The sequence below is a fragment of the Humulus lupulus genome, chromosome 1 (assembly GCF_963169125.1).
Source record: "Humulus lupulus chromosome 1, drHumLupu1.1, whole genome shotgun sequence".
In the NCBI taxonomy this organism is placed as follows: domain Eukaryota; kingdom Viridiplantae; phylum Streptophyta; class Magnoliopsida; order Rosales; family Cannabaceae; genus Humulus; species Humulus lupulus.
In genome coordinates, this window is record NC_084793.1 from 309,324,782 (window position 1) to 309,396,870 (window position 72,089).

A 72,089-nucleotide genomic window follows, 5' to 3' on the forward strand; every position below is an offset into this window, starting at 1 on the left:
ACTTCCTTAGACAAAATTTTATTTAAACAACATACCTTAACAGGAGTAACAAAATCTGAAGCAATCTTCACAGAATGCTCCAAATCGGCCCCCAACTTTTCATCAACTTGAACATCTTGGTACCCCCCCACACAAACATCATCAACATAATCCTGTAGAAAAGCAATGAAATATTCAATCAAGGTATACAAACAAAATAATACAAGAAAAGAAAATTACGCAATAAACTATTTACATGATAAACATGGTCAAAGTCCACTTGATTTTCAGAATCTAAATCTCCACCATCAGTTTTCACAGACACAGCAGACTTAATGTCTACAAGCAAACCAATAGCTGTAGCAAAATCAGCTTCAAAACTTTTCTTGAGGCAACCAAGTTCACCAATAATCAACTTTTGCGACGCTTGAACTTCAGTCAACTTAACATGCAACTCCTTGATTTGATCTTGAAGCCCCTTGTTATATTGATCCTACATACAATTTAACAAGATAACAAAAACATTAAAACATAATGACATATAACAAGGGTTTAAAAAAAATAAAAAAGGAAAAAAAAAAAACCTCCAAACGCTTCTTTGGAAGAAAGAGTCCAGGCCTCAACAAAGGCATCTCCGATAGGGAAATGTCATCACCTATAGGTGGTGGGGTTGGACAGAATACACTTTCAAATGATAAATTCTTCAATATACCCAATTTCTTTTCTTCCGCATTAGGAACAACAAGATTGACATCAAACTGCATTAAATTTAAAAAAAAATGAATCAAAAAAAAAAAACATGAATAGCAACAAAAAGTTATAAAAAATGAGAAGTAACCAGTTACTTACAAATATAACAGATATAAAAATACAACACAAAACAAAGAGAGGAAAAAAACTACCTTCTCATCTATAAAAACTTTCTCAAGAACTTCATGATAACTCACACTATCCTTGCTATGCCAATTCAATATCCTTGGAAATGAAAAACCAATCCTCCGACATAAAAACGATGAGCAACTTGGAAGGGTCTCATAAATCCATATAAGGAATGCAAGAGGAAAACCAAAACACTTGTAACTCCAATTATCAAGAGACCCATCTGCTTTTCTAGGAATCTTCATATAAAGAGCATTCCTCTCCTTTAAAGCAGAGCGCATATAACACCTAGTTCTTTGCCATAAATGTTTGCCAAATGCAAACTTTTTCAACAGGGAAAGCTCACAATCAACCATACCAAAAAACTTATTGTCTACCCTTGTCTCATTCTGGGTCCCAAACAAAAAACTAGCCAAAAAGTAGACAATACCCAACTTCACAACAAGCTCATCCCCCATAGCATTAAAATTGTCTGAATTAAAAAGGCTACTAACTTCATTTTTGCTAACTTTGTCATTTGCTTTAACACCAGGGAAAAATTCTGTCCTAAGACCTTTTTTACCATCAGGAAACATACTTAAATCAACACTACCAGCACAGTCTAGCCCAGTAATTAATCCAAACTCACTAAGAGAAAACCTCACTACCTTATCACCAAGCTTAAACCAAAACTCAAATTCTTCTTTTTCCTGATGGACCTCCCTCATCAAAACACTATGCACAAGCTGTGCTTGCCATGCAGTACTTGGCAAATCCAAAAAATGACCAAAATGAGTCCTTCTAAACATAGCTTTCTGCTTCTTGGTGAAGACTTTTTTCAAATCAGTTATAACTTCTTGTTTATTCAATTGCTGAACCTTACTTCCAAACCGAAACTCTGGTTTGATCATATAATGCACAGCCTGAATAAAAATATAACACAAATACCACAAAAAGGAATATTAAAATAAATAATTACTACAACATTAAACAAACCATACACATCTAAGGAAACAAGTTACTTTAAAGCGTAACCAGCGACATTACAACATATACAATTTAAAAAATAAAATTGAAATGAAAACAGGAATACTACAAGTAACCAGTTACCTTAAACATTAAACAACAATATACATACTACAAGTAACCAGTTACCTTATACATTAAACACCAATATACATCCTACAAGTAACCAGTTACCTTAAACATTAAACAACAATTAAAAATGAATACACATGAAGGGTAACTAGTTCCATCCTACAAGTAACCAGATACCTTAAACATTAAACACCAATATACATCCTACAAGTAACCAGTTACCTTAAATATTAAACAACAATTAAAAATGAATACACGAAGGGTAACTAGTTACATCCTACAAGTAACCAGTTACCTTAAACATTAAACAACAATATACATACTACAAATTAACCAGTTACCTTAAACATTAAACACCAATATACATCCTACAAGTAACCAGTTACCTTAAACATTAAACAACAATTACAAATGAATACACTTGAAGAGCAACTAGTTTGATCCTACAAGTAACCAGTTACCTATAAAATTATAGAGCAAAAGAAAAAAGCATACAACATATACAAACCAAAAACATATCAAATATAGAAACAAGAATAGTAAAGAATCACAAATAAATGATCACTTAGAATCACTAAAAAACACACTATAAAAAAGGAACAAAATATGCATCAAAGAAACCGGTCACCTTAAAATATAAACAACATAATTAAAATATCAATCACCTCAATCCAACCAATTACCAATAACAGAAATAAATATAAATAAATCACAATAAACAAAATAAAAAGATAGAAACCGGTTACTGGTTATATAAAAATTTGTTCATTATAAAATGACTAAACACCCAACTAAGAAAAAAAACAAAATTGAACCAGGAATATAAGAAAACTAAAATACCTGCTTGTTTGTCTCATCAATAATCACAGGACCACAGGACTTCAATCCTCCCCCAGGACTTCGAGGAGAACGTCGCAATTTTAATGAGGGTCCACCATGATCATAGGGCTTAGAAGAGCCAGCATCACCTCCCTTTTGAACCATCGCTACACAAATAGAAAACACAAAAAACCATCAGGAATTAAAAAGTTTAGATAAATAATTGAGGAACAAATATAATATAGGCAAAAAAATGATTAACTTCCACATAGTAGAGGTAAAATACAAAACCAAATCCTACTGCAAAAGTAACTTCTATTTACTAATAATTAAAATAATCATTACTTGTCATTAGAAAAATCTTCAATAAAATATATTATTATTAACAAGTAGCATTATAAAACAACATGAATAAACAAACATGAATATTCAAAAGAAAAGAAAAAGTACAACCAAAGACAGCCCTTAGATCTCATAGCTAATTTGATCATTAAAAGTACACAACATGGGAATGTTCATTATAAGCCATGTTACACTGTCCCCCCACCCTATGACAGAAAAAAAAAAGAGATATAAATATATATATATATACACACACACACGCATATTGCTACAAGGCACCATATAGAAGAGAAAAACAGAGACAGATTGAAGGATATAAAATATAACTGCTTCCCACAATTACTGCTTCCATCACAATTACTGCCTCCCACAATGACTTTTTCCATCACAATTACTCCATCACAAGTCAAAAAAGAGATATAAATATATATATACATATATATATATATAGACACACACACAAACACACGATTATTACTACAGGCACCATAGATAAGAGAAGAGATATACAGAGTCACAAGTCAAAAAAGAGATATATATATATATACACACACACACACAAACACACGATTATTACTACAGGCACCATAGATAAGAGAAAAGATATACAGAGAGAAGGATATATATAACAAGACTCATCATAAAAACCATATACACACACAAGTCAGAAAAGAGATAAACATATATATACACACACACACAAACACATGATTATTAGTACGGGCACCATAGATAAGAGAAAATATATACAGAGTGAAGGATATATATAACAAGACTCATCATAAAAACCATATACACACACAAGTCAGAAAAAAGATAAACATATATATATATACACACACAAACACATGATTATTACTACAGGCACCATAGATAACAGAAGAGATATACAGAGTGAAGGATATATATAACAAGAAATATGGTCAAAACTATAGATCTGCTTTCAACAATGACATTTACCATCATAAAAATCAGATAACACCTAAAATATTGAAAACCTAAAATACCACATAAACAAAATCTTAACCTATCACGAGCCATTTCCCTTGCAATCAAGTTATATGTAGAGAAAATCAAAATCAATCACATATTATAAAGAAACTGTGTGTGTGTAGATGATGAAAACCAGAAGGAAAAACGAAAATCCTTACACAAAGTTCGCCTGAGAAACAGTAACCGTGAAATACAGAGGAATGGAAACCCCTCAAACAACTCTGCTCAACACCCACCGTTCGCCTGAGACAACAGCCGTCCGCCCGAGAAGACAAGCGTCCGCCTGCCACTCTCACTGATCGCCAACACTGTTCAGCACCCGTTGCAGAACAAGAAAGGGCGAAACCTCTCAGTCAAAACAGACAAAAATAAAAAGTAAAAAAGTTAGAAGTAAAAAATACCTTATATAAAATTAAAATAAAACTAAATAATATAAAAACTGAAAAGATTACTTTTTCCACATAATATAAAAACTTAAATAAATAATTACAAAATTACATAATAACCATTCTACACACGAAATTACACAATTACCTTTCTACATTTATAAATATAATTAGAAATTTAACTATGGCATAATAATGATTTTATACAAAAATATGGGAAAAAAATCCCATAGAATAGAATAAAAGTTTTAAAAAGCCATAAAATAATACTAAAAAAAAAAACCATATTTTTTAAAATTTTATTAAAAAACCCATATTAAATGTAATTTTCACTAATAATAATTAGGTAAGGGACTAACCAGTTGTCTTTAATTAGCAGCCAATTAGCCTAATATATAGTGCCCTTGTTTCTTCCATTTTCTTTACTAAAATATAGAAAGATAAATCAGAATGTATAATATTTTTGTGAATTTTATACTCTTTTTAAGAAGAACCCAAGTAATAATTCAAAAAATGCACAACGTTAAGGGCCAAAGTCATTTCATCATAAATCGAAAATACATTGGATTGGATGTTTGGGTGTGCTTTTTTTCGTTCATAAATATATAATTTTTTTTGTTTTTTTTTACCTTTTAGGGTTCGTGATTTTTTAAAAAAAATATTAACTTAAGTATTTAAAAATATGATTTTCAAAGTTTTTTATTCACAAAAATACAGTATAAAAAAAGTAACTAAAAAATAATAACTGGACAACAATTAGATATTAACCCGTTGTATTAGAAAATAACAGTTGGACAAAAATTAGACATTAACCCACTGTATTAAATAACAACAATTTGACAATAATTAGAAGTCAAATTCATTGCATACTAACATGTTTTTTAAAAAATATTTAACATATATCTGAAAACAATCAAACACCAATTAGACATAACACAACAACATAACAACTAACAACTAAAAAAACAACTATTGGAGTGGCCAAAAATTGCACCAGGCCCGAACAATTAGAGAATTTATAACAAATGACCTAAATTAAGTGCATTTGAAGCCCAATGTCTTTATTTTAAAAATTGTAAAAAAATGGCATTTTAGATCATTAATGTACTAAATTACCTTACTGTATCATTTCTATCATATTTCTTAGCAAAACAATGTGAATGAGAGTGATATTACCAAAAAATTTCTCAGCAAAAAAAAAACAATGAGAAGGAGAGGAAGAAGTCGACTATTTACTTCTGTGGTCGCCGGCAATTGAATCTCAATCTACTTTTCTCCATTTTTTCCGGTAAAGAGGGAAGGGTACATATGGAATTTCACTGTATTAGTTTTTTGGAATGGGTCATTTACTGATTATTTTTGAAAGAGAGACATTTATCTAAATAATGTCTGATTTGGGGGCTAATTTGCTTGTTAGCCCAATCAATTATGTCATCAGCCCACAACCCATTAAACATTAAAAAGCCCGTCAAGTCCAATCAGTAAGAAGCTACTTTGAACAACTAGGCCCAATCTCAGCACCAAACAAACTTGAGCCCACATGTCAAGAATAACGTTGAGCTTTGACCACGCCCTAAGCCCAAAAATACTATTCAAACATTCCCCCAGAACATGTCAAACACGTGGGAGAAATGCTATTAGCTGAAGCAGTCTCTAACTCGCCCCAAAGAATCAATCTTCCTCCTACAAAGGAGGAAGATCACTTCTCACGTCCATCCTTCATGAGCTAGGCAATTGACCACTACGGCTTCTATAAATACAAATGACGAATTGACTAACAGGGGTCCAAGGAAGCATTCATTGAAAAGCTCTCAATCTCTTTCTAATACTATCAGACCGATCACTTATATATCATCCCCTCGCCGCCACTCTACGGTGGATTTATTTACTATTGTTTACTTTCTTTGTTCTATATTCGAATTGCTTACTGACTTAACCATCAGAGTCCTTTCGGCTGGCACCACCCCGGTGTCCCAAGGCTTTCACTGTCTTTTTTTCTTTGTTCTACAGGTTGTTAGTGCTCGTGATCCATCCTTTCCGAGCATTGTAGATTTTTCCCTCTACAACTATAGATAAACTTAAACAATACTATAAAAACAACAAAAAAGACGAAAAAAACCATAAAAAATTCTTTAAAATCGTAAAATTGAAAAAAAAAAAAACTTTATGAGTCCGTAAAAATGTAAACTTTTAGCGAAATTAAGTGTATTTTTTTAGCAAAATCTTATTTTTTGATTTCTAGAATGGAGAGATGATATGTGATTCTGCATCCTATATTCAACGCCATCAAATAATCTGTTATCTGAAATATTTATGTCGTTTTTCATTATTGTTGTCGTTTACTATTATTATTGTCGTTTTTATATTATTGTGGTAGTTTCTTCTCATTGTGTTTTAAATTAATGTCTTATTTATTTATTATTGTCATTTCATAGCTTCTGTCGTTTTCTTGTCATTGTCGTTTGGTAATAGTATCGTTATTATTATTATTGTCGTTTTTTCTTTTTATGCCGTTGATTTATATAATTGCCGTTTTCCCTCGTCATTTTCCATTATTATTGTCATTTCGTCTCATTATCTTATATGTATAACTTAGATAAAATTCGTTTAAACTAGAAAAACGAGTCAGATGGTATAATTTTGTGGATTTTTGTACTCTTTTTAAGACCCAACTCCAAGCAAAAATAATTCAAAAAATGCTGGAACATTCAACTCCATAAAAGACCAAATTAAGCCAATAATGCAGTCAACTCAAGAGTACATACTGTGGCTGCTACATAAATGTATGATCCTGTTTGAGTGTTCATAGAACTAAGTAGCATAAGAAGAGATTGAGAGATTGGAAAAAAGGAAAGAGTTATTCACGGTGAAAATACTAAATAAAAAAATTAATTGTTACGCTTTAAATTCAAATTTTGGTTATGAAGGTATTAATATTTAAATTAAATTTTTAGTACAACTGTTAGTACTCACCATTAATAACCATGTTAAGTATTAATATGTTACCTTTCTATTGGTTTAATTAAAGTACAACATATTATCGTTCGATTGGTCTAATTAAGGTGTCGTGTGCATATTTAACGAATAATTAGTAATAAGTACTAACGTTATACTAAAATATGAAATTTATGTATTATTACCATAAAAAATTGAATATTAAAGTGTAACAATTAAAAAAAATTATTATTTTTGTGGTCAATAACCCAAAAGAAATAGATGATTTCCCCGCACCAAAATTCTTTATGCTATTTTTAGTACTCAAAATTTCTAAAAGGGAAACAAAAGTGAGTTGATTGGTTTACCTTAATAATTTGTTTTCAATATTTGAAGTGTGAACTCATCACCAAACTAACAAGGAAGAATTTTTTTAAAAAATAATTGTTTCTAGGGTACCATGAATATATATATAGATGAATATATATATATATATAGATGAATATATATAGGCAACCTATTAATTAAAAAATAATAATTTTTAACATTTTTCTCAATATTTCTTTTCGCATTCTTTAATTTTTTTTAGTTAATTTAATAATTTTATTATATCTTGTTTTCATAAACTTTAGAAAAAAACTCTTACTTGATGTATAATTTTTAGTTTTTTTAAAATTTTTTTTTTATTTAAATATTTTAGATAAATATTATTTATATGTATTTTTTAGAACATGACAAAGAAATTTTTTTTAAAAAAATATGAGTATAACTTAAAAAAAAATATATTATATATTAATTTTTAATAAAAATAGGGGTCTTAACCAAATTTTGGATACATAATATATATTTCCCACATAGATTATGAAAGTCTCTTATTTGAATTAAATTAATTGGTTAATTCAAATAATTAATCCAAGGATGTATGTAAAAACACGTTTTAACAGATTACGGAAATGCTTAAACAGATGTATGATATGTGTAAACAGAATTACTTAATCAGAAACGAAAAAATAAAGGACACACGAATTTTTACGTGGTATCAACAACCTTTGCAGGTTGTTACTAATCCACGGGGCCACGCCCAGAGAATGAAGTTTATTAGATAAGAATTATTCAAATTACAATCACCAATTGACTTATACAATCTTAAAGACTCCCTCTTTAAATTGTCGCAATCCCAGCAATTTGACACTTCCTAATAACACTTCCAAATGACTCAGAAACTTGAACTCCCTTCAACTTCTGGTCCGTGCACTAATCATCCCGAAGAGTGACTCACACTACAAGCTTCTCCCGAAGCTCTTAAACAAGGTGTCCTTGAGAGTTTTACCTGCAAAACAGTTAATAAAACATATGCAAGAAAAACAGAAAACAAAACACAAAGAGCTCTAGAACAAAAGCTCTCTGCACATGAAAACGACACTTCAACAAAATATGAAATCAATCTCTGAAGTCATAACCTAATCGTCTAGGTCAGAAGCTTTTATAGAGAAACAAAAGCATAAATAATGAATATTCACCATTGATTACTTGATGCACAAGATAATTCTAAATAGGGTAAATATCCACCTGTTTAGACAGAACCGGATTCTGCTGGAACCAAAAATACCCAGACTTTCCTAACCGAGACAAAAAGAATAAATGACAAGAATATTTCCAAGATAATTCCAGATTTATTCTATATACGGAAAGAGACATTACATCAGAGAATATTACACAATAAAAGGATTTAATCAATAAATACAATATTAATTTTGACTAAAAACAAAAATGCCAATAAACTAAAAATAGAAACAAATCCCTCAAAATCGGGATTTTACAATCTCCCCCTTTGGCACTTTGGAAGGCAAAATTAATATAACACTCCTGCAAGAAAAACAAGTTAGTGATTACCAAATAAAACTCCCCCTGCGAAAAAGCACAAGTAAGCACAAGTAATAAAAAACAAGTAATCATAAAAAACTCCCCCTCAAAAAGTAGAGGGTCCAGAGTTTGATGTTCACAAAAACACAAAAACTTAATAAAAAATAAACCAGGAGTGTGCTTCTCCCCCTATTTGTCTGTCAAAGTACCAAAGAAAAATATAAAAGACCCCAAAAGACCAATGTTGTATGGCAAAATAAACAAACAAAATAAAAACAGTGGTCAGAAATTTGAAGCACGGGTGACAAGCAGCCGAAGGTCATGAATGGACTGCTGGATGATGGCAAACTTTGTGTGAAGATCAGCCATACTAGAACGAAGGAACGCCAATTCAGTAGCCACAGCAGGTGAATCTGTTGGGACAGAATCAGGGGGCAGGTCCTCTGATGCGAAATTGAGTGATTGAGGCTTCACTTTCTTGGCGCTTGGTGCTTCGCCAGACTCATTTGAAGAACCACCTGATCGGAATGAAACGGCAGTAGAAGCTAGGACCAAGTCTTCGGTCTCCAGTTTGATGTCATCATTCTGCATGCTAAGAATCTTATAAATGAGATGGGGAAATGGCAAATTAAGAGACTTACGATTACCTCTGCGGAAACCAACAATTTGATCAAAAATGTGTTTTGCCAGATCAACTTCTATGCATGTGCCAACTTTATAGAGGAATGCGGCCAGGTCAAAAGAAATGGTGTTAGTGTGAGATGTAGGCTTCCAGTTGGAAGTGGCGAACTTGTGGAGCACAACATACATATTTGTCAGGTTGGTGACCAGCAGAACAGTGTTGGGAGACCACTGCATTCGTTGTCCCACGAGCTCGGACAATACTTCATCGCGATCAAGTGTTTCAGCAGCTTGGTCTTCAACAGTTGCAATCGGAATTTGGAGTGCGATTGCAATATCTTTAGGAGTGAAGGAGTACCATTGTCCGCGGGCATAAACCTTTTCGAAGTGAGGGGACTTTGGATCAAGCACATCATGGGTAAGATTGGCATAAAACTCCTTCACAACACGCTCCACATAGCCAGAAAGCTTTACCAGGGACCCAACCCACTCACGGGTTTGAAGCAAGATGAGAACTCCGAAGGACCTATGATCACTAAGAACAAAATTCCTCTCGGGAAGGAACTTACGATGGGAATACAGCATCATATCTCGTTCATTATCATTATAACAGAAGGAATAAGAGTGAGGTTGAAATTTTACCACTGACTTAGTAAGAGGAGTACCAGACCGAGAGATGAGTTTCTTGCCTTTTCCCTCGGATGAGGGTTTTGTTACCACAGGACTGGGAACAACGGCGACAGGGCTTGGGACTGTGTCCACATCTGGATCAGACGACGCAACATCTTCCTTTGCCCTTGGCTCAGTTTCGGTGGCTGATTCTTCAGGTTCCTGAGACAGCTCTTTGTCAGAAGCCACTTTCTCTGGGATATCTTCTGTGGATTCTTCAGCCACTGTTTCTTCTTCTTCATCTGCCTCAGAAGTGGACGGTGATGGTGGGTTGTCCTTGAGACGTTTCTTGACCGAGGATAGAGGAGAGACAGTCGATTCTGAGAGCGTTTTCCTCTTCAAAACACCTTTGGCATATGTCTTTGGTGGGAGAGACGACTTCTTTGGTGGAGAGGGTTCGACAGACCCTTTTTCGGATGCCCTAGTCTTTTTGGTTGGAGCTCTCTGAGAAGAAGGAATAACAGATTCCTTTTCGGTCACCACCCCTTTAGGTGGTGGTGACAACACAGGGACAGCAGCAGCAACATCGGGGAACACCAGAGGGGTCGCTGTGGGAACCGGAGTTGTCTGCTTACACGGCTTCATTTTGGGTCTTTTCCCCGCAGATGAACTAGGCGACGAGACGGACTTGGGAAGAGCAGAGGCAGACGGCAAGGCTGTGCTGTCAGGTGTTTCAGATAGAGGTTTCGAGAGATTGGTTGGAGTTTTCTTTGAGCGTGCTCCTCTGGTCCTCACCATGGTATCTATAACTCAAGAAAAAAACAAAGACAAGAAATAACAGCCAAGAAGATGAAGAAGAATTAGAGAAATCGTGTGAGAGAGACAAGAGGAAGAAACCTTTATAAAAAGGACCAAACCGATCGTGATCTTTCCATTACTCAAAATGGACGGTTAATTGCCCAAAAATCTGTCACATCTCTCTGAAATAACTGCTCAAATCTCATATGGAAGTGATGTTTCCTTTTTCAAAAAAATTTCTCATTAAGACCAAATATCCTCATCATGGCACACGATCTCCTTTCTCCCTTCCTTTACAATTTTCTTTCCCTTTTTATTTCAAAAAATACAACAATAGAAGAACATAAAAGGAAACCGAATTTAATGGTGAAGATCATGACACAATAAGAGAGATCAAACCCTAGCCATATGATTTAAAAAAAAAAAGAAACCACATCAAAGACTTTAAGCAACACAATATTCTCAATCAATTCACGTGAGATGCTAAGAATTTAAAAAAAACTTGAATAACTTGGTATATTGAAAAGAAACTCATCAAAGCAATATTCATAAAACCAAGATTCGGTCAAGACAATTCCCACATATTTCCTTTTCCTTTTTTTTATTTATTTTATTTTATTTTTATTTTATTTTATTTTTTAAATTTAATAGAATAAAACTAATCAAATACATCTTGAATTATGGGCACGTGACAAACAATCTGAACAATCAATGAGAGAATCATGTGTGTACGAGAACCTTAAAATAAAAAAAACTTGTGAAGATGAAGTCTTGAGCAATACCTGAACACAAATCAAGTACAATCCAGTTACTAAGCATATTTCAAAATGAATCAAACACTATGTGAACAATTATTATAAATTTTTCTTTTTCCTTTTTTTTTTTTAAAATTCGGTGAATCACAACTTCAAGCATATGTGTGTGAGAGTGTAGCAAGGGAACATTGCCCAATTTGACAGAAAGTCTCTTTCAAAAATTTGTACCCTATGAAGACGCTCTCACACTTACCCTAGTGGTAGCCCTTTTCTATGGTAGAGTATCCTCTTCATAACTCCGAATTACAAAGTTCCAATTTACTCAAAGATGGCTTTCACACACTAGGAAGGTAGCTCTATTCATTCATAGGAGCTTGAAATTGTGAAACACTAAACACCACTGTCACATAAACCAATGCTTGATTCACAGAAATATACTACGAAGGGATTGCTATTTGATTTTACTCTAGGCATGCAAATCAGGAATTCATACAACACAGAATAATTTATTCTAAGTCATACACACAGATTCTCAAAATGTTTGAACAGATTCTAAGCTCGTGCCAACAACTAAGAACCAATACTTTAAACAAGACAAACTCCCAAGGATTTTCTGAGGGAGTCAAACCTAACCGAATCCAAGGCCTTGGTGAAAATATCTGCAAGTTGTTTTTCAGTTTCAATATACTCAAGCACAAGAGTTTTATTCTCAACTAATTCTCTTATGAAATGGTGTCGAATATCAATGTGCTTAGTCCTAGAGTGTTGTACCGGATTTTTTGAAATGTTGATGGCACTTGTGTTATCACAAAAAACAGTTAAGGTGTCAAGATCAAACCCATAGTCTTTCAGCATTTGTTTCATCCATAAGAGTTGAGCACAACAACTTCCAGCAGCAATGTATTCTGCCTCAGCAGTGGAGAGGGAGATCGAGTTTTGTTTTTTGCTGTGCCATGACACCAAATTGTTCCCTAGATAGAAACATCCCCCACTAGTACTCTTTCGATCATCGGTGTTGCCAGCCCAATCTGCATCACTAAAACACACAAGAGTGGGATTAGTTTCTTTGGTGTACCAAAGCCCATAATCAGATGTTCCATGAACATATCTAATTATTCTTTTCACAGCCTTCACATGAGATTCCATTGGATTCCCTTGGTACCTGGCACACACACCAACACTATAACACAAGTCAGGTCTACTAGCAGTGAGATAAAGCAAACTACCAATCATACTCCTATAGAGTGTAGGATCAACTTTGACACCATTCTCATCTTTTGTGAGTTTAGTTGTGGTGCTCATTGGTGTTTTTGCAAATTTTGAGCTTTCAAGACCAAATTTCTTGACCAAATTCTTTGCATATTTGCTTTGACTCACAAAAGTGCCTTCCTCCATTTGCTTTACCTGCAGACCTAGAAAAAACGTTAGTTCACCCACCATACTCATTTCAAACTCGTCTTTCATTTGTTTCACAAACTTTTTCACTTCTGACTCAGAGGTAGAGCCAAAAACAATGTCATCCACATAGATTTGAGCAATTATGATATGTGAATCAACAGTCTTGATGAACAATGTTTTGTCAACTCCTCCCCTTTTGTACCCATGTGACACCAAGAAATTTGTAAGTTTTTCATACCATGCCCTTGGTGCCTGCTTGAGCCCATAAAGAGCTTTGTCTAGCTTGTAGACATGGTCAGGTGCATGAGGGTCTTCAAACCCTTTAGGTTGTTCAACATAGACCTCCTCATTTAAAACACCATTCAAGAATGCGGATTTCACATCCATTTGAAACAACCTGAAACCAATCAAACAAGCAATAGAGAGTAACAAACGTATAGATTCCAGTCTTGCAACTGGGGCAAATGTTTCATCAAAATCTATCCCTTCCACTTGTGTGTATCCTTGTGCCACCAATCTTGCCTTATTTCTTATGATAGTACCAAATTCATCAGATTTATTTTTAAAGATCCATTTAGTACCAATAATATTTGTGTCAAGTGGACGGGGCACAAGATTCCACACTTTATTTCTGAAAAATTGCTCCAATTCTTCCTGCATAGCCTCAATCCAATTAGCATCAGTTAATGCCTCTTTAACATTTTTAGGCTCAAAATTGGATAAAAAACAAGCAAAACGAGAAACATTACTAAACCTCTTTCGTGTCACCATGCTGTCTTTAGGATCCCCCAGAATTAAATCTGATGGATGGTTCAGTTTGACTCTGCTAGAAGGTTCTTTTCGAATCTCATCAGATATAATACCTGGAAACCTTTTTTCTGTCTGTTCAGTATCTGTGTCATCAGACTCAGGATCTGTGGATACAGATGTTCCGGAGGTTCCCACAGCATGGTCATGAACAGGTTCACCGTCAACTTGCTCATCGGATTCGTCCACAAACCTGTCAATTTCTTCTTCTGTAGAGAATTCAGAGAAATCTCGAACATCATCAATAACAACATTAATTGACTCCATAACAGTTTGGGTTCTCATGTTATACACACGATAAGCCTTACTATTAGTGGAGTACCCAAGAAATACACCCTCATCACTTTTGTTATCAAATTTTCCCAGATGTTCTCTATCCCTCAAAATGTAACAAGCACATCCAAACACATGAAAATAAGCAACACTTGGTTTTTTACCTTTCCAAAATTCATGAGGTTTTAGAGGTACCTGGACAAAGAAAGACACGATTTATGATATAGCAAGCAGTACTAATGGCTTCAGCCCATAGCCTCTTAGTTAGTTTCTTGCTATTCAACATTACCCTAGCCATTTCTTGCAGGGTACGATTCTTCCTTTCCACTACGCCATTCTGTTGAGGCGTTTTAGGAGCTGAGAACTCATGAGTTATACCTGCAGCCTTACAAAATTCATCATAGACCGAGTTCTCAAACTCCTTCCCATGATCGCTACGTATGCGCAAAATTTTTCCAATTGTGCAATCTTTTTCTACCTACAACTTAGTACACAAGGTTTTAAACGCATCAAACGTATCTGATTTTTCCCTTAAGAATTCAACCCATGTGAATCTAGAAAAATCATCCACACACACAAATATATACCTCTTACCATTCAAGCTTTCAACTTGAATTGGACCCATTAGATCCATGTGAAGCAACTCTAGCACTTTCGAAGTATTAATGTCAGAGACACTTTTATGAGTGCTTTTTAGTTGCTTACCAAGTTGGCATTCTTTGCACTTGCCTTCAGTTTCCTTACCCAAACTAGGTAAGCCACGAACAATCCCTGCATGAGACAACTTTTTCAACAGTTTAAAGTTTATATGCCCAAGTTTGGCATGCCACACATCAGTATTGTTACCTAAGGCAGAATAACACATGAAAGAGGGTAACATGGTATAACAATTGTCTCTAGACCTGTACCCTTCAAGAATTTCCTCACCATCTTGATTTACCACAACACAATTTTCTTTATCAAAGTTGACCGTGAAACCTTGGTCACAAATTTGGCTAATGCTAAGGAGATTAGCCTTAAGTCCTTCAACAAGTAAAATTCCTTTAATTCTTGGTAACCCATCAAAATCAAGAGTACCTATTCCAAGAACATTACCTTCAATACCATTACCAAACGTGACTGATCCACAATGCATAGGTCTTATGTCAGTGAGAATTGTCTTGTTACCTGTCATATGTCTAGAACAACCACTGTCAAAATACCATAAGTAAGACGAAGGAAGTCTATCATCACAAATTCCAGCAAAACATTTTGTCTTTTCAATCCAAACATTTTTTGATTTAGATCTTTTCACTTTCATGTTTTCTTTGAAATAATTCAAATTTTCAAAGTATTTGTTTTTAGCAAAATTCATGAGAGTGAAACATCTTGGTCTAATATGTCCCTTTCTCCCACAGAAGTGACATGTGGGAATAAACACAGTACTCTTACCTTTGTTCTTACGACCAGTGAACCTTTTTTCTGTAACAACAGGTTTGTTTTCTGTTGAGTCAGACACTATACCTGTGGGAGCAGAACTTTCAGGTGCCAATAACCCTGCAGAAACAAACACAGTTTTTTGCACTTTTTGAGAACTTGAGGCTCCAAGTCCTATGTGCCCTTGTTGAGCTGCATTCTGAATTTCCTCAAAAACAGTAGATCCAGGGTTAAGCATGCTAACATTCTTATTGAGATTCTCAAGATCTTTTGTCAATTTGCTTATTTCATTAATTTTCGAATTAAAATCATTTTCAAGCAATTCATTTTGATCAACAAGTATTTTAATCTCAGCAGAAAGTTCTTTGTTCTTACTAACCAATGATCGATTCTCATAACACAATTTCTCCCATGATTCATACAATTTTTTGTATGCTTCTCCTAGAGACTCATCATTTAGATCGGATTCATCACTATCCGAGCTTTCACCTTTGGTACAATTGTTTAGGCACACCATTTTGGCCTCTCTCAATGTTGACTCAGAAACGCTGGTTGTGAATGCAACGTTCTCTTTTTCCTCTTCACTGTTATCCGAGTCTTCGTCACTCCATGTAACGATCATACCTTTCTTGTTCTTTTTGAGAGTGTTTGCACATTCAGCCTGGATGTGCCCAAAGCCTTCACATTCCCTGCACTGAATACCCTTTTTGTTAGAGAAAGAGGGTTTAGAGTAAGAGAAATTACCTCTAGGAGCCTTTCCAATGGTTTGCCTATTCCAAATCTTTTTCATGTATTTTTGAAATTTTTTTGAGAGCAAAGCCATTTCATTATCACCGTCTCCCTCATCAAGAGTCTCCATCTCCGTGCTTTTGAAAGCAATCGTTTTTTCTTTTTCTTTTGATGGGTTAGGTTTGTCCTTTTGACGAATCTTTTGGTTAAGCTCAAAAGTTCGTAGTGATCCCATCAACTCTTCCACCTTCATGTTGCTGAAATCTTTTGCCTCTTCCATTGCTGTGAGCTTCACATTAAACCTGTCAGGTAGAACTCTAACAATTTTCCTAACAAGTACAGAATCATCAAGTTTCTCACCCAAGGAAAAATATTCATTAGCAATATCAGAAAGTCTTTCATAGAATTCAGTTAAAGTCTCAGAATCAGACATTCTGAGATCATCAAACCTAGTTTGAAGCATAATGAATCGAGATCTCTTGACATCAGCTGTTCCTTCAAATTGAGTTTGAAGGATTGTCCAGGCTTCTTTAGCAGAGGTGCAAGTGGAAACAAGCTTTATAAAACTTTCTCCAACACCATTGAATATGGCGTGAAGAGCTTTATTATTATAGCTAGATAATTTTTCTTCTTCTGTGTCCCAAACAAGTTCAGATTTTATAATTGTGCTTCCATCTTCACCTTTTTTAGTAGGAGGTGACCATCCAGACAAAATTGCTCTCCATGCTTTCTCATCTTGAGCTTTTATGAAGGCTCTCATCCTAACTTTCCAATATGGGTAGTTTGAGTCATTTAGCAATGGAGGTCGAGACACCGAACTACCTTCTGCAAAGAAAGACATTTCACACAAATCAAATCAAACGGAAAATAACCACAAGATCTCACTAAGAGTTTAGTGAACCTCTCTGATACCAATTGAAAGTCTCTTATTTGAATTAAATTAATTGGTTAATTCAAATAATTAATCCAAGGATGTATGTAAAAACACGTTTTAACAGATTGCGGAAATGCTTAAACAGATGTATGATATGTGTAAACAGAATTACTTAATCAGAAACGAAAAAATAAAGGACACACGAATTTTTACGTGGTATCAACAACCTTTGCAGGTTGTTACTAATCCACGGGGCCACGCCCAGAGAATGAAGTTTATTAGATAAGAATTATTCAAATTACAATCACCAATTGACTTATACAATCTTAAAGACTCCCTCTTTAAATTGTCGCAATCCCAGCAATTTGACACTTCCTAATAACACTTCCAAATGACTCAGAAACTTGAACTCCCTTCAACTTCTGGTCCGTGCACTAGTCATCCCGAAGAGTGACTCACACTACAAGCTTCTCCCGAAGCTCTTAAACAAGGTGTCCTTGAGAATTTTACCTGCAAAACAGTTAATAAAACATATGCAAGAAAAACAGAAAACAAAACACAAAGAGCTCTAGAACAAAAGCTCTCTGCACATGAAAACGGCACTTCAACAAAATATGAAATCAATCTCTGAAGTCATAACCTAATCGTCTAGGTCAGAAGCTTATATAGAGAAACAAAAGCATAAATAATGAATATTCACCATTGATTACTTGATGCACAAGATAATTCTAAATAGGGTAAATATCCACCTGTTTAGACAGAACCGGATTCTGCTGGAACCAAAAATACCCAGACTTTCCTAACCGAGACAAAAAGAATAAATGACAAGAATATTTCCAAGATAATTCCAGATTTATTCTATATACGGAAATAGACATTACAGCAGAGAATATTACACAATAAAAGGATTTAATCAATAAATACAATATTAATTTTGACTAAAAACAAAAATGCCAATAAACTAAAAATAGAAACAAATCCCTCAAAATCGGGATTTTACAGATTAGAAGCAATTTTTTTAGAAAAGTCAAATAACATAAGAGATGTTCATAAAGGAAACCTTAAATAAACCAAAAAAAAAGAACAAAAGGCTGTTAGACAACTAAAGAACCTATAAATAGTAGTTAAAACCTATATAAAAAAAATTAGTCACACGTGCAACTACATGTTTGAACTTAGTTTTCGATATTGTAAATTATTCGGAATTTTCTGAAAATTTGTAGGATGCTCTAAATAGCTACAATATATACGGTCATAAAAACAAAATTGCGCCGAAAATTGTTAACGGATTGTAAACACTAAGAATTCTACCGTTAAAGCTTAAAGTGAAACCCTACAAGAGAATTCCTGTATATATATATATATATTCAAAAAGTCTAAAAATCAACATAATAAACAACTACTAGTCACCCATAAGATCTTCATTAATATATAACATGAGAAACAATAAAGAACTACAACCTTCATTATGAGGAGGAAAATCATTTTCTACAAATACTCCAAAAAAAAACCTCAAAAATTCCAAAAAAAAAACCAATATTAGATATCAGTATATGCTTGATGTTACTTTTCATTCTAAAAAATGAATAATCAACCCAATAATGCATGTCCATTTTCTTAGAATCCAAACAACCCAATAATATGCAAATCAGTAATAAGAAATCTCACTCACTCGTCTACTACTGTGGCGCAATGAGAGCATAGTTGAGACAGAGAGACTAATCCAAAAGGCACACCAAAAATTAACCCAAAAAACCAAATCTCATTAAAATATATTTGCAAAAATGTTTGGAGTTGTTTATTACACAGTTTTCTTGTGATCAAGCCAAAAAGCCAAATACTCTTGTCATTAGCTAAACGACTATTCAAACAAATCCTATATTAATACTAATTAGCCCAAATAATTAATTATTATAATAATATTCTAATACTGATAGTGAACGTTGGATTTTTTAAATGTACCAGCCGGCACAGCTACTATCTCTCACAGCCGGCTCTCTCTCTCTCTCTCTCTCTTTTCTCATTGGAAGCCATTTTTGCACTGTAATGCCCCGGATTCCCTATTATGGTTAATGGCTGGGTTAGTAGGCCGGGAGGGACATAACTATTTAATTATGCCATTAAATGTGTTTATGCATGTTTATGAGAATTATATTATAATAGAATGTTAAATGCATGCATGCGAGTCCACATTTGTTTACAGGGGTATTATGGTAATTTGGCCCGTTGAGGGTATAATTGTATATTTGTATGTGCGATAATGATATATTGTGAGACCACATTATAATGTGGATTGGTTCGAGTATTTCGACATGAGACGATCTTTAAACGTGATTTATCGGTTTGGTCATAACAGGTTTGAGCTCGGGGCTCGGGGTGAGTCTCGAGGTGATATTAAAGGTTATAGCGTTACCGGGGATTTTAGGGTAATGGGTTACGAAACATTGGTGTTTGAGGATATTGAGATTAGCGGGAATTGGGAAGCGTTAATTATGATTAATGGGTTAAGCTAGAAGTACCAATTTTACCCCTAGAGTAGTTTGAAAGGCTTTAGATGACACAAGGGCATTTTGGTCTTTTTAGGGGTGGATATATATGAACTTAAGTGGCTGAAGACTGTAGAATAAAACAGAGTAAAACAGGGGTTAGTTTCTTTTCTCTTCCCGTACAAATTCCTCCATTTCCTTCTTTGGTGTTTTGAGCTCTAGTTGTGGATTCAAGCTAAAGGAACTTAGGGCTGGGTTGGAGACTTGTTTCTGCTTGTGTGGGAAGTTCAAAACAGGTTCTAAGGTAAGCTTTGACCATTGAATTCAAGTTAAGCTCTGTTTTTGTTCTAGCTTTTGAATCATGAGTTTGATGTGGGAAGTGAGAATCAAAGGAGGTTTTTGGTGTTAGTTGATTGGGTTTTTGTGAGGAGGTGTATGGGTAAGGTTTAAGGGTTGAATTGGATGTTTGGAAGAGGTTTAGAGAGGGTTAGAAGGTCTGGTTTGTGAAGGGAAATGCAGGGTTGAAAATCTAGTTCGTGTGTGGCCGTTCTAGCTTTTCTGGGCTGGGTGCCGCGGCACAGCTTTTGTGTGCCGCGGCCCATGCGTGTCTGGCAGATAGGGCTTGGGGGCGTGCCGCGGCACGGCTTTTTGGGGCCGCGGCCCATAAGGCCAAACTTTGCTAAAAGTGGTTTTTAGCTTAGGGATTCAAACCATAGGCCTCGGGGTTGGACCTAGTACCCGGTTGGGTAGTATTTGAGGTCTCGGGGGCTGGGATTTGGTTTGGGAACCCTCAGTTATCATTTTTATTGATGAATCCTATATTTTGGTTATGACCAGGTGACCGTCGAGGAATTTAAAGGTTGATCGTTCTCAGGGGTCGTTCATATAATTATTCTCACTTGAACCAGAGGTAAGAAAACGGTGTTTTAGTACAGTTGCACCCTGTATAGATATATGACATGCGTGGTTTGATACTTGAAGCATGTTGGTTGATATATGTGGACGTGGATTGCATATTAAATGCTGTTGAACGTTGGTTACCTGTTTGAGACACTGACTAGTCAGGGACTGACTCTAAAGTCGAGAATCATGCATTGAATGGCTCTATAGCATTAATGCCAGACCGACCCTAGGGTCGAGAAACTTATAAGTGCTTGCCTGGTCTACGGCCAGATGATTATAGCCAAGGTATATGACCCCGGTGACTGTCTGTCACAAGGCTAAGGGACGTTGTCCATAGTTTTGACTCTAGAGTCGTGAGGAAGGTTATGTTGGTGACCAATCACCATGCACCTGTCCTGATCAAGCTTATGAAAGAAATCACCTGTCAATTAAGCCCTGGTGACCCTATCGTCACATGGCTAGAGGGAGCGATGCTCATTACTGTGACTTTTGGCTATTGTCACCTATTTGTGGGACTGATAGTCCTGAGTGGTTATTATGAATGTTGTTGATATTACATCATGTTTTATTATGTTTTCTTGCTGGGCCTTGGCTCATGGGTGCTATGTGGTGCAGGTAAAGGAAAGGAAAAGCTTGGCCAGCCTTGAGTGGAGAGCTTGGGCGATGTAATGTACATACAGGGCCGCTTGACTGCCACGGTCAAGGAGTTCTCAGAGGGACTAGGGGTTTACCCTATTTTTGCCGCTTAGGCCGGCGGGGATTGTAAATTTGGAACTGTAGCAACTCTTTTGTATTACGAACATCTTGTAAATATTTTAAAAGGCTCATGAGCAGTTTATTTACTTAATGAAAAGTGCCCTTTCCTTTTTACTGGTTTTGCACCTTAACCTGTTAATGACACCTAGATCACATTTTAACCAAAGGACTCGGGTAGCGGGTCAAATTTCCGGTTCACAGTTCACCGTAACTGTTCTGGGGTAGCCAGGGCGTTACATGCACTCTCTGCCTTGAAACCAGTTTTAAAGCTTTTTTGTTCTTCAATACAGTAAGTAATTCTCTCACTATGCTATCTTTTTTTTTTCACATCATTTTCTGTTTTGGTTTCATGTATTTTCTCACCAAACAAACAGAATGATATGATATGATACGATATGATATGTTATGTTATGATATGATATACTGATACTAAAACATACAAACTTTTTTGAATAGTCCTTTAACATATATGGATTCCAAATATGTCCTGCATCCCATGCTACTGAGATTATTCAAGTTACTTGGAATTTTCTAAAAGTGAATTATGTCTTTGAATTCTATCGTTCACATTTGGAATTTTTTATCTGATAATGAAGATTTTTGGGGCTGCAGTTAAGTTGCAAGAGTTATTGGCGTATGTAAACATCGAGGAGGAAACACTGACTTGCTTGCAACAGAAACTGCTTGATTTTCTTAAGTACGTACTCTTTCGAGTTTCATATTCATTCTAATTTCCAATTGATTTCGTTACGACAGAACGTTCATCTTGATCTTCTTCTGAAAAACAACACTCCTATGAGTTAAACACTATATGCTTCATGCAGGTTTTTGCAGAAAAATCAGAGTACATTCTTCCCTTCAACCTACGATAGCACGAAAGGTGTTGAAGGAAAGGGCAAAGGGAAAGATGACTGAACACCTACCCCTAAAACTAATCTGCCATCATCAGATATCGAAGTCCGGTGGCAAGTTCGATGACCATCTTAATCCTTTTTGTTTTTGACTTATGGACTCAAAATCCAGGTAGATATATGTAGTGATTGGAATCACCCTCAAGAACTAGAGCAAAAGAACATAGCAGCAATGGAAGACAAAGAAAAATATACAAACAGTTTGTAAACTGAACTGTAATAATAGCAAACTAAAAAACAGAGAGTAGAGCTAATAGAATTACCAGAACATTGAATAGAAAATGAGACCTTTATTGATAATTGAAATCAGTACAAGAGAGAGAGAGAAACATACACGAGAACTAGCTTCTGAATTACACAATACCTCACCAATGGGGAATCAAGATCAGATACACTTGAATCCGTTTACAACCCTCGTAAAACACTCTGTAAAACTCTCGTTCTCTCTCTGGTTTTCTAATCTCAATCATAACAGTATAATGAGTACAAGGTCTATTTAAAGTAGTAGAGCAGTTAGTACAATCTGTTACTAATGCTGATTAAGAAAGCTATTAAAAGAAAATAAGGACACATCAGCAAGAGAATGTTTTAAATGACTGATCTAACACTACAAATCCACCTTAGATTAGTCATTTTAAACTGAAATGAAGCTGATGAGCTGATGAACCTGATAATGAGTTTGAAGTATCAGCACTTGTCGATGTTGAGTAGACTTAGACAGTGCTTGAACTTTGTCAAGTTTACACTCTTTGTCAATATGTCAGCTGGATTTTCATCAGTACTGATTTTCTTGGCTTGAACATCTCCCTTTGCTACAATTTCTCTGATAAAGTGAAACTTTATGTCTATGTGCTTAGACCTCTCATGTAGCATAGGATTTTTAATCAAGTGCAGCGCACTTTGATTGTCACAGTAGACAGTTATGTTGCTCGAGTTTAAGCCAAGTTCATGTGTTAGACCCTTTAACCAAAGAGCTTCTTTGAAAGCTTCAGTTGCTGCCATGTATTCTGCTTCAGTAGTGGAGAGGGCAACAACTTTCTGCAGGTTTGATTTCCAACTGACTGCTCCACCAAATGCAGTAAACACTAGACCAGTAAGAGACCTTCTAGTGTCTATTTTTGCTGCATAGTCACTGTCAACATAACCTACAACATCTTCCGTTGTCTCTGTTTTATCATTGTAGATTAACCCCAGGTTAAGTGAGCCTTTGATGTACCTGAGTATCCATTTGACAGCTGACCAATGAGCATCTCCAGGATTAGCCATGAATCTGCTCACAACACTTAGAGTATGTGCCAGGTCTGCTCTAGTACAGACCATGGCATACATTAGGCTTCCCACAATACTAGTGTAAGGAATTTTCTCCATGAGTTTCTTTTCTGCTTCTGTTTGAGGATTCTGAGATTGAGAAAGTTTGAAGTATGGAGCTAGAGGTGTGGACACAACTTTAGAGTTGTCTCTACCAAACTTTTCTAATACTTTCTTCAAGTAGCTTTCTTGTGATAGTTTGATCACCCCTTTTTGGCTTTGATCAATCTCTATCCCCAGAATTTTCTTGGCCTTGCCAAGGTCTTTCATTTCAAATTCCTCACTCAGCTTTTCTTTGATTCTCTTGATTTCACTCTTGTTTTTCCCAACAATCAGTATGTCATCAACATACAGAAGCAAGTATAGATGTTGATTGATGTACACACAAGGATCATACTGACTCTTAGTGAAACCAATACTAGTGATAAAGCTGTCAAACCTGATATTCCATTGCCTGGTAGCCTGTTTCAGTCCATATAGGGACCTCTTGAGTAGACAGACTTGATTAGGATTACCATTGTCATATCCTTGAGGTTGTTCCATGTAGATTTCTTCTTCAAGCTCACCATGAAGAAATGTTGTCTTCACATCCATTTGGTCCACCTCAAGGTGATCTTTGGCTGCTTTGGCTAACATGACTCAAATTGATGTTTGTTTTATAACTGGAGAGAAAATTTCATTAAAATCTAACCCCTCCTTCTGAGTGAAGCCCTTTGCTACTAGCCTAGCCTTGAATCTTGTTTGCTCAACCCCAGGTATCCCTTCCTTTACCTTCGAGATCCATTTGCAGCCTACAAGTCTAGCATGATCAGGTTTGTTTACTACAATCCATGTTCTATTTTTCTTTAGAGATTCCAGTTCATCATCCATAGCCTTCTTCCAGGCTTTACCTTCAGGTCTGTTGAGAGCCTCTTGGACAGTTAGGGGATCCGAATTGATTTCTTCTTCTGCAACAGACAGAGCATATGCAATGAAGTCTGCATATCCCAGTCTTTCTGGTGCCTTGATCTCCCTTCTTTTCCTGTCCCTAGCCAACTGATAACCACTCAACTCACTTGTTGTCTCAACTCGTTGAGTGTGTTCAGTTTGATCTGCTCCAATAGTTTCTTTTGAGCATTTGCACCTTTGTCGACTTCCACCTGAGTTGTGGCATGATTTATTCTGCTGTCAGTATCTTTACTGATCTTCATTGGCATCTCTTCTTCTCTAAAAACCACATCTCGACTAATGATGCACCTCTTAAAACCTTCTTCTAGGCACCACAGTTTGTACCCTTTAACACCATTGGGGTATCCAATGAATATGCACTTGATAGCTCTAGGCTCGAGCTTATCTTGTCTTATATGTGCATATGCTGTGCAGCCAAACACTTTCAAGTGTTCATAGCTTGGTTTCTTCTCAGTCCAAGCTTCTTGAGGAGTTTTGAATTTCAAAGCTACTGAGGGACACCTGTTTATCAAGTAGTTGGCTGTAGTGACAGCTTCTCCCCATAATTTCCTCTCAAGGTTTGCACCCTTTAACATGCATCTCACTCTCTCTAAGAGAGTTCTGTTCATCCTCTCAGCAACTCCATTTTGCTGAGGGGTTTTTCTAACAGTGTTATGCCTTGCAATTCCCACACTACTACAGAATTTATCAAACTCCTTGGAGCAGAATTCAAGCCCATTATCGGTCCTGAGTTTCTTGACTCTCAAACCAACCTGGTTTTCAGTGAGAGTTTTCCAAGCAATGAAACTCTCTAGGGCTTGATCTTTAGACTTCAAGAGCATTACCCAAACTTTCCTTGAGTAATCATCAACAATGCTCATGAAGTAGTTTGCTCCATCCAAAGATGGAACCTTGGAGGGTCCCCATAAGTCAGAGTGAATATAAGCTAATGGAGCTGTTGTAGTGTGAGTACCTTGGCCAAATTTCACTCTGCAGTGCTTCCCATAGATGCACTCTTCACAAAAATCTAGCTTGCCACTAAGTTTTCCACTGAGAACACCCTGTTTTAACAGTTCAGCAATACCTCTTTCACTGATGTGGCCAAGTCTTTGATGCCATAACTAGGGGTGAGCATCGGTCGGTTTGGGCGGTTTTTTCACAAAAAAAATCCAGAATTCGGTTTTCGGTTCGGATTGGTGCAATCCAAAAACCGACCGAACCAAACCAGTTTAAAAAAAAAACCGACCGTTTTGGACTGCGGTTTGGTCGGTTAAACCGACCAAACCGAATTGATTATTTATTTATTTATTTTATTTTGAAAGTTTTAGTTAAAAAATTAAAAAATTTGGATTGTTAGAATCCATTTTTGTGTGTTTTTAAAACATAAATATATAGAACATAATTACATTTACAAGTGCCCTAAGTTTTTTTTTTATTTTTATTAAAAATTTTAATAATTAAAATTATATAATATTATATTATTATTTTATTGTGTTCGGTCGGTTTCGGTTTTTTTGGTCGGTTCACCCAAAATTTCCAAACCGGCCGAACAGTGGCGGTTTGCACCGTCGGCCGAACATATGGATTCCAAATATGTCCTGCATCCCATGCTACTAAGATTATTCAAGTTACTTGGAATTTTCTAAAAGTAAATTATGTCTTTGAATTCTGTCGTTCATATTTGGAATTTTTTATCTGATAATGAAGATTTCTGGGGCTGCAGTTAAGTTGCCAGAGTTATTGGCTTATGTAAACATCGAGGAGGAAACACTGACCCGCTTGCAACAGAAACTGCTTGATTTTCTTAAGTACGTACACTTTCGAGTTTCATATTCATTCTAATTTCCAATTGATTTTGTTATGACAGAACGTTCATCTTGATCTTCTTCTGAAAAACAACACTCCTACGAGTTAAACACTATATGCTTCATGCAGGTTTTTGCAGAAAAATCAGAGTACATTCTTCCTTTCAACCTACGATAGCACGAAAGGTGTCGAAGGAAAGGGCAAGGGGAAAGATGACTGAACATCTATCCCTAAAACTAATCTGCCATCATCAGATATCGAAGTCCGGTGGCAAGTTCGATGACCATCTTAATCCTTTTTGTTTTTGACTTATGAACTCAAAATCCAGGTAGATATATCTTCCAATTGTTGTACTAGTAGCATTAGTTCATTCTTTCTTTCCTAAAGAGATTCATGAAGTCACTCGCTGTTATTTTCTGCATAACATTTGGAAATGGAAAATGGGCGTTGCTGTATAATTCACTACTTTGAATCTGTTAGAAATGACAACTCTTACTCTACTACTCTAGTAGCTTTCCAGTTCAATTAAACTCTATTTGTGTTAAAGGATGGTGTTATTATCTTGCATATATAAATGTTTAAGTTAGGGGTAAGACGTTTGATTAAATCTTGATCCTCCATTATTGTGTTGGCTTCTTCACAGAACATATTTAGTCTCATCTCTCCATTTCTCCATACATATTATTGTACATGAGTACTGCTTTTATTTGAAAAAACGAAAATTGTCGATTCTCATCGGCAATTTTGACATGAAGATTTAGAGAGGACATTATTGTGTCATCAATGAAGATTGCTTCCAGCCACATCCAGCACAAACCTATATCTAACATCGTTCCTTTCCATTCTCTCGAAAGCCTTGTTCACATAATCCATCTTCACCACCTCAATCATTGTCTTCAGACCTTTCTCTGCCCAAAACTCTAATAAATCCTCAGTCTCCTTCATGCTTCCAATGAAACTCCCTCCAATAGTCTTCTTGCCTTCATTCATAAACAAGATCAATCTCAGCAAATTTTCAATGCAAAAACTCAACAAGCAAGTATTAAAGTAAGTCAGACATACATACCAAGACTCAATTCACTAGCTATAAACTGAAGTGGCTGAGGAGATGCCCCAACTATCACAAGCCTTCCCTCAATTTTCAGCAATGAAAGGTAGGCTTGTATGTTGTGAAATGCTGGAACAGTGTCCAAAATATAGTCTAGACTGGCGGCTGCCGCCTCCATCTCGGCCGAGTCGGAGCTAACCAGGTAAGAATCAGCCCCTAAATGCTCTAAAGCCTCCGCCTTTTTCTTACCAGAAGTGCTTATTACTGTCACATGGTGTCCCATTGCCTTGGCTATGATCACCCCCAAATGCCCAACTCCTCCTAACCCCAATATTCCAACTCTCAACACCTCATTAGAAGAACCTTTAGTGAGTTGTTTCAAAGGACTGTAAGCTGTCACACCAGCACACAATAGTGGAGCTGTCTGTTCCAATGCTAGTTTGTCTGGTATCCTTGCAACAAACCTGTGGTAGTAGTACACATAGATACACACTAGTTTCAATGATTAGGGCTGAGCATAAAGTCCGAAAAACCGAAAAAACTGTGTACACCAACCTTCCAAACACTGAAAAAACCGAAACCAATTAAACCGAACACCAAAAAAACCGTCAACGGCGCAAACTGCCACTGATCGGTTGGTTTGAAAATTTTGTGTGGACCGACCGGCGGAACCGAAACCGATCGAACAATATAATATATACTAATATAATATTATATAATTATTAATTATTAAAATTATTAGATAAAAATAAAAAAATATGAAATTATGTTCTATATACTTATGTTTTAAAAATGCACAAACATGGATTCCAACAATCCAAATTTTTTAGATTTTTAACTAAAACTTTCAAAAATAAAAAAAATAATAAATTCGGTTTGGTCGATTTTTTCTTTTAACTGGTTTGGTCGGTCGATTTTTGGATTGCACCAATCTGGACCGAAAACTGAATTCTGGATTTTATGTTATGAAAAAATTGTCCAAACCGACCGATGCTCACCTCTATCAATGATTATGTTGAAAAAGAGAAAATACCCAGAAAAAAAAAAGCAAACTGATTTGGGATTGCTTACGCTTGGTGAACCACCATGGTAGAGGAGAAGCCTCCACGAGAGGGAGCTCCATCTGGGAAGGTGCCACCAACAGTGAAAATTTGTTTGGTGCAATAGTTCTCTTTGTTGGATTTGCAGGAAGAGCAGTCCGCACAAGACCCAATTACGCAGCCTACTCCAACTTTGTCCCCAACTTTGAATTTTCTTACTTCTGAACCCAACTCTTCAACTTCACCCACTACTTCATGCCTGCAAATACATAACCAGGCAAAACGACAATAGAAGTTGGTAAAACGACATTGAAGTTAATTCGTATAAAGTGATGGTCATACTTGTAAAACGACAATATAACTTTAAAAGGACATATCTCATCTAAAAATACCACTTGGGAAAATTGTAGCATGAAAAATACTAATAACTCATAACAAGATGGTATTAGACTTTTTTTTTTAAGAATTTTCACTTGTATGATTTAGTTCCTATATTTTTGTATAAAAGTTAGTTTATGTCATAATTTTACTTTTAATCAAGTTTTCCATATTTAGTTAGTTAGCAATTGTATTTCTCATAATGTTTTTTTTTCTTTAATAAATTTTTCCATACATATTATAAAAAGTATAATCTCCATATTTTTGCACATTAATTGCATAAAAGCCATATTTATGAAAAATCCCCAAAAAATAATGCATTTTTTTATATCAAAATTGGGTACCATAGTACTCTTCATTTCATATAACAAAATTGTACAAGAGCTTGATGAAAAAAAAGAAGAAGAGTGATTTTACCCTGGTACCAAAGGGTAATTAGTTGAAAGAAGTTCATTCCTCATTTGATGAAGATCTGTATGATCAATTCCACAGTACAATACCTTTAGTACTACATCTTCTGGACCTGTTTTTCTGTTCATTACAACAATATTCAGCATATTAACACTTACCCACTTTATAAGAACCAGTTACAAAAATTCAACAACAAGAAAAAACCAGTTTCAAAAACATAATAACCTGAGACTAAATGAATAGGAGGACAGAATACCGGTTGAGTCTCTGGCAGCCCAACCTATCACTCTTCTTTCTGCCATTTTTTTAGTACTCAAAATTTCGAAAAAGGGTAACAATAACAAGAACAAGTGAGCAAGTTTGTGAAAAGTGGAAGATGGTGTGAGTTGATTGATATGTAAATCCAAGGTTTTATAGTCCAAAGAGTCAAATTCTTGTAGATTTATTCAAAGAAAAATATTATAATGTAAAGTTTAGTTTAGTTTATTCAATGTTTCTAGTCGGACAAAGACAAAGTAGATAGTGTTGCTATACATTAAGATATAGCATAGTAAAAAAAAGACTAATTATCAAATTAATTAGTCTATCATTTTGGTTAAATGCCCCATAACAAATAATAGAGGTATTATTTTATTCTATGTTCTTTAGTGGATAGTATGCCTCATCAAATACGTCATGGCTTATTATAGCCCTAAATGCTTATTAACAATTATATATTGTGCATAATAATAGAAGCAATATACTTTTTTTTAAGGGTGAGAGCTTGTTAAGTGGTGAAAATGCACAAAGTAAATAATGATACGTCGACCCAAAATATGCACTCAAATATTATACACAGTATTGTGACAGTTTAGCTTAGTCAATCATATTTATTAAAAATGTGACATACTGTTTTAAAAAGTAGTGATGCATCACTGTGTATAATGTTTGAGTATACATATCATTACTCATTCATAAAATGCGAATGATATTGCACTTATTGTGGTTAGTCTTTAAGAAAGTACTGTAAAACCTCTCTAGAGTAATAATGTTGGGACTAACATATTTTATTATTATGAGGATGCTATAACTTAATAGAATTATATCTATAAAATATTGTAAATATACACATTCAAATATAAATTAAATAATAATTGTTAAAATAAGTCAAATTTAATGTAAAACATTGATAAACGAAAATGACATCAAGATATAGCTACAATGTACATATCTATATAATGTTGGAAATATACAAAGTTATTTTATAAGTCTAAATTGATAATTAATTTTATCATGAATTTTTAGTATGTAAAAGATAGCATATCTCTTCAATATAAAAAGTGTGTAGATAATGGAAATTGTTGGTTTTAACGGTTTTTTTATTTTTTTCAGTTAATTTTAACGGAATATTCTTATATTTAATAGTAGATTTTAAACCTGATTCAAACTTAAATAAATAAATAATTAAAAAAATTAAAAATAATTTTTTGAGATATTTTACAATAATAATTATTTAAAAATAATAAAATCATACATTTTATAACTTAAATAAAATTTAATTAAAATTAATATTATATTAAATATATAATATATTGTTACACCCAGATTTCGAGCTATGAGAATTGTGACCTCGAAAGCTGGATTCGTAATGAATGGACTCGTAATATCTGGAATACGTCCGAAGTCTAGGCATCGAGCCTGCGAAGCAGAGACGACTTCGAAGATAGTAGCCTCGAGATCCTCACAAGCTCGAAAGACAGACCCCGAAGTACTTCTGTTCTCGGGATGGCCTCGGATTAGGGCTCCGAGTCTGACACCCGTATGAGCTCGAAGTCATGTGGTCTCGGGAAGATGCTATAAGCTCGAAAGTCAACAAGAGACCTGGGTGAATAGCCTGTGAAGTCTAGGCATTGAGCCTGCGAAGCAGAGACGACTTCGAAGATGGTAGCCTCGAGATCCTCACAAGCTCGAAAGATAGACCCTGAAGTACGTCTGTTCTCGGGATGGCCTCGGATTAGGGCTCCGAGCCTGACACCCGTATGAGCTCGAAGTCATGTGGTCTCGGGAAGATGCTATAAGCTTGAAAGTCAACAAGAGACCTGGGTGAATAGGGCCTTGGCGATATAAGATAACAATTTTGAATATCTTTGTGGATCATCAATGAGAGATGCGGTCTACATTGATTGTTATAAATCCCCTATAATCAAGGGATATTAATTGTTCAGTTATACGCCCCCTGATCTTCAAGGGACGTTTCCTTGTATATAGGATTACAGGCTTTGAATGCCATTAAATTTATTTGCATATAAAGAATAACTTCCCGAAATATGTGGGATAGTATTCTGAAACCTCCTCTATAAATAGAGAGGTCATGTATCATTGTAAGGGACGGAACTTTTGTGATCTTAAGAGAAAACTCTAGGGAATTCATCCTTGAAGAATTTTCAGAGATAATCTTAAGTTTAATAACAAGGACTCGTGGACTAGGCAGAGCTAACTACTGAACCACGTATAAAATCTCATTTGTCTTATCATATTTTTATTGGCCATAACCGATTATTGTTTTCGTGCTCTTATTTCACTGTTGACGAAAAACGACGTCAACATATATAATCTTTTATTGTCACTGCCAAATTTAAAAACTAAAACAAATATAAACTTAATAAAAAATAAATTAATTAATTTATTAAAATAAGATATTTTTAAGATAGTTTTTGATAATTTAAATACTTAAATCATATTTATTTAAAAATAATAAAGACATACATATAGTTTTTTATCTTATAAATTTGTGCGATAGTTTATTTTTTATCAAGTGATTGAAGCTCTTTTTTTTTCAGTAAATTCACCAAATGACACATTGCGAGATATATTAGAAACTAAAAATATATAGTTGATGCATATATACTATTGTCTACACTATGATTTTTTATATTCTTATTTTATTTATATTATTAATTTATTTTTAAATATTATTATATTTTATATATATGTCATGTAAATATATATATATATATGTCAATGTTGTGTTTAGATGCCATATATGTAGAGATTATTGATATAATATAAACTATAGAATTGTAATTCATTCTATTATTAGAATTATAGACAATGTGTATGATAATAGTGAATCAATTTTTATTAAAATTATAGACAATGTTTACAATTTTAAAACTAAGTAAATGTGCATTGCACGTTGCTTTTATCTAGTATATAAATATATTTAATATTAAGACAATTATTATTATGTTGATGCATATTTTCTAAAGGCGGGATAAAAAAATATTATAACTGTTGACGCGGTTCTTCGCCAACAGATAATTAAGAAGATAAGAGAATGGGATTAGTACTAAGTGTTGAATCGAAACAGATAAGTGATCTTAATGTCCTATGATAATGCAAACACTTTTTTTAGGTGGTTCAAAGGTTAAAATCCTTCTACTCCACCAGCCACTATTATTGCTATTTTTCTGGTATTTTTTACAAGGTATATTGTTACACTATAGAATCCAACCCCTTTTCATTCCCAGCCTTTCCATATTTATAGGAGAAGGCACCTGGGGGTTGGTAAGGGGGGTCATCCCGTGACCTTTTTACCTCATGTCACTTCTGTGACATTCATGATTAATTCCTAAAACCTGACACATTAAGTGTGGTCTAATCAATAAAAATGGGGATAATGGGCCGCACGGCCCATCCCAGTCGTGGGTGCCTCAACACGCACGTTCCTGCTGAGTGTCCGAGAATTCAGGGATATATCAGACACGTGATGTCTGATATATGCACGTTTACATTGCGTGGTTGAATTGGTAAAAGGTCATAGCTTCCAACTCCAGCTCGAGCCTCGAGCTGGACACCTTCGTGGCCTGCGGTCTTCATAATCCTGACTCAGCCCTTGATTAGTCTTGACAGAACTTTGGATACCTCGAGCTAAATGGGTAGGACCTGACAACAACAGCTCCGGCCACATGGGATCCACGTGGTTGATATAATCACGTCATATCTCAGCTCGCTGTTAGCCCGTGGAAAATTAGGGTGTACAATAACTTATTACAATGTGGAGTTTATTCCTATTTATAACTGGTCCTAAATTGAGACTAAAACTTTTTATGACTACTAGGTGCAAGCAACGTGCAATGCACATTTACTTAGTTTTATTTAAAAAAATTATTAATTATTTTTAATAAATTTTTATGATTGTCATATAAATTTTAAATAAATAAAAAAAATACTATATGTAAAAGAATGACATAAACATATTAAATTTAAAAAAAAAACACTGTTTACGGTTTTTTTATAATAATACAATCACTTTTTAGATAACAAACTACCATATTTAAGATACAAAACATTAATGATATTATTCAAATCACGCCTCAATAATTGGAGAATAAACTTATTTATTTTTTATATAAAATAAATGTTATTCTAATTTCTTATTTAGTTACACATCCATACTATTTGTACACACGACACTTATATATAAATAATGTATTTATTATGTATTATATATTATTATAATGATAATATTTTATAATATGTGAATTTATATTAATATAATTATTAAATATTTAATTTTGTATTAAATATTATAATAATAATATTTTAATTTATTCAATGTTTCTAGTAAGACAAAGTAGATAATGGTGTTATATATTAAGATAGAGCATAGTAAAAAAAAGACTAATTATCAAAATAATTAGTCTATCATTTTGGTTAAATGTCCCATAAAAAATAATAGAGGTATTGTATTATTCTATGTTCTTTAGTGGATAGTATGCTCATCAAATATGTCATGGCTTAGTATAGCCCTAAATGCTTACATATAATAATAGAAGAATATTTTTTTTTTTTAAGAGTGAGAGCTCGTTAAGGGGTGAAAATAGACCAAATAGATAATGATATGTACCTACAATATACAATATGTGTCAAAATATTATATCAAACGATGTGACAATTTAGGTTAGTTAATTATATTTATTAAACTGTGACACACACGCTGTTTGGTACATAATTTGAGTGGATATGATTACTCATTCATAAAATTTGTATGATATTGGACTTATTGTGGTTAAATCTTTAAGAATCTATATATATATATAAGAATTTTTTTTTATAGGGTTTCAGTTTAAGTTTTATTGGTAGGGCTCTCAGTATTCTCGAACTTTGAACAGTTTTCGGCGCAATTTTTTTTGATGACTATGTATATTGTAGCTATTTAGAGCATCATCGCGATTTTTAGAAAATTCTGAATAGTTTACAGTACCGAAAACTTGGTTCAAATATGTTGTTACACGCGTGACTAATTTTTTTTATGCGCGTGGAAAACAACATGTGTGAACCTAGTTTTCGGTACTATAAACTATTCAGAATTTTCTGAAATTTTTTGCATAATGCTCTAAATAGCTACAATATACACGGTCATAAAAAAAAGTCTCACCGAAAACTGTTCACGAGTCGAGAAACATTGAAAGTCCTATGAGTATGGCTTAAAGTAAAGCTACTATGAAAAAATTATACTGTATATATATAAAATTATAAATATTAAAACATAAAGAGAATAATTTTTTATAAATATACGAAAATAACACAAAAGTTGTTTGGTCCAACCATAATATTGTTTTTGTATTGTGATATGAAATAGAAGATCTTCAACACATTATAATATCTGTTTGTGGAACCTAAAAATATAATAAAAAAACGTAGAGATATTTTATTTTATGCTATTCAGTGAATATGCTTTATGTTGTCATGGCTTATTTATAGGAGAAATTATAACCCTTTAAATGCTTTATTTTGCTTTCTTGAACCATACTCCATAAACAAAGAACCATAGCACCAAAACACTATAAATACGACATTTGTTCTTTGAAACGACAAAGTTAAAATTATCTTAGAAAAAAATATTATCAAACTTTATCTAACCTTCCATTTTCTCAAAATCCTTGTTTGCATTTATAGTCCATCTTCACTATCTCTATCATTGTTTTTAGACCCTTCTCAGCCCAAAAATCAAATATCTCCTGTGCTTTTGATACTACTAATAATAGTAATAAAAATAAATAAATAAACGTCCAAAAAAACATCAATAGAAACAACCAAAAGAGCTTAACAACATTAGTGTACTAAAATAGTCATATAAGGATACTTTGAATTATTAGTTGAACCCCCATGACCAACTCTTCTTAGGCCTAATATTCAAGCTCTCACAACAATTTTATTTGCCCCTTTGATCATTTGTTTCATGGTTGGGAAAGCTTATTATTTTGCTTATATTTAATAGCATTAGATAATTAAAATTTTCTGCTTATTTTTTCTATTTGAATAATTATAATATAAAGATTTTCTTTTTCTATTTGAATATACCATTTTGCTCTACCGAGTTTATACAAAATACCAAATATACCTTCTAGTCTTCATAAATACTAAAATAGTACCATCTGCTTTGTTGTTCCTACCAAAATAGTATCCTGAATCTATTTTTGATCAAAATTATTTTTTCAAAAAGCATTTTACCCCTACTTATATATTTTATCAGTAATTAAAATTATTATTAAAAACATATAAGTTTAAAGAAATAATAATAAATAAATAAATGAGAATAAAATAAATAAATAAATAATGAAAAATAATTTATTATTATTTAATATTTGATTTTAACTTAAATAAACTTAAAATGTCATTATTTATTTAAGTACATAAATACCTAAATAAATAAAACTTAAATATATGTATGTTTATATGTTTATTAATTTATTATAAGAATTAGAAATAAAACTTAATTATTTTTATTCTCATTTTTTTATTTTGTTATTATTTCTTTAAGTTTATATGTTTTTAAAAATAAAGTTTAAGTATTATTAATTTATTAAAAGAATTCAAAATAATTTTAATTATAGACAAAATATATAAGTAGGTTATATGGTCTTTGAAAACAATAATTTTGACCAAAAATAGATTTTGGGTACCATTTTGGTAGGAACAACAAAACAAAGAGTACCATTTCGTTATTTATGAAGACTGGGAGACATATTTAGTATTTTGTATAAACTCACGAGACTAAAATGATATATTCGCTAAAATATAAGGAAAATTATTACTTTTTGTATATTTTCAATAAAATATTAAATGAACAGTAATGAAAGATTATTTTTTCATCAGATTTTACAATTATTTATTGGAGCATAATGCTAAAAGTTGTACCAAATATATCACATATTATTTTTTTGAACCAAATACAACACAATATTTACATCTCGCACTGGAAGTAGAAACAAGAAGCAAAAGAGCTAAACAACAATGCAATGGCTTACTAAAATTACAAAATCTCATTTCTCATTTGATGAAGATAAGTGTTAGAATATTAAGAGGCCTGAGATTGAAGGAATAATAATAATTAGGTAAGGGTTGTCTTTAATTAGCAGCCAATTAGCCTAATATATAGTGCCCATTTTCTTTACTAAAATATAGAAAGATAAATAAGATTGTATAATATTTTTGTGGATTTTATACTCTTTTTAAGAAGAACCCAAGTAATAATTCAAAAAATGCACAACATTAAGGACCAAAGTCATTTCATCATAAATCGAAAATACATTGGATTGGATGTTTGGGTGTGCTTTTTTTTTCTTTCATAAATATATATTTTTTTTGTTTTTTTTTACTCTTTTAGGGTTCGTGATTTTTTTTCAAAAATACTAACTTAAGTATTTAAAAATATGATTTTCAAAGTTTTTTATTTATAAAAATACAGTATAAAAAAAGTAACTAAAAACAACAGTTGGACAACAATTAAACATTAACCCACTGCATTAAAAAACAACAATTGGACAACAATTAGAAGTCAAATTCATTGCATACTAACATGTTTTAAAAAAATATTCAACATATATCTGAAAACAATTAAACACCAATTAAACATCAACACAACAACATAACAACTACACATAAACTTAAACAACTAAAAAAACAACATGAAAACAACTATTGGAGTGGCCAAAAATTGCACCAGGCCCGGCCCGAATCAATCATGTCATCAGCCCACAACCCATTAAACATTAAAAAGCCCGTCAAGTCCTATCAGTAAGAAGCTACTTTGAACAACTAGGCCCAATCTCAGTACCAAACAAACTTGAGCCCACATGTCAAGAATAACGTTGAGCTTTGACCACGCCCTAAGCCCAAAAATACTATTCAAACATACCCCCAAGAACATGTCAAACACGTGGGATACATGCAATTAGCTAAAGCAGTCTCTAACTCGCCCCAAAGAATCGATCTTCCTCCTAAAAAGGAAGAAGATCACTTCTCATGTCCATCCTTCAGGAGCTAGGCAACTGACCACTAAGGCTTCTATAAATAAAAATGACAAATTGACTAACAGGGGTCCTAGGAAGCATTCATTGAAAAGCTCTCAATCTCTTTCTAATACTATCGGATCGATCACTTAGATCATCCCCTCGCTGCCACTCGACAGTGGATTTATTTACTTGTTGTTTACTTTCTTTATTCTATACTCGAATTGCTTACTAACTTGACCGTCGGAATCCCTTCGGCTGGCACCACCCCGGTGTCCCAAGACTTTCACTATCTTTCTTCCTTTGTTCTACAGATTGTCAGTGCTTGCGATCCATCCTTTCCCATCATTGTAGATTTTTCCCTCTACAACTATAGATAAACTTAAACAACACTACAAAAACAACAAAAAAAAAACTGTAAAAAATTCCTTAAAATCGTAAAATTGAAAAAAAAAAAAAACTTTATGATACTGTAAAAATATAAACTTTTAGCGAAATTAAGTGTATTTTTTTTTAGTGGAATCATGTTTTTTTATTTTTAGAATGGAGAGATGATATGTGATTCTACATCCTATATTCAACGCCATCAAATAATCTGTTATCTTAAATATTTATGTCGTTTTTCATTATTGTTGTCGTTTTCTGCTATTATTGTCGTATTTTCTTCTCATTGTCTTTTTTTATTTATTATTGTCATTTCATAGCTTCTGTCGTTTTCTTGTCATTGTCGTTTGGTAATAATGTCGTTTTTATTATTATTATTGTCGTTTTTTTTCTTTTTATGCCGTTGATTTATATAATTGCCGTTTTCCCTCGTCATTTTCCATTATTATTGTCATTTCGTCTCATTATCTTATATGCATAACTTAGATAAAATTCGTTTAAACTAGAAAAACGAGTCAGATGGTATAATTTTGTGGATTTTTGTACTCTTTTTAAGACCCATCTCCAAGCAAAAATAATTCAAAAAATGCTGGAACATTCAACTCCATAAAAGACCAAATTAAGCCAATAATGCAGTTAAGAGTACTTACTGTGGCTGCTATTTATTACATAAATATATGAACCTGTTTGATTTGAGTGTGACGATTCATTTTAACAAATATATGAGTGTAATTATAAATACACTATGTGAGTGTTCATAGAACAAAGTAGCATAAGAAGAGATTGAGAGAGAGCAAAAAAAGTTATTCCGGGCGAAAATACTCAAAAAAAAAAAAAAAAGTTAATTGTTACATTTTAATATTCAAATTTTGGTTACGACGGTAATAATATTTAAATTAAAATTTTTGTGCAACCGTTAGTACTCACTATTAACGTCCATGTTAAGTAGTCATATGTTACTTTTTTATTGGTCTAAATTAAGCGTGTTACTATTAAATTGATCTAATTATGTGCATACTTAATAGACAATTAATAGTGAGTACTAAAATTATACTAAAATATAAAATTTATGTATTAATACCATAAACAAAATTGAATATTAAAGTGTAACAATTAAAAAAAATTTAATTATTTTTATCGTCAATAACCCAAAAGAAATAGATGATTTACCAGGCACCAAAATTCCTTATGGTATTTTTAGTACTCAAAATTTCTAAAATGGAAACAAAAGTGAGTTGATTGGTTTACCCTAATTATTTGTTTTCAATATTTGAAGTGTGAACTCATGTAGAACCCATCACCAAACTAACAAGGAAGAATTTTTTTTTAAATAACTGTTTCCATATAGGGTACCATGAATATATATAAGTACCCCATTAATTAAAAAATAATAATTTTTAAAATAATTTTAACACTTTTTCTCAATATTTCTTTTGGCATTCTTTAATTTTTTTTAGTTAATGTCAATAATTTTATTATATCTTGTTTTCATAAACTTTAACATGATTTATATTTTTTTGTTTTTTTTAATTTAAATATTTTAGATATATATTATTTATATGTATTTTTTAGAATATGACAAAGAAAAAAAATTAAAAAAATGTGAACATAAGTTGAAAAAAAATATTATATATTAATTTTTAATAAAAATAGGGGTGTTAATCAAATTTTGGATACATAATATATATTTACCACATAGATTAGAAGCAATTTGTTTAAAAAAGTCAAATAACATAAGAGCTGTTCATAAAGGAAACCTTAAATAAACCAAAAAAAAGAAAAAGAGGCACTTAGACAACTATAGAACCTATAAATAGTAGTTAAAACCTATATAAATATATATATATTCAAAGCCAAGTCTAAAAATCAACATAATAAACAACTACTAGTCACCCCTAAGATCTACATTAATATATAACATAAGAAACAATAAAGAACTACAACCTTCATTATGAGGAGGAAAATCATTTTCTACAAATTAATACTCCAAAATAAAACCTCAAAAATTAAAAAAGAAAACCAATATTAGATATCAGTATATGCTTGATGTTACTTTCATTCTAAAAAATGAATAATCAACCCAATAATGCTTGTCCATTTTCTTAGAATCCAAACAACCCAATAATATGCAAATCAGTCATAAGAAATCTCACTCACTCACTCGTCTACTACTGTGGCGCAATGAGCATAGTTGAGACAGAGAGACTAATCCAAAAGGCTAACCAAAAATTAACCCAAAAAACCAAATCTCATTAAAATATATTTGCAAAAATGTTTGGAGGTGTTTTGTTACAGTTGTCTTGTGATCAAGCCAAAAAGCCAAATGCTCTTGTCATTAGCTAAACGACTATTCAAACAAATCCTATATTAATACTAATTAGCCCAAATAATTAATGATTAACTAATTGTTATAATAATATTCTAATACTGATAGCGAATGTTGGATTTTTTAAATGTACCAAACCAAATGGCCGGCACAGCTACTATCTCTCACAGCCGGCCATTTTTGCACTCTCTGCCTTGAAACCAATTTTAAAGCTTTTTTGTTCTTCAATACAGTAAGTAATTCTCTCACTATGTTATCTTTTTATTTTTTTCATATCATCTTCTCACCAAACAAACAGAATGATATGATATGTTATGTTATGATATGATATACTGATACTAAAACATACAAACTTGTTTGAATAGTCCTTTGAAGATGGCTGGAAACTATAACAAGGTTTCAATGGACCAAACAGACATTGTTAGATTAGTGAGTACAACAGTTGATGGCTTCATTAGAGACCGGTTGATCAACAAAGAAGAGAGAATTCAGCACAAGGAAGAGTGTGCTGAGAGATTGGCAGCCGAGGATGGAAGCTCCGGGGAAGAGAGAGAGGTTAGGTACTCAGATCAAGCAGTGTTGGCCAATTTGGACTGGGGCATTGAGGCCTTGGAAGAAGCCATAGCTACTTCCAACATGGAAACCAAGCTCGCACGTTTGGACTATGCTGAGAAGATGTTACACGTGTGTGCTATGTTGGATTCAAACCAGAAAACTGCTGGTGTCCCAAACTTCTACCTCTCTGCCTGGGCTCATCTCAATCTAGCTTACTTGTGGAAACTGAGGAACAATGTTTCCAACTCAGTTCTTCATGTTCTTGAGATGTTCATGGTTGATCCTTTCTTTTCGCGCATTGATTTCGCTCCCCAGCTCTGGAAAGACTTGTTTCTTCCACACATGGGGTCGATTTTCGGTTGGTATTCTGAGGAGAGACATAGGCTTGTCATGGAAGTTATCCCTGATTCTTCTGATATGTCTTTCACTATTGATTTGGAACAATTCTTTAATGAGTCTTTGATAGTTTCCATGAGGCCTGATCAAGTGGAGAAATTGCAAAAGCTCGAACAGGTTTTTGGAGAATCATTGGATGAGAGTACACGCCTTTATGCCAAGTACTTTAAGGATTGTATGAACTCTGATTCGATTGCCTCGACCAAGAAAGTGATTCCAATGTTTCCTATTGCTGAGCCACCAATGACTCCTTTGCATGAGGTGAGCCGTTCCATTCCTGATTTCGTAAAATTCGGTCCTATCTTGCCTAGGAGTGCTGGCTTTGCTCCATTCCTTAAATCAAAAGATGGTATAAGAAACTCAATAAGGTTAGTTTCTGAGCTGTGTTGAAGTTAGATAATGTTTCATGTGGTTTCTAACATATGTGGAATTGGATAGGGGTCCTATAAGGGTGAATGAAATGTACTCCAAAGTCTCACAGAATTTGGAGGAGTCTCCTAGATGGGCTCCACAGGTATGTGTGAAAACTGTTTCATTGGCATTTTTGTTGTCATATACTTTAGAGTAACTTTGTAGTGTTTGATGTTAGATTAAAATAAATATAGACATATGAACAATCCTATATACATGTATATATAGGCGGAATTAATATATAGAATGAACATATACAAAAAGATAATCGAATATTGTATACCTCCAGCCATTGTAATTGATAACCTTAGAACGAGTACACGGACTTCCAAGCTCTCACTAACTCTTTTAGATGGAGTTACTAAAAGTCAGAATAAGCAGTGAGTTTGGGGACCGGTACTCTATATTTAGAGTGAGACCTACCATCAGAGTCTCTGCCACAAATTGAGATATTTTCTCAATCAGTTGGGATATGAAAAATTAGGTAACAACAAAATCAGGTAACAAACAATGTTGACCATTAATTAGAATATTTTGTCAATAAATTAAATATTGACTTTAATATATTAAATCAATTAGTTGTAACAAATTGATTTTATATACCAAATCTAAATAAATATTCTAACATTTGATTGTTGTTGGTGATTATGCCAGGAAGGATTGCCTGAAGAAAATGAAGATGAGTATGATTATGAACAAGATGATGTTAATGCTGATTCTAATGACAAAACCAGAAAGTTTGATTCTGCTAGCAGCACCAACAACAACAACATAGTTACATACAACAAAGAAAATGGACAAAAAATACAGCCATCTAAGATGAAAACTCCACTATATTCACCATCAGTTTTCTCTCCTATTCGTTCCCCTAAAACTTCTTCACCAAACATATCATCTCCAAAACCAGATGTGAAGTGTGAACCGCCTTCTCTGTTGCGTCTCAGGTCCAATCGTATGACAGATTCCGCCATTGCCACATCTTTGCCTGTGTCTCCACCAATGAGTAATGATTATAGCATTAGCTCAGAATCTGATGCCGAAGTAAGACTATGAACAGTATTTTCTCCACTTCTTTTTAGCTAATAATGACTAAATCTTCCTTTGACTAATTTCTTTGCAATTCAGGAGGTTCTTCCACAAGGTTCCAGCCAAAACTGTAGTCAAAAGCAAAGTTTTGAAAATCTTAACATTCATTTGCTCAAGAATAGGTATTTGTTTGCTTTTGTTTTGAGCTATTATGAATTTGTTTGCACTTAACCATAAAATGCTGATCACACAGCCATTCTTGAATTCTACAGTTCATTTAGTGATGACAATGAAGCAAAGCAGAGCTGTTCTTCACTTCCATTATCTGAGAAGTTGACTCCAACATCTAGACCACCAAAGGATTTTGTGTGCCCCATCACTGGTCAGATCTTTTGTGACCCAGTTACCCTCGAAACAGGTCAAACATATGAGAGCAAAGCAATTCAAGAATGGCTGAAAAGAGGAAACACCACATGTCCCATTACAAGACAACCTCTAGCTGCAAGTACATTGCCCAAAACCAACTATGTTTTAAAGAGACTGATCAATTCTTGGAAAGAACAACTCCCTGATCTTCCTCAGGAAGTTCAGTACTCTTCTAGAGAAACCTCATTAGCCTCTACTCCACGTGAAACATTTGATTATCCTTCTCATAAGAGCATTGATGAGTTTATCAACCATAGAAACAGAAGATTTACTATTGCAGCCATGGCTGCTTCGCCAACAAGTGTGATATCTCAAGCTGAAGTTGAAAAGATTATTAATGGTTTAAAACCTTATGTTTTGTGTCTATGCACTTCTGAAAACTTGCCAGAGTGTGAATCAGCAGTGTCAGCAATATCTAGATTATGGAAAGAGTCAAAGGGTGATCCTGGGGTTCATTCTTCTTTATCTGAACCAACCGTTGTAAATGGTTTTGTAGAAATACTCTCGGCTTCTCTCAATAGAGAAGTTTTAAGGACATCAATTTACATTCTTTCTGAGTTGATATCTGCTGATGAAAACGTTGGGGAGATTCTTACAAGTGTAGATTCTGATCTTTATTGCTTGGCTGCTCTATTGAAGAATGGATTGGCTGAGGCTGCACTTCTGATATACCAGCTTAGGCCAAATTTTGCTCAACTTTCAGCTCATGATCTTGTACCTTCCCTTGTTCAAATAACCATTAGCAAAATTGAGGAGTTGGATGATCTTCAATTTATCATGGATCCCAAGGTTGCTGCTATAGCCATTCTTGAGCAGATTTTGGTTGGTGGAGATGAAAACAACAGATCCATCAATGCATTAAGTGTTATTTCTGCAAATGGGATTCCTGCCTTAGTCAAATATTTGAATAGGGTAGAAGGAAGAAGGTCTGTTGTTTCAGTACTTTTGTGTTGTATGCAAGCTGAAAAAAGTTGCAAGAATTTGATAGCAAGTAGAATTGAATTGTCTCCTGTTATGGAGTTATTTCATGCTGGGAATGATTCTGTCAGAGGCATATGTGTAAGATTTCTCTCAGAGCTTGTTCAATTGAATAGGTACAGACTATAAACACTTCATATCTAGCTACAGCTGAATTTTGCCTGATAATTTTGGACATGCGGTTGTTCTTATTTACTTATGTGCTTATCCAATTTTGTCTTTCTGCAGGAGAACATTCTCAAATCAAATACTACAAACAATTAAAGATATAGGAGCATTTAGTTCCATGCATACATTTCTTGTTTACCTTCAAATGGCTCCTATGGAGCATCAACCCGCCATCGCTAGTCTTCTGCTTCAGCTTGATCTTCTGGTTTGTTTGTGCTGTTACTTCATAAAATCCATAATGTCAATTAAGCTTTTGAGTAAAACTAACCACAAGTTCTTCTGATTCTCACTTTTCTAGGTTGAACCACGGAAGATGAGCATTTATAGGGAAGAAGCTATAGAAGCATTGATTGAAGCACTTAGAAGAAAAGAGTTTTCTAATTCTCAAATTATGGCTATAGATGCCTTGACATCTATTATTGGGCGCATTACCTCATCTGGTGATTCATATATTGAAGCTTGGTTGCTCCAAATTGCTGGGTTTGATCAACCTTACAATGCTTTAAAGAAAAATGACACTGATTTCATGGAAAAAATGGTATGCAATTACTTCACTACTGATTCTTTTGAGCGATCATACTAACCCCACTTAGCTATGTGTTAGTACTAATCTTAAATTCTTATATAGGAAGAAGAGAAAGCTATAAGTTGTTGGGAGAAGAGGGTTGCTTTTGTGCTTTGCAACCATGAGAAGGGTTCTATTTTTAAAGCATTAGAGGAATGTCTAAGGAGTAGTTCCTTAGAAATGGCTAAGGCATGTCTTGTCATAGCCACATGGCTCACATACATGCTCTCTTCAATTCCTGAAACTGGTGTGAAAATCGCTGCTCGAAAGTCTTTGCTCGATGAATTCATAAATGTTCTCCAATCATCTAAGAACATGGAGGAGAAGATTTTGGCAACACTAGCTTTGAAAACTTTCATTAGTGATCCAGGTAAGTCAATACTTGGAGCAGAGAAACTTTTTAAACTTGTCTACATTACATTTCGATAGAGGTTGAACTTCAAGTTTCGAATTTTCAGATGCAGCTAGAGCACTTGGAGTGTATGCTAAGTCCATCTACAAGACATTGAGAAAGCTTAAGAGGAATTCTGTGGTGGTGACTGATATAATGAAAACATTGATGAACCTGCCATCTGTGGATGCAGTAAGTATCATAGACCAATTGAAAAAAGGGAATATACTCGTTTGTTTGGTACCCTATGTTTTTGCAAAGTATCATTTTGGTACCCTCTGTTTTTAATAATACTCATATGGTACCCTGTATTTTAAAATCGTACATATTTGGTACCCTAAACTCAGATTTGATAGATAAAATTTTGTCCATATAATCAAACTGTCATCAGTTATATGTAATTATGTAATTAAATTTAAATTTGTAACTTACATAATTGACCGCAGTTTGATTAAATTGATAAAATTTTATCTATCAAATCTGATATTAGGGTACCAAATATGTACGATTTTAAAATACAGGGTACTATATGAGCATTATTGAAAACAGAAGGTACCAAAATGATATTTTGCAAAAACATAGGGTACCAAATGAGTATATTCCCTTGAAAAAACATATTAAAGTGAAAGAAGTTAGTACATATAGTTGCTAACTACTCTGTATTTTAGACAGAGTTGTGGAGTTGTACTGAGCTAGTAGAATTAGACTCTTGTACGAACGGAGAGGTCTTGTCCTTGATTCATCTAAAAGGTCGGGTTTTAAGCAGCCATTCTGATGGAACTATAAAGGTAAGAACTTAACCAAAACTCTCTTTTATGGCAAATTCACACCACAAACATCAGTGTCTAATCTATTCTTCTAGGTGTGGGATGCTGGGAAGGGGGTACTGAGGCTGATTCAAGAGGTTCGCGAGCACACAAAGGCGGTCACATGCCTCCATGCTTCATCTTCTGGAGATAAACTATACAGTGGTTCATTGGACAAAACAATTCGGGTGAACCAATCTTACTAAGCTTGTTGTTTCAAACACGAATAATACCAAAACATTGTGTGAATATTTTGGCTATGTTTAATAGGTATGGACAGTCAAACCAGAAGAAATCCACTGCATTCAAGTTCATGATGTGAAAGAAGCAGTACATGACTTGACAGCCAATGCTAAATTAGCCTGCTTTATTTCCCAAGGGAGTGGAGTCAAGGCAAGTGAAATAGTCAAGCAAATTTGAACACTTACAACATTCAAATAAATCTAAACCAGAAAAGACTATTCTAAATTTTATGTGGTAACAGGTTTATGATTGGTCTGGGACACCAAAGCATATAAACTTCAACAAGTATGTGAAGTGTCTTGCAATGACAGGGAATAGATTATACTGTGGTTGTTCTGGTTACAGCATCCAGGTAAATATTTGCACATAACTGTATGTGTTAACACAATCTTATTATGTTACTAATTGAATTATCATTACTTTTTTTGTTCTGCTGTGGAAATCAGGAGGTGGATTTATGTACTTATACATCAAACACATTCTATTCCGGTACAAGAAAATTGTTGGGGAAACAAACCATATATTCCCTCCAAATTCATGATGGAGTTCTCTTTGCTGGTGGTTCATCAGTCGATGGAACAGCAGGAAAGGTATATAAATGAATATAACTCATTTGTTTTTGCTCAAACTAGAGTTTAGGAAATATAAGTATTTGTCACACTGTGTTTTAAGGAAATATAAGGTTGTTACCTTGTGTTTCCAATAATAATCATTGGACACTCTCGTAATTTGAAATTGTACATACTTTGGTACTCTAGACTCAAATTTTCATAAATAATAAGTACCATATATGGGGAAAGGAGTATCATTTTTGCCCCAACTGGTATCAGCGTTTTGATTTTCGGTACCTGGAGAAATTATAATTCAATTTTTTTTATATGACGGAGTAGTTATAACAATCGTCCTACCAGATTTCAAGAAATTCATAATAATTTATAGTGACGAAATCAAGATGCAAAGAGTTGCATGAATGTCTATTTCTTTTTATAAGCTTGTAAAATAGTCTCACCCTAATTTCGGCATCATAAATTATTAATATTTTCTTTTAAATTTGTGGTATGTCTGCTATAAGTACACTGTCATATAAAAAAAAAAGTTATAATTTCTCCAGGTACCGAAAATAGAAACGACGCTACCAGTAGGGGCAAAAATAATGTCTCTACTAAGAAACTCTCTCTATATATATTATACATATTTTCAAATTATAGGTACCCGATGACTATTATCGATAATATAGCGTAGCAAAGTATGTAAGACTTCAAATTAGAAGGTAATGGATAACCATTATCGAGAACATAGACTGCTAACATTGTATTTTATTAAAAACACATGATATAGTATATTTTGAAAGATCATTCACAACTACTAGTGAAAGTTTAATGACAATATTAATATGCAAACTAAATTCTTCTTTCTTTTTTTTTCTCTAAAGATATTCTTACTCTCATCAAAGGCAATAGTGGGATCATTCCCAAGTGGGTTGGACATCCAACGCATAGCCATAAACAATGATTTTGTATTCACAGCCTCTAAATGTGGCAACATTGATGTTTGGCTAAAAGAGAGACACACAAGAGTTGCTTCCATTAAAATGAGTTGTGGAGGACACACCAAGTTTACTTCCTTGACATCAGATATGGCTGGAGAAATGCTATATTCAGCCTCCTCTGATGGCAAAATTCAGGTTCAACAATTGTATAACATTTTATTATTAGGGAATTTACTCATTTTGTATCCTATATTTTTGCAAAGTATTATTTTGGTACCTTCTGTTTTCAATAATGCCCATATGGTACCCTGTATTTTAAAATTATACATATTTGATACCCTAGACTCAGATTTGATAGATAAAATTTTGTCAATGTGATCAAATTGTCATCAGTTATATGTAATTAAGTAATTAAATTTAAATTTGGAACTTACATAATTGACAGCAGTTTGATTAAATTGGTAAAATTTTATTTATTAAATTTGAGTTTAGGGTACCAAATATGTACGATTTTAAAATACAAGATACCATATGAGCATTATTGAAAACAGAGGGTACCAAAATGATACTTTTCAAAAACTCAGGGTACCAAATGGTTACCTACCCTTTATATTATTATGAATATTTTACTTCTTTATTTAAGATTTCTCTCTAATTCTTATTCATTTTTCTTTTTGGAATTATCTTATTTGCAGGTTTGGGATTTGGTCTAGGGGTGTTTTCCTGCAAACATTGGCCAAAATCCACTTTCTTCTCTAACTAGTTCAGTTATATGTATTTAAAAAGAGAAAGGGCAAAACTGTAGGATCGTTTTCTATTTTTGGCACTTGGAGAAATTATAATCCAATTTTTTTATGACTGCATACATGATAGTTAGTTATAGTAGAAATTATGAATAATTTATAGTACCGAAATCAGAGTTTAAACAGTCTCTACGCATATAAAAAAAATCATGCACGCGTGCAAGTGACTATTTGAACTCTGATTTCGGCAGCGTTAATTATTTGGAATCTCTCGAAAATTGGCGGGATGCTTATTATAACTACCATGTATACTATCATATAAAAAATATTTGAATTGTAATTTCTCCAAGTATCGAAAATAAAAAATGTCCTTAATGTAATGGCAAAAGTGATGCCATATCTAAGAAAATTCATGTATTTATATGCACACATTAATTTTAGATGAAATATACATACATGTATATATATTTTGAAAAAACCAATATTTCATTGATAAGAATCTTGAAATGGAGAGAGACAATATGTGATTCTGCATCCTATAGTCAACACGATCAATAATTTGAGTTTGGTATGCTATCTGAAATATTTATGTCGTTTTTCATTATTATTGTCGTTTTTAATTTTCAGTGTCTTTTTCTTTATTGTCGTTTTATATTATCATTGTCGTTTTCATGTATAGATGTCGTTTTAACTTTTAATTATCGTTTTTGTATTAAACGCTCATTATTGTCGCTTTTTCTTGTAATTGTCGTTTGTAATTATTGTAAATGTTGTTTTTTCCCTTTTTTGTCGTTATTCTTTGCCAATTACGGTGGTTTTTACCTCATTATAAATAATTTCCAAATTTCAGATTATTTTCTCTATTATATCATGTCGTTCCCTCTCTTTCGGCTACTCTTTGTTGTCGTTTTTCTCCACCAATAAAAAATATTTTCTTCAAAAATTCACGTCGTTGGACTCCCCATTGTCGTTTGACGTCTCCACATCGGTCCTTTTCATGCTGCTTTCTGAGGACAAACACTCAACTCAGTTTCACGATTTTGTCCAGACTGACCAATAATTAACTACATAACACGTGTCACTATCTTACTTTTCCTAATGGACAGACTGGAGTCCAACAACAAATCAAAATACGCCACGTATCTACATCTAACTCTCTCTCTTCGAACAAAATTACATTTTAGCCCCTGAGAATGAGGACATCGTGTGGAACGCATGTCACCACAAATTGGTAAAATAGCAAAATAAAATAAATAATTAAATTATTATTTAATAAATTAATTAATTAAAAGACGAGGAGAAAAACAACCAGTAGTAATTCCAATTTTCCTCCATAGCTAACGATTCTTCGAGCTCAGTTGTTCAAGCTTATGGATTTCTAGTCTCAGCTAATCGAAGAAGATGAATTCAATTTGAATCCCTGGAAACCCTAGCACAACACTATGGAAACTCTTCAGTACTCGATCGGCGTTGGCAAGTACAACAACTCCCTCCTTCTGAGTCGCAAAGGGAGAAACCGAGTCAACTCGCCCAAACCCATCGTCTTTCGCCAAGCACTGTATTTTTCCTCTATACGATTCAAGAACTTTCCTTCTTCTTCGCTCAATTTCTCCAATCTTCGTTGCTCCGTCGTTGCCGCGGATCACGGCCATCACCATCACCACGAGGAAGATCATAATCATGACCGTCACCATCACCATCACCACCATTGCGGAGATTGTGGCGGCGGTAGTTCTGATCTGGCGGCAGCTCAGAAAGCTGTTCTTAGATTCGCCAAGGCTGTGAAATGGACCGACCTGGCTAATTTCTTGAGGGAGCACTTGTATATGTGTTGCGGTTCCACGGCTTTGCTTCTTGCAGCTGCTGTGTGTCCTCACTTGCTTCCAAAGACGGTTGCGAAGCCTTTACAGAATGCTTTCATTCTCGTTGCTTTTCCTCTCGTTGGGGTAAAATTTGAATTTTGAGTAAAATTATTTATAGTTGAACTTATAACATGCTTGTATTGGCATTATTTTGTTGACCGTTGACACAATTTTTTAGTTGGTCTTGCATAATTATATAACTTGTAACGTTTATATCAACTGGGATTTTCATTTGACTGTTGTCTTTACAGAATCCACTGCAATGTTGTTATAAATTGAAATTTAATCGGTGGCAATATGCTATACCATCTGGGGTTTTCTCACAGCAGAATGCCAATGATTTTGAGATAACCTGTCTTTGTAGAAACAGTTGTATTTTTAAGTGAAAAACACTATGTATGTTTATATATGAGTTTGATTGTTTTCCTAGTTCGTAAGAATATAAGATTATAGTAGCAATTAGTTACGATATACTCAACTTTGGATGTAGGTCTCTGCAGCTCTTGATGCTCTTATTGACATTAGTGGTGGGAAAGTTAACATCCATGTATTAATGGCTCTAGCGGCATTTGCTTCAGTATTTATGGGGAATGCCTTAGAAGGAGGGTTACTTCTTGCCATGTTTAATTTGGCTCATATAGGTAAGCCATGCACAATCACGTTTAAGAATAGCTTATTGTTTTGGAAAAAAAATTGATTATATAACACTGGGATGACTGCAGCTGAAGAGTACTTCACCAGCCGTTCAATGATTGATGTTAAAGAGTTGAAGGAAAATCATCCCGAATCTGCTCTTGTGCTGGATATGAATGAAGATAGACTTCCTAACACAACCGATTTGGCATACAAAAGGGTTCCTGTACATAATATAGAAGTGGGATCCTATGTTTTGGTTGGAGCTGGTGAGGTATGTGATGCTAATTTTATTCATGTCAGTTTTGTTTGTTGGAATAGTAAGCTAGAATGTTCAAATTCTGAGGTGAAAGGAGTATAATATAGAATTGATTGTTGCTTTCGTAGGATTTATATTCTCTGAACCTAGTGAAAGTCTAGCTGTTGATCAATTAACTTTAAATGCATCTTATGTTCTGAAACTTTTCATATTAATGTGAGTTCTTGACTAGCATTACTATGTCTCTTAACACTAAAAAATCTATCCATGTGCCTGGACTATCATATGGATGCCTTTTTGCTACTTGAATGATGGTCTGAAAACAATTTCAAGACTGAAAATGTTGCCAATGTGATGGACTATCAAATGAATGGGTTTATCTATCTTTAAGAATTATGGTGTGAAAACATTAATCCTCTGTTGTAATAGATGTCGAGTGGTTACTCATCAATATTGTGATTTTTGGATGATGTTATTGAAAAAGAAAGAAAAATACACAAACACTCATACGTATATAAATATATATATATATACATATTTGTAGCTTTCTGAATTCATTTAGCGAGGTTCTAGCTCTGTCTGTGTTCTTTTCATTTCACTTAATTTAATCATTTCTCTTAGTTTGCCATTGTAAGTTACAAAGCGTTTTTTTTAAGTCATTATGTTAATTAGTAGATACAGAGATCTTATATGGAAATTAAGTTTATGAACACTAATAACTGATACTTGGAATGAAAGCATCTTAATTGAAGCTGTTATTGTGATTAGTCTGTGCCTGTAGACTGTGAAGTTTTTCAAGGCAATGCAACCATTACTATCGAACACTTGACGGGTGAAGTCAAACCTTTAGAGATTAAAGCTGGAGACAGGATTCCTGGTGGAGCAAGAAATTTGGATGGTAGGATAATTGTGAAGGTATGTTTATGGATTTTCTCATAGATATATAACACAATGAAGGGAGAATTGGTGTCAATATTTATGTGTGTTTTCCTCTGATAATTGGATTTGCAAATCATAGCTTAAACCGATTGTTTTCCATTATACAATGTCCTATTCTATAATCTTTAGTTGCACGTTACAAGAAATTTACTGATTTGCCAATACCTCATGAAAATGGATGGAAGCATGATGTTTGATAGGAATATAGGAGGATTTGGCAATTTTATTAAATTTATAAAGATTATGGTGCCAGTAGTCTGTTTGTTTATGATGAAGGTGCTTGGGTGCTGAAAGAAATGAGATGGTGATATTTTTCATAAATATCCTTTTGTTGTTTTTTAATTTGTTAAAATCGTTTCTGATTCAGGCTACAAAAACGTGGAAAGAGTCAACACTCAGCAAGATAGTACAATTGACTGAAGAAGCACGCTTGAATAAACCAAAGCTTCAAAGGTGGCTTGACCAATTTGGTGAGCAATACAGCAAGGTTGTCGTAGTCTTGTCTGTAGCTATTGCTCTCATTGGTCCATTTCTCTTCAAGTGGCCATTCTTTGGAACATCAGGTAGTATTTAGTTTATACAGTGCCCTCATTAACTCTAATACTATCTATTACATTCTCTTGACGTACCCCATTATGGGATTTAAAATTTTATGAAACACCTACTCTTACCTTAAAATGGTCCTTTTTTATTTGTTGGTTTCAATCAGAGCTCAGCTTTAACTTTTTTTTTAAAAAAAAATTGTAACATCTCTAATTTTCAGTACTTTCAAAAAATTGCTTCTTGTTGTTCATATATAATATATATTACATGCATATATATACTGTAAAGAAATGTTGAGTTGGTCTTCCAACTAGAAGGTGTCAAGATAAAAAATATTCAAATACTTGATCTGTTACATGTATATTCTTTCTTTTTCTTGTTTTTTAATGGTTGACTTTCGAGTTAACTTGTGAATTCCTATTCATGCAGCTCTTTTTTTTCCTCCCTAATTTGCACTGTCAGGGAAATTTTCATCTTCTGTTTGATTGATATATGGTTAATCATTTTAGCTTGTAGAGGTTCGGTGTACAGGGCATTGGGCCTCATGGTGGCAGCATCACCATGTGCTTTGGCTGTAGCTCCGTTGGCATATGCTACTGCAATCAGTTCCTGTGCAAAAAAGGTATGTTTTGGCCAGAGTCGAGAATATCTGAATTTCGCTTGATTTTTAAATCACAAGCTTTTTATTCTTTTTCATAGGGAATATTGCTGAAAGGCGGGCATGTACTAGATGCTCTATCTTCTTGTCATACCATTGCATTTGACAAAACCGGGACGTTGACAACAGGGAAACTAGCATTCAAAGCAATTGAACCAATTTATGGACATCAGGCTGGAAACAATAACTCAAATTTGACTACCTGCTGTATCCCGAACTGTGAGAAAGAAGCTCTTGCAGTTGCAGCTGCCATGGAGAAGGGTACCACTCATCCTATCGGAAGGTAGCGTCACTGGACCATAGAATTTACTTTTCACAGTAGCTTTTTGGTCTGTAATCTTTAAATTATTTACTCATATTGGCTGTATCACTACTGCCTTATCATTTAATATCTCGATTTTCTGATCCATGCTCTGTGGGGTTGCATTGGTTGAGAGAAATGAATAAACAAGATCTCCATAATACACGATCTCAACAAGAATCCATAGAGAATCAATTAAAGCATATAACAAGATATCCTACTTTTGATTTCCTCCACAAGAACATGTTGATAGGAAATTGACAAACCCAAGATGAACGGAAATAGAAGTTTAATCGGAGGGCTTTTCTGGCCTTTAATGATTTTATAATAGTCATTAGTATGAATTTCTACACATATTTATATTGTGACGGTGGTTTTCTATCTCGTTTGTTTCAGGGCTGTGGTAGACCATAGTGTTGGGAAAGACCTTCCTTCTGTCTCAGTTGAGAGTTTTGAGTATTTTCCAGGAAGAGGTCTCATCGCTACTCTCAATAGCCTTGAGGTAAGTCCTATTTATGTAATGGAATATGATGCCATCTAGCTGATAAGAAAATAATCTTGCTTTTATTTTTTTTCCCAAATAATTGTATTTAGATTCATGATTGCTGCTTACTTGCTTAGGCATTTGTTATCCACACAAATTCTTGTAGAGATTTTCATCAGCCATGTATATTTTTTGTGTTTTTTTCTTTAAATGGTGACACCTTGTGCCTTTTTTCATTTCTAAACTCATGGTAATGAACACACATCAACCAATATAAGAGTGTAATGGATGGTTGTGCCAAGCATTTCAAAACAAAAAAAATTGATGGTTGTGCCAACACGTATCCATTTCACTCCGCTCTTTTTTATGTTTATTTATATTACTCTTAGTCTTATTATTGTTTCTTTTAAATTCTTTATGCGCTTTTTCTTTATTTATTGATCAAGTGATTTACATTCATTTAAAGTTATTACAGTCAGAAGCTGGAGATTGTAAATTGTTGAAAGCGTCACTTGGCTCTGTTGATTTTATCACCTCACGTTGTAAATCTAAAGGTGATTCAATAAAGATCGAGGATGCTGTTAGTGCATCGTCATATGGAAGTGAATTTGTTCGTGCTGCACTTTCAGTCAATGAAAAGGTGATGTTACAACAACAGTGCTATTTTTGTCTATTTTAAAATCTGCAATACCAATGCTTAAATTTTAGTTCTTATCATTATCCGAAGTTAATACCAAAGAATAGGAAATTACATTAAAGGGAAATCAAAATCATTAAATAATTTACAAAAACCATAGTCAGAAAAAAGTAGTTTCCTTCTAGTAGAAACTTCATTTTTTAATCACATTTCTCTCAAATCGATGGTTCACTAAATTGAAGCTCTTCACGAGTCTTCAGGTCACTCTTATTCACCTTGAAGATAGACCGCGACCTGGTGTTGTAGATGTCATAACAGAACTACAAGACCAAGGAAAGCTTCGTGTGATGATGTTAACTGGTGACCACAAATCAAGTGCATGGAGAGTTGCAAATGCTGTGGGCATCAATGAAGTTTATTGCAGCCTAAAGCCTGAGGACAAGCTCAGTCATATCAAGGAAATTTCAAGAGATACGGCTAAGTCATCTGGTCAGCACTCCACCAGTTCACTAAAATATCTTCACATCCCAATTTAAGTTATAGCTGGTGTCACATATTTCTAAATCCTATCGATGTAAAACCGTGTTGGTAACGCTCAATTCACATATTTTTTATCACAGGGGGTGGTCTAATAATGGTTGGCGAAGGAATTAACGACGCCCCAGCACTTGCTGCTGCCACTATAGGAATCGTCCTTGCCCAGCGTGCTAGTGCAACTGCTATAGCCGTTGCTGATGTGCTATTGCTACGGGACAATATTTCCGGGGTACCATTCTGCATAGCCAAGTCCAGGCAAACAACTTCACTGGTACCTGCTAATCTCTAGACTCTCTCTAGTAATGTATCCTTTGTTATTTGTTTCCGGCAGCGTTACTGACTCCATATTTCCATTCAGGTTAAGCAAAACGTTGCCCTCGCTTTATCTTGTATAGTCATGGCCGCGCTTCCATCAGTTATGGGGTTTCTTCCACTATGGTTAACGGTAAGGATCTTTTGTATTATCTCAAGTCTAATAATCTCAGTGCCAGTTGTGTTTTCTTTGGATTTATATATAAGACAACTTTCAATAATGAGGTTAGGTATTGCAAGAGCACTCCCATAATTGGAACTATATGTACTAGTCGTTTTACCAAAACTAAAACAGATTCTTTTTCCATTTCATTTCAGTCCTTAATCTTCAGAAAATCACTATATTAACTAATAATTTAATGGTTGGTATTATTTGATTACTGTCCAGGTACTTTTACACGAAGGTGGTACTCTACTAGTGTGCCTCAACTCAATAAGAGCTCTAAACGACCCCACATGGTCTTGGAGGCATGATTTTTTGCATTTTCTCCATGAACTCAAATCAAGGCTCAACCTTTTAAAACAACCTAATATCCAAACTGCTGCTCCTCCTCTATGACACTGGGTACTACTTGGTTTTGGTCCTTTTATTTATTCTGTCGTACAATTCTTTTTAATCTATTTATACAAAAAGGAAAAAAAATAAAATAAAAAAGAGCAAAAGATCAAGCTAAATTTCAAATCTAGATGTATGACAAAGAGAAGGGCCAGAATCCCCATACAAAGTATTCTTTTTTAGGAATCTAATCCTCTAACCTGTAAAAAGAAAGCCATTGTTTTCTGTGTCATTTCCTCAACTAAAAAAATTCACAGTGGATCGTTATGGCCTTTGCCGTTAAAAAAACACACACACAAACACTGTACTTTAGACACTTGCATTATTATAACATATAAAAACAGGTTCATCGATTCAAACTACAGCTAAAAATATCTCAACAACGACATTCAACAATAATAAACTTTACATAATATGGGAATGAGCTAAGCTTAGGATCCTAGTGGAGAATATTATAAAGCCAACTTACAATATTTTTATTACTAAAATGATTGGTTCGTTTGGGTGGCGGCTGGGATTATTTACAAAGTTGGTTGAGTTTCTTTTCTTTCTTTTCTAACTGCATAGACTAAACCTAACCTAAAAACGGTACTTAGAAAACGTTATCAGTTAAAAGAACTGTTCAAGAGTCCCAAAACAATCTAAAAATGTAAATTTGAGCGAAACTTGTGTGGTTTAATCTTTCCCAACTGTATCAGATCTTATATCTTCAACTACCTTTTAGTTATGGTTAGGACCCTAACCGTTTTAATGGTTTTGCTTCAATTTTTCAACAAACCATCACGAACAAGAAAATAAATCATGCTGTTAGTTAGTTACGTAACGCTCTTGTCCATTGTTATCTAAATCAGATAGATATTAATGCTTATCCAAAAATAATTAAAATTTTGAATTTTGACAATTTAATCAAAGTGTGTCTAGTCATTTTTTATGACATAGTTGATTTGTCGAGATTTGCTTCAAGAATTTAATCATCAAATGAAAATGAAGAAGAGAATTGATCAACAAAAAGTGAAAAAACATGTGAAAGTAAAACCAAAAGAAAAACTTGAATTTTAATTTCAGATTTGTTTTTTTTTTTTTTTTTGAGTTGCTGTCTTCATTCTTGTTTTTCTTTCCCTTTCTTCTTCTTAAGTTTCATTCTTCTGGAAAAACAGAGTAGGAAAAAACAAAGGTCATATCCATCATCATAGATAGATATAGATAAACAAAAGTTAGGAGTTTTAGACCCAAAACTCTCAATTTCCTCTCATCAAAGTTCATCTTTTTCTTATACCCTTTTCTTTTCACTTTACTTTTCCAGGACTCAACTCCGATTCGAGCTCAACTCACCATGTCTTTCCCTCTCTTTCTTTCACTTTCTCTCTTTTTTTTTCTCTGTACATTGACCAAAATTATTTCCTAAAAAAAAGAAAGGCCAAGGGCCAAGGCCAGGCCATTTTTCTCTTCCTCTTATACTAACACTACTCTGTTCAAAATCCAACCAAAGATTTCTCCTCTTATGTTTTTTTTTTTCCTTTTCTCGGTAATTTCTCGGTAACCAAACAGCTACTACTTCTACCGACTAATAGTAATAAAAATACCCATTACTACTACTACTATTACTACTCGATCTTGCTAATTCCGATTCTCTTCACAGCAACGTTTCTAAACCCATCCACGGCGGTTTGCGGCGGCGGCAGACAAGCTCCATTCTGCTCCACCACCATTCCAGCCATGTAGTTCTTCACCTCCTTCCTTATCATCTCCTGCATGACCACCAATAACTCCTTGCTAAACGGCACGAAAACCCCATTCTCACCTTCACCGTTGCTCCCCGCCGCAACCGCCGGAGCCGGAGGCGGAAGAGACGGATTCATCGCCGGTAACAGGTTCATCATCGACGAGTTCTGGATCGACTCAACAACTCGATTAGAAACCTCACAGGAGTCAACACCCGGGAGAGAGAGCGACAACGAAGTCGGTGGATCATTCGATGACGACGCCGTTTCGACCGGAGGTAGAACTGCGCCGGTTCTCGCCACCGGTCGGTACACATGAGAAGGGGATAGAGCCGCCGGTACGCTGGAATCGCTCACATCGGATCCGGACGGACTCCCAGGGTTCATGTAAAGTCCGGTCGAGACCGGCATAGCCGAACCGGCACTGACCGATCTCTTCAGAGGCTGTGGATAATTACTATCGTACCCTCCGCCGCCGCCATGGCCATTGCTCTCCTCAAACATTGTCGAACACTTTCGTTTCAGCGTCGAGTTCCAGTGGTTCTTGATAGCGTTATCGGTTCGACCATTGAGGAGTCGGGCTATGGTGGCCCATTTGTTACCGAACCGGGCATGGGCACGGATTATGGTCTCGTCTTCCTCCGCCGTAAAAGCCCGATGCTCCACCTGTGGACTCAGCTGGTTACACCATCTCAACCGACAAGACTTACCGGACCGACCCGGAATCGATTTGCTTATCAGAGACCAGTTCCTCGGGCCATGTTTCTGGACCAGCTTTTGCAGAGCGTCGTCTTCTTCTGGGCTCCATGGGCCTTTGATCCGATCCATTTCTTTTCTGGTAATCGCCATCTTCTTCTTCTAAACTCCTCTCCTCCGAATCAGAATATAATGAAAACACCCGTTTTCAGATCATACAAAAAATGGGATTTGGATTTTGTAGATGAAAAAGAATTTGAAATTTAAATTTGGGGGATTTGGAAAGAGATAGAGAGAGAGAAAGGGAATAGTTATGAGTTAGAAGAAGAGAATGGGGTTGGGGATTTGGTTGTTATATATACGAAAGAGAGAAAATAAGAGAGAGATAGTGAAATGGGTGACCGGTAAAGCAGGTTATGAATCGTTGGGAAATGGGAAGGGCGTTGTGGGGATTGATAACCCGCCTTTTCCAGTGAAGCGGTTAGTTTGGGATACAGCTGGCTAACAGACACGCGTCATACTTAGCTACACTGATTTACACACTAACTATTACTACTCCAACTATTTTTTCTTTTCTTTTTTTTAATTTTAAAAAATAAAAATAATAATAATAACTAAATAAATTTTATATAATATAATAACCGACCGGAGCGTCTGTCTCACTCTCTCTAACTTTTCCTTTTTTTTTAATAATAACAAGAAGGAAAAATAATATTTTTGGTTTGTATTTTTCTCAAATATGTAATTGGTGTCAGTGTTTTGTTAAATGATAATTTAAATTGTGTGTTTACGAAATTGATAAGTATGTTAGATCTAATTTTGATCAAGATATTTCAATTTTAAAATTAATTCTTGAGTTATTACTGGTGTGACGGGTTCATAAAAGTAGAAAAAATGGTCGATGAGACTTTTTTATCAAAATTATATTTAAAAGGAATATTTGTGGCGTAAGTACCCAATGTTTGGATTTTGTACGCGATATAGACTCAATATTTATTTTTAGTGGCAATAGTACCCAAAGTCAGTAAAAGTGTAATTCCGTTAGCCTCCTCCGTTAGATCTCCGTTTCGTAATGACTAGACCAACACGTGTCACTCCGTGATTGGTCCAGCTCAATAATATATATTTTTTAAATTATTATTTGGATCAATAAAAACGTGACACGTGTCTATGAAATGAGCTCATTAACAGACCTAACGGAGGAGACTGACGGAATTACATTTTTACTGACTTTGGGTACTATTGCCACTAAAAATAAATATTGGGTCTATATCGCGTATAAAACTTAAACATTAAGTACTTATACCGCAATTATTCCTATTTAAAATACTATTTTGATCTATTTTATAAACGGATGCAATTGGCATATTTAAAAAAAATAAAAATAAACTAGTATTTTCCGTAATAATAATGAGCGTTTTGTTTTGTTGCTTTTAATTTGCGTGGTGGGTGGTTGGCCCACCAAAACGACAGACCACCGCCATCTGTTTTCACAACTTCCTTGCGTTTTGGTTTTTGTTGCTACACGCATCTTTTATTCTTTTTCTTCTTCCGTTATATGTTACATCAACTCAATTTATCATTTTTTTTCCAATAAAAAAAATACAAAATTTTATCACTCATAAATATTTTCCAAAACATTTAAAAATAGTTAAAATTACGTTTTTTTTTCTTCAAACAATTAAAAACTGACGTAAACAGTTAATCAAACGTTTATAAAATGTCCTAAACGAAAAGGACGGTGGCGCGTCCCAACGCCTTACGAAAGCGCGTGAGAAAAATACGAATTTATTTATTGATTTTGAACAATTTTTCCATTTTAAACTGTACTGGAAGTTATTCAGACAAACAGAACACTAATAAGGACCAGAATTATCAGCTCCAATTTTTATTTTATTTTTATTATTTTATTAATAGATAGGGATAACGATGAAAGCGGTTGAGTAAAGTTTCTTTCTTTTTCTTTTTTTTTTTTTAAATTATATTTTTTTCTGGCTTTCTTTATAATATAATATAATATATATCTAGTCTGAGTTTGACTGGGTACGCCAGCCTGTATAGCATTTCGTGTGCGATATTTCTTTTTCTATTATTTAAAATTAATTAATTTATTTATTTATTTCTAACTCCATAAATTTTCTTCTTTTTATTTTTTTTCAAAATAAAAAAAATTACTTTCGTTTTCAAAAAAACGGCCGCACGGAAATTCTGAGCTGGCACAAAACGACAACAGCGGTCGCCGAATCGGAGAGCGAATCATTACTGCTTTTCTGTCAGTCCAGGCTGTCAACCTGCCACCATCTCGACCCTTCACCCACACACCTCCACTCAACGCACTTTCTCTCTCTTCCACCGACACGTGTCGGTCTCTCCTTCGATCAACTCTCCTTTTTGACCTGTACGGAACCGGCTCTGCACGCCTCCCCACAAACACAGGAACTTTCCTCTTACCTTCTAACCCCAACCCAAACGAACACCGTCACTCCTTAATCTAATTAATTATGATTAACATTAATTTAAGCTTAATTAAGATTTTTAATTAATTAATTAATTAATTGGGAATAAAGTGGATTTAGTTTTGGTCTGGTAGAGAAGAGAGGTTGATATTGAATGAATAAGATATGGTAGAGAGATACGTATCCATTTCTGTTACTAGTACATCGTACCTACTACCTAATAATCTTTTTATTTTTATTTTTATTTTTATTTTTGGTGAAGGGTCTAGATTTTATTTTATTTTTATTTTAAATAAAAATAAAAATTTATTTCGGACTAGTTTGACTCAGCTATTTTAGTATTTGGTACCAATATTGGGTATTTGCATTATGTTTGTTAATTATATTCTTAACAACAACCTAACGATTTAACGAAAGTAATGGATTTTTAGTTTTATTTATTTGTAGTTTGGAGGAACAAACATACCAAATTGTCGGCAATTTTATTTAAAATTTTATAAAATTAAAAAATATATATATTAAGAGTAGGCTTGAGTTTGTATTTTTAGGTAGAAATAAATTATTTTACTAGAAAATGACAAAATATTTCATATTAAGAAATAGAATTCTTTCGGATAGAATGAAATCAACTAACTTAATTGAGACCCATTAAGTAATTTATTTGAGAAAATTCAAAATAATGAAGTTTTATTGTGATACCAATTGTTTACTTGAAAAATATTTGCTTGATGACGTGGTACAATAGGGACATATATGGATAGTATGTGACTGTTTAGTGATAATGGTTTGGTCGACCAACCAACGACTAGGATAGCAAGCTGCACAATGGATTCAATAATGATGATGAATAGTACGACAGAAGATTTATTGATATATGCAACCAGGTCTGATCGTAGTAACGAAGTCAGAGTTCAAATACAGTTATAAATCGGATATTTCTAAGATATATGATCATCTTTATGTGGAACTATTATGATTTATGTTATTATTTAAATATGTTTATATTCAAAGTTTAAACATAGATCATCGACCCAGATACATTTTTGAATCTATAAATAGGACTGATGAGATTCATTTAGGGGAGAGGCATTATTTTGTATTCGGAAAGAGAACAATTGTTTTTATACACAACTTTTGTATTCTACTTTGGAAACTTAATGAACCCTAGTTTGCTGATCGCAAGTTTCAGAATTTACATTAATAGAAACACTAAATAGATGTAGTTCATTACCTATTTCTGAGACCGAACCACTATAAAATATTCATATTGTTTAGTGACTATGTGCTGTTGGCTAAATTATCACTGAACATCAATCATTAATGAATTTTTACACATAGAAAAACAATAATTGTTTAGTAAGCTAATTAATATTATTACAACACTTTAAAATATTCTTACATATTATCGTTATATGACACATTGAATAGCCCCCTTTTTTTTGCAAACTAAGTCCAAAATCATAAATCCAACCAACTCATTAACGTGTCAAATTCATTCTTATCCAAGATCAAATTAAAATTAAAACAATAATAATAAAAACACATAAATAATAGTACAATTTATCTTCATTTTCAACGATCGGTGCATGTGCAAAGCACACTTTAGTCACGTGCTTCGGCCTGTGGCCTAGCCGACACACGTGCGGGTTGCAACCCCCGGAGCGGCAGAGCCAACCATGGGGCCAATGAATAGACGAATAAGCCCATGCGCGGCCATGTGCACGGGGCAGATCAAATAAGGGTATAATGGTAATTTCACGGGAGATATGTGGGCTGCGAAATCTGTAAATGTGTACGGTTGGTGAATAAAATCTTGGGGTCACGTGACACTGAACAGTGGTGGAGGTTTCCTTTGCGCTTATCTAGGTGGGTGTTTGGGACTGAGTAATAGAATAAACCGGAATAGGATTTTTATTTTTTTTTGGTACTAATTATTATTTTATTTTGTGTGGTCGGTCCTTCTTTAAATTAGATTAATCTAGTTTTATATTCATGTGTTTAAAATATGTGTTCATATATGTCGATTGGTAGGTTTTGATGGATTATCTTAATATAAGAAGCTAAATTGACTTCAATTATTACTTGAAAATATTAATAATTAAATAAATTTCTAAAACGTATACAAACAAAAGAAGAAAAAAAAACTCGATGATTTACAAGAAGATAAATTTGACCTATATTTTGATCAGTAAATTAAATAATAAAATACGGATTTACGAGAAGATAAACTTTGACCTATATTTACAAGAAGATTAATAATTTACAACATGGTTAACATATTTAAAATAAGAATTATGTGGCCAAAATATAAGATTGACATGATTAAACATATTATTCGTAATTATTTAACATATTATAAAATCTACAACACAAATACAATGCATAATTTCAGTATTATTCATCAACAATCTTCCGTAGAAAAATAATAGTTATATTAGAATTTTTTTTCAAATTTAATATTGTATAAAACAAAATGATTCATTTTCTGTTTGGACCTGTGTTTTGTTTCATTACTTGTTTGGCCCCTGCGTTTTGACAAATTACTTTTTGGACCCTATGTTTTGTAAAATTGTTAAAATAAAACCCTAAATTCGATTTTGGTCAATGATTTCTCAACTAAAATCACAAATAATTTACCAAACTAACAATTTAGAACAAAAATAAAATCAAAACACATAGTCCCAAAAGGTATAAATCTTTTTTTAAATTTAATAAATACTAAAATGACTTAAACGAATTAAATAGGTTGACACGAAAATGACACATTTATTAAATGATAATGTTTAATCAAACAATCACAAGCATAATCATAATCATGCTCATTTTCAGGGGCCCAAGCCCTGATCAAATCTATATTTAACAACCGAGTCAAGCCGTAATCACATACATCACATATTGGGTGCAGTTTTCTTACTTTTGATCCAAGTACAAGTTAAGTCTGAACGACCCTCAAGCACGATTATTTCCTAAGCCCTAGCGATATCCTAGTCATAACCATAATAAATGATATTCATCAATGTTACACCCAGATTTCGAGCATGAGGAATTATGATCTCGAAATCTAGGCTCGTTAGGTGTAAGCTCGAAATATGATCCTCCAGTCAGACAGTTTCGTTGTAAATAACAATCTTGTGAGCTCGTACAGTATGTAACCTCGAAGATGCTTCGAGCTTATGAGGTAAGCTCGCCACAGCAAAGGGTTCAACAGTTGTATATATTTCCTAATGTATCTCTTGCCCTCAGACAAGATGATCCAAGCTCGAGTGGCATAAGCTCGAATATGATGACTCCATCAATAACTTGTTGGGAGCAAAGGCGAAGCAAGAATGACGAGCTCGTGATTGACAAATAACCTCGAGGGCATAATGAACACAATATCTAAGCTAGTCGGTTACATGTGAATGTATTTATTATTTTAAAATCCCTATGTTTAAGGGATATGATATAATTAGTTATTCAATCCCACATTCTTAGGGATATTATCATGCACGTAATAGATAATGCATTAGGTGGCATTATATCATTTAACTCACAAAATATCTTCCTGAAATATGTGGGAAATAATTTTGAAACCTTCTCCATAAATAGAGAAGGAAACTTCATTTGTAAAAGGGGGGAATCTTGAGATTTTGGAGAGAAAACTCTAGGCAACTATTCTCTGAAAGTTTCCAGGAAACTCCAAAGAACTAATAATATAGACTCGTTGACTAGGCATATTTTTAACTGCTGAACCACATAAAAAGATCATGTTATCATCTTCTTATTTCATTTCCTCTGATATATTCTTGTTTAATTGCTCTCCTTTTTAAGTTGACGAAAAACGACGTCAACAATCAATATCAAGTAAATAAAGACTTTCGGACCGAGTCCTAGCCTCCAGGACCTCACATTCAACTAAACCAGATAATAGAATCATTCCAGAGCCCTTAGGTTTGAGTTCTCGTCACTCGAAACTTGTTTGTGCCAATTTCCTATTTTGAGTCGCAGCTCTCCTCAAGTCAGAGAGTCTAGCCTCTATTTTCTCTAGACATGGGCCGCGATGCAGCCCAGCATGCGCCGCGCCACCCTGCATCAGGAAACCGCCCAGAGTTTTGGGTTCATGAGGGTCATGCAGACCTAAGAACTGCGAACGCATCTTTCTCCAACTTTTTCCTCAACCAATTCTTACCTAATCCATCCCAAATAAATCCCAAAACCATAATTCAATCCCCCAAACATCATCAGCAATTAACACCAACAAAACCCAACCCTAAACTCACTCAAAATCCCACCAAAACTCAAAATTAACGCCTTCAGCCTCATAGTTCAATAACACTTCAAAAACACTAGAAAACTAGGGCAGAATTTAATCAAAACAGAAAGTGTTGTAGCCTTACCTCAACTGTGATTTATGTCCTCCTAGCTGCAAATCCAACCCCAAAGTCAAGCCTTCAAACCACTCCAAATTCAACCTCCCAAGCCTTGAATTCCCTTAGTTTTTTCTGAAACACCAAACCAATCTAGAGAGAGAGAGAGAGAGATAGTTGATTGTTGTTCTGTTTGGTTTCCTACTGCTGAAGGTACTGGTGACTAAGTCACCACTTTGGCTCACTAAAGACCTAAATGCCCATTTGCATAAGCATTGCCTTCTTATGCCCTCAAGGACAAATTAGTATTTTGTAACATATCTCGTTAATCATAATTAACGCCTCACAATTCCCGTTATCTCCAATCAACTCGAATAATCACTAAATATTTTTCCATTACCCGATAAATCCCTGTAATGTACTAAATTACTAAAATATCCCTAGGTTTATCTCGAGCCGGGTATTTGACCCTGTTATTACTAAACCACTAACTTGCTCCCTAGGATCGCCTTGTGACGAATAACCCAAATATATCTACATAATAACGTGGTCTCAATCATAACACACACATATATTAAAATATGTCATCAACGAGCCAAAATTACGAAAATGTCATTCTAATAAGAAACAGGCTCACATGCATTCTTAATCTACCTAAACATGCCAATAAAGTCATAATACACAACTCACATAATTCACATAATCATACATATCATCAAATAATACGGCCATTAAATCAATTATTGCCTTCATGGCCCCCTAATCAAGGCACTAACCCTTATTAGGTCTTAGTTTATGAGACATTAAAAGTTTATTTTATGACTAAATTGGTAAGACATAAAAAGTTGGAGTAGATGTTAAAAATGAGAAATTCATACTTGAAATGCACGACTCCCATTGGGAGACGTGGAGACATGGGATACGTAATTAAAAAAAAACATAACATGAGATGAGATATACATTTGAAAAAAAAATGTCAAAAATAATGCAGCTAGCTATATATAATTATCTCTATCTCCTTTCATACACAGTTTTCTCCACTTTTTATATTAAGAAAAATAAATAATTTTTTTACTTTTTTTTTTTTTTTTTAAAAAACCTAAACTTTCTCAAAACATTTCTCTCTTTCATCTCACTTTACCGCCCTTCTCTCTTTTTTTTTCTTTTTTCTTTTTCTTTCATAACTATTCTTTCTATCCTCTCATCCCTCATCCATCCTCTCTATCTCTAGGTTTCTCTCTCACTCACATCTATTTGTTACATTTGTAGGGCAACGCGATAGATGGGCAAGCGACAAGGCTAGTCTTTATGCGAATGGGTGTGTGGTAGGGCTAGACTTTCAACGATAATGGGTGTGTTGCAAGGATAGGCTTCCGACAAGGATCCTGTAATATAACGACCCAAAATCACTAATGAGGCTTAAGGGCCTTGATTAGCATGTCGGGAGGGCATAATAGGTATATGAATGTTTAAATGGTTAAATGCAAGATTATGTGGTTTGCATGATTAAAATTATTATATGAATATGTTATAGGCATGTTTATGAGTATTAGATATGCATGTGGGCCATTTATAGCTTATAAGGGCATATTTATAATTTTGGCTCATTAAGGGCATAAACGTGATCAAATGTGATATATGATTGAGACCACATTATTATGTGGTTATATTAGTAGTATATGGCTCGAGACGGTCCTCTTAAGCGAATTAGCGAAATAGTCACAGAGAAATTTCAAATACCCGGCTCGGGGGAGCCTCGAGGTATTTTTGGGAATTTAGTGAATAGTTTGGGATTTATTAGATATTAAATAAGTATTTGGTAATTAATTGGACGTGACAAGATTAATTGGTAAATATTAGGAACACTTGAGGAATTAGCAGGAACCGGGAGCGGAATGACCATTTTAACCTTAGTACCCTTAGTGAACCAATAAGCTTAGAGGGGTAAAGAGGTCATTTATTTAAGCTGGGGATAAACTCTGTAAAATCCTAAGGATTAACTCATAAAGTGGTAGAAACTCTTAGTTCTCACTTTCCTTCTCCTTCACAATTTTCTCCCTCTCTCTCTTGTGATTGAAGTTTGAGCAGCTGAAAGAAGTGAAGGGGAAATGCTTAGGCTAAGCTAGGGAAAAGCTGAATTTGAAGCTTAAGGATTAGGAACTTGAGGCTGGTAGAAGCATGAAGCTTATGGGTGTTCAACAAGCAATTGAGGTAAGTTCTTGTCCTTAATTATGTTATGAAATTCTGGTTATTTGGGTGGAATTGGACTAGGTTTCTGGGTAATAAATTGATGTTGAATTAGGGTGTTAGCTTCAGTATTATTGTTGTAGTTTTGTGTTTGAATTGGGTGATTAAAAGTCGCAGACTCATCGCTGAGTACTGATTGTGGTTGGGGAGTTTGTTAGGCTTATATCTTAGAAGTTTTGGCTGGAAAGAGGTGGAATGAACCCACAAATTCTAGGTTCGTGGGTGCGCGCTGTGATCCAACTTAGGGGCATCACGGCTCGCGCACCCAAAAGGCCCTGGGTGGCTCTCTAATTTAGGGGCGCGCTGCGATTCTAGGGGCAAGTCGCGGCCCGCCTCCCATTGAATCTTGAAGATTTGGTCTCTGACTTGGGGGCGCGCCGAGACCCTTAGGGTCAAGTCGCGGCCCAACTGAGGTTTTTGGCTTAGGTTGGATTCTAGGGTTGATAAGGCTCGGGGGTTCGAACCTAAGCACTTGGGATGATTTGTACTACCCGGTTTAGTAGAAATCGAGGTCCCGAAAGCTAGTTTTTGTCTCCTAAGTATTTATTTGGATTAGAAATTGATGATTACCCATTGACCACTTTGACTAGGTTTATTGCCAAGGCTCAGGACTAAGGATCATGCTCGGGACCATTTTGTATCCTCCGCTCAGAATTCAAGGTAAGAAGACTGCACCCTTGTGTGGTAGTGAACGGTATTGAGATTTCCAACCATTGATTGCTCATACTATGTGTTTGTAAGGGTGACATGATATACAAGAATGACTGGCCTAAGGGATCCGGGGCTATCGGTAAGCGAACTTAGCGCGGCCCGGCATAAGCAAGCCGGGGCCAGCTAGATCAACAGGGGTTCGGCCTAAGTATGCCAACCCCAATTATTTGAGAACCTGAGATTATGTGTTTATCATTGATTAATTGAACATTCGTACCCTATTTTATGTTTAAATGATATATGCTTGATTGAACATTCTTATTGCTACATGTGTTTGTTCTTCTTGATTTTCTTGTTGGGCCTTGGCTCACGGGTGCTACGTGGTGCAGGCAAAGGCAAAGGAAAACTGGATCAACCATGAGTCAAAGAGCTCTGGGTGGGGGTGTACATAGTCAGCCGCTTTAATGCCCAATAAGTTATTAGGCCCAGTTTCGAATTGGGGTTAAAACAATTAATTCAAAATAAAACAATTTTTAATTATGGGCTAAACTTAATTAGGCCCATAATTTAAATGGATAACTTAGATGCAAGCCCTAGGGTTTAGAAACCCTAGGGGCGGTTGCATGAGGCTCGACATGGGGCGCACGGGGCTGGCTGCGCAGGGGTGCAGGTGCGGCAGCTGGGTGTGCAGGGGTGCGCGGGGCTCGCGGCTGGCTTAGGCTCGGGCTTCTGGGCACGAAACTCGGGGCTTGGGCCTTACAGAATCTTTTCAATAATTTAATGCAAAAAGTTAAATTACAAAAAATTCATATGCCCCAAAATGGCTTACATTTTTCATCTAGAAATTTAAGAACAATTCATAAACTCAAAACACCATATAATTAACGACCCTTAAGAATAAACTTTAATCATACATACATCTATCCATTCACATATATTACAATAACATAAGAATGCATATTATGCCCACATAGTAATTAATGTATGCAGAGATTAATGACCGATTTGGTACCAATTGTTAGGAACGAGTTTCCTAATACGCAGCGGAAAGATAGTGGGTTGGCCCAGTGTACAACAAAAAATTTGTAACATATTTAAACTACTTTTAAATATGTGGATCCATTAATATACATACATTAATCATAAGCAAAAAGAGACTAGAAAACATACCTCTTGATGCTTATCAAGTGTCCTTGCTATCTTTTCGTAGTTTGAACGAACTTCCTATCCAAGCTGCTCCCAGGTACTCACACCAAGATCTTCCACAACGTTCTCTACACCTCAAGAAGTGTGTGGGCACTTAGAGAATAATGGGAGGTAAATTTCTGATTCGACTTGATGTACTCAACACATAAGATCAAGAGAATATGTCTGCGATTGGTTTTTTTTTTTCAGGGAGAGATAAAAAAGTATCGTTCTTTTCTTTTTGAGCGAATAACAGTCTATCTTCTTATTTTCTGATAAGTCTAACTTAAGTAGAAAATATTTAATTTGAAAAAATAAATCTGTAACCAATTTACAATTTATCTTTTAATTAATTAATTAATTATCTCATTAATGAAAATATCCAAAAACTAACTTTTGAAATTTCCATTAATTAATTAATTAAATAAATAAAATTGAAAAATCTATTTCTGAAAAATGTGCATTACACGCCACACACAGTCCATGGACTATGTGTGTCGTGTACCACCCTATATTTTAGGGATATTTTATTTTTCCATAATTATTTTATTATTTATTCAAACTACCTTATCACATAAAATCCAATAACCTCGTAATTAATTCAAATTTGAATTAATTATCTTTTTAACTAATTATCAAATATAATTAATTATTTGAATAAATATCAATCTTTTAAATTCAAATCTAATTTTAACTTATCAGATTATTATCTCCCACTCAAATAAAGATATTTATTTAATTCTACCAATTAATTAAAACCAATTTAAATTTTGAAATTAAATATTTAATTTATTATAATTTCAAAAATTATAATTATATAATTATTTAATATGATTTCGAAAATTACATAATAATTAAATATTAATTCATTTTATTAATCACAACTAATTTGTAATTAATTAATTAATCTATATTATCACATAATTGTATATTTGGCCCGGAAGAACAAATTTATTCTTAAATATGTCTTTCAACCATTTTTCCATTTATATCAACTCTAGCCTTAAATAATGTTGATAGAGCCGCTGTGGGGACCTATAATTCCAAGCTCCAATAAATTTGAGATTATTAATGAAACTCTTTAATTAAATAATCTTAATTTATTAATCTCATGGTTACTCCACTATAAATATGAGACTGCACTCTTGTAATTATAGACATTTCATTTACTGAGTACTTTATAAAATAAATCGTCCATTGATATAATCATTACATACAAATTAACCCTTTAATAATGGTTCATAATTAATCAGGAATAAAATTACTGTTTTACCGTTTTAATTATATCTTGTTTCCTTAAGTTCCATTGATTTTACTAGTGAAGGTTAATTCATAACTAAATTATGAATTTTAGCTCAATAACCTTTCAGTCCCAAAAGTCAACCCTTAAGAGAACCATTATTCAATCTCTTATGAGAAGGTATAGATTCAATATCTGTATATTATGTCCCCAGCCATTTACATTAATGAGTTCCCAAAACAAAAGTTTCTAGCCTGATCATTTTGACAGACCTTAACGAGTGAATCAAATAACTCATATAAGATAAACAGGAGTTCATAGTAACTTCATGATTAAGATCTATTTGTATATGATCATCAATTGATATATTTAATTAATACTTCAAAACATTATTTAACTAAGTATTAATAAACATATCTAGTCCAGTTCTATATATTCTCTAATATATAAAGTACCTCCACTAAAGTGTCCTACACTAGTAATCCGAATTTAGATCACATGTATTCATAATACTAGTGGACCGTACTTGCATTAATTAATCTAAAGATTCCATAACTTTATTTTACTGTGAACTATTCAAGTTCATTTATCTCAAACACAATCCTCCCATACCAATACGTGTTTGAGATCACATATATGAAATTATGAATTTTTCTGATATTTACATAATATTATCACAGAATAATATTGTAATGCCCTAAACTCCAGGGACCGTTACGGTGTGCCTTTTAAACAGTGCTAAACTCGCTAATCGAGTCATTTGGCCATAATTGTGTAACTAAGTATGATTAGCGGTTTAGGGTTAAAATTTTTTGTTAAAATATAACGTTTCACTAAAATGTTTACTATATACATTGGGATTCCAAAAATATAATTTAAATGTTTATTACAACAAAATATTTACAACCAGCCGACCTAAGCAGCAAAATAGGGTTTAACCCTAGTTCCTCTTTCAACCATTGGCCGTGGCGGTCGAGCAGCTGCATATGTACACATCGTCACCTAAGCTCTCCAACTCAAGGATGGTCTAGCTTTCTTTTGCCTTTACCTGCACCACATAGCAACCGTGAGCCGAAGCCCAACAAGAAAACTCAATATGTTCATGAAAAGTAATAAC

The 72,089-nt window shown here is 34.1% G+C and overlaps 3 protein-coding genes, 1 long non-coding RNA gene and 1 pseudogene across 6 annotated transcripts; 3 read left to right on the forward strand and 2 right to left on the reverse strand.

Annotated features, from left to right (window-relative positions):
• The first annotated feature begins 26,452 nt into the window (after nt 1-26,452).
• Nucleotides 26,453-27,021, forward strand: LOC133812826 (uncharacterized). Its single transcript, XR_009884030.1, has 2 exons — nt 26,453-26,651; nt 26,779-27,021. It is a non-coding gene; the product is annotated as an uncharacterized LOC133812826 (long non-coding RNA).
• A 146-nt stretch (nt 27,022-27,167) lies between these two features.
• On the reverse strand, nt 27,168-29,897 carry LOC133812825 (cinnamyl alcohol dehydrogenase 1-like). The gene is made up of 5 exons (XM_062246646.1): nt 29,752-29,897; nt 29,533-29,646; nt 28,769-28,996; nt 27,716-28,161; nt 27,168-27,629 (listed from the first exon to the last, which is right to left on the reverse strand). The coding sequence occupies exons 1-5, from the start codon at nt 29,826-29,828 to the stop codon at nt 27,430-27,432; spliced, it is 1,065 nt and encodes a 354-aa protein (XP_062102630.1). The 5' UTR covers nt 29,829-29,897; the 3' UTR covers nt 27,168-27,429.
• Nucleotides 29,898-40,887: 10,990 nt separating this feature from the next.
• Nucleotides 40,888-48,679, forward strand: LOC133781962 (putative E3 ubiquitin-protein ligase LIN-1; annotated as a pseudogene).
• Nucleotides 48,680-50,002: 1,323 nt separating this feature from the next.
• Nucleotides 50,003-56,556, forward strand: LOC133812827 (probable cadmium/zinc-transporting ATPase HMA1, chloroplastic). Of its 3 annotated transcripts, none has more exons than XM_062246647.1 (13): nt 50,004-50,655; nt 51,062-51,212; nt 51,294-51,478; nt 52,232-52,378; nt 52,770-52,965; nt 53,455-53,567; nt 53,645-53,886; nt 54,301-54,406; nt 54,855-55,028; nt 55,286-55,514; nt 55,646-55,833; nt 55,921-56,007; nt 56,263-56,556. In XM_062246647.1, exons 1-13 carry the CDS (start codon nt 50,152-50,154, stop codon nt 56,431-56,433), a joined length of 2,493 nt encoding a protein of 830 aa, XP_062102631.1. In that variant the 5' UTR covers nt 50,004-50,151; the 3' UTR covers nt 56,434-56,556. The 3 variants fall into 3 exon arrangements, with proteins under 3 accessions (XP_062102633.1, XP_062102631.1, XP_062102632.1); XM_062246648.1 differs by having other exon boundaries at nt 54,864-55,028; XM_062246649.1 differs by lacking the exon at nt 53,455-53,567 and having other exon boundaries at nt 50,003-50,655; nt 53,733-53,886.
• A 994-nt stretch (nt 56,557-57,550) lies between these two features.
• LOC133812828 (transcription factor MYB73-like) lies at nt 57,551-59,177 on the reverse strand. The gene has a single exon (XM_062246650.1). The coding sequence runs from the start codon at nt 58,998-59,000 to the stop codon at nt 58,035-58,037; it is 966 nt and encodes a 321-aa protein (XP_062102634.1). The 5' UTR covers nt 59,001-59,177; the 3' UTR covers nt 57,551-58,034.
• Nucleotides 59,178-72,089: the final 12,912 nt, after the last annotated feature.

What these genes read in the sequence shown, in the direction of transcription:
- LOC133812825 (XM_062246646.1), bottom strand. Translation starts at nt 29,828, where the DNA reads ATGGCAGAAAGAAGAGTGATAGGTTGGGCTGCCAGAGACTCAACCGGT. An exon ending in ACCATGGTGGTTCACCAAGC is followed by an intron (nt 28,162 to 28,768) that starts GTAAGCAATCCC and finishes CTACTACCACAG; the next exon opens with GTTTGTTGCAAGGATACCAG. An exon ending in AGCTAGTGAATTGAGTCTTG is followed by an intron (nt 27,630 to 27,715) that starts GTATGTATGTCT and finishes TTATGAATGAAG; the next exon opens with GCAAGAAGACTATTGGAGGG.
- LOC133812827 (XM_062246647.1), top strand. Translation starts at nt 50,152, where the DNA reads ATGGAAACTCTTCAGTACTCGATCGGCGTTGGCAAGTACAACAACTCC. An exon ending in GTTTAATTTGGCTCATATAG is followed by an intron (nt 51,213 to 51,293) that starts GTAAGCCATGCA and finishes GGATGACTGCAG; the next exon opens with CTGAAGAGTACTTCACCAGC. An exon ending in TTCTTCCACTATGGTTAACG is followed by an intron (nt 56,008 to 56,262) that starts GTAAGGATCTTT and finishes ATTACTGTCCAG; the next exon opens with GTACTTTTACACGAAGGTGG.
- LOC133812828 (XM_062246650.1), bottom strand. Translation starts at nt 59,000, where the DNA reads ATGGCGATTACCAGAAAAGAAATGGATCGGATCAAAGGCCCATGGAGC.